The following is a 72089-nucleotide window of genomic DNA, read 5'->3' as shown; positions in this document are numbered from 1 at the left end:
ATGGCTCCAGTTCCAGTTAGAGACAGACTACTGCATGGCTCCAGTTCCAGCTAGAGTCAGACTACTGCATGGCTCCAGTTCCAGTTAGAGACAGACTACTGCATGGGCCCACTTCCAGCTAGAGACAGACTACTGCATGGCTCCAGTTCCAGCTAGAGTCAGACTACTGCATGGCCCCAGTTCCAGCTAGAGACAGACTACTGCATGGCTCCAGTTCCAGCTAGAGACAGACTACTGCATGGCTCCAGTTCCAGTTAGAGACAGACTACTGCATGGCTCCAGTTCCAGTTAGAGACAGACTACTGCATGGCTCCAGTTCCAGTTAGAGACAGACTACTGCATGGCTCCAGTTCCAGTTAGAGACAGACTACTGCATGGCTCCAGTTCCAGTTAGAGACAGACTACTGCATGGCTCCAGTTCCAGCTAGAGACAGACTACTGCATGGCTCCAGTTCCAGTTAGAGACAGACTACAGCATGGCTCCAGTTCCAGTTAGAGACAGACTACTGCATGGCTCCAGTTCCAGTTAGAGACAGACTACTGCAAGGCTCCAGTTCCAGCTAGAGACAGACTACTGCATGGCCCCAGTTCCAGCTAGAGACAGACTACTGCATGGCTCCAGTTCCAGCTAGAGTCAGACTACTGCATGGCTCCAGTTCCAGTTAGAGACAGACTACTGCATGGCTCCAGTTCCAGTTAGAGACAGACTACTGCATGGCTCCAGTTCCAGTTAGAGACAGACTACTGCATGGCTCCAGTTCCAGTTAGAGACAGACTACTGCATGGCTCCAGTTCCAGCTAGAGACAGACTACTGCATGGCTCCAGTTCCAGTTAGAGACAGACTACTGCATGGCTCCAGTTCCAGCTAGAGACAGACTACTGCATGGCTCCAGTTCCAGTTAGAGACAGACTACTGCATGGCTCCAGTTCCAGTTAGAGACAGACTACTGCATGGCTCCAGTTCCAGCTAGAGTCAGACTACTGCATGGCTCCAGTTCCAGTTAGAGACAGACTACTGCATGGCTCCAGTTCCAGTTAGAGACAGACTACTGCATGGCTCCAGTTCCAGTTAGAGACAGACTACTGCATGGCTCCAGTTCCAGTTAGAGACAGACTACTGCATGGCTCCAGTTCCAGCTAGAGACAGACTACTGCATGGCTCCAGTTCCAGTTAGAGACAGACTACTGCATGGCTCCAGTTCCAGCTAGAGACAGACTACTGCATGGCTCCAGTTCCAGTTAGAGACAGACTACTGCATGGCTCCAGTTCCAGTTAGAGACAGACTACTGCATGGCTCCAGTTCCAGCTAGAGTCAGACTACTGCATGGCTCCAGTTCCAGTTAGAGACAGACTACTGCATGGCTCCAGTTCCAGTTAGAGACAGACTACTGCATGGCTCCAGTTCCAGTTAGAGACAGACTACTGCATGGCTCCAGTTCCAGTTAGAGACAGACTACTGCATGGCTCCAGTTCCAGTTAGAGACAGACTACTGCATGGCTCCAGTGCCTGCTTAGAACTAGTTATTTTTAACCCAACCAGGGGGAAACAAAGGGGAAGAATCAGCTTTCATCTTCCATTTCTCTATTGTTGTTTCACCTCCAAATCTGGCCCATGAAGAAAGCATCCGGTTCGTCTGCAATCCTTCTTCCTCTGTGGTGATTATGTTTAGGCCTGGTCACCTATACACAACAAATGCCCTTTCTTCTTTTTTTTCTCCCTGGGCTATATTGGGCCAGTGTTCCCACTGTTTCCTCGCTATGTGATGGGAATGGGGATGGTTATTTTCGGGCCTAATAGCGGAGGTCAGGATAAAAAAAGACATTGTTTTCCAATGGGCAGGCCCAACAAAGCAGATTCATACAGCTTTTTACAGCTCTTGAGGGAGGTTGTAATCTCCTATCACAGAGTAGACATTACACTGCTATCAGAGGGAGCTAAGTAGCTCATTAGGCAGGGGCTGACTGTCCCTTGGGAGGAGAGCTTGGAGGGAGAAGATGGGCGTATCATCAGAGGCTAGTAGTGAATAATAGTTATGGATGGAAGACCGGTAATGAGCTAATCAAAATCCACGATGGCTGCAAGGGGTTTGCAGAGGAATCCCCTAAGCATATCTACTGTATCTTATGGAGAAACAAGGAGAAGCCACTGAGGATTCCTTACAATGTCTTACTATAATGTGACTCTGGATAAATAGAAAAGTGATCAATCATTGCTTTGAGTTAATAAAAAATACTACAGCGTATAATAACCCATATACACAATATAGAATATATACACAATATATGCAGAATGTACATCATTTTATATATACTGAATTTTCACAACCAACATTCGCATACCCTAATGAAACAATAGATTTGCATATGCCATTTATTTAATTTGAAATGTTATCCACAAAGTTGTATAATAAACATATTTCAGTTTATAATCAGAGGATAATAACAGTAAATCCCCTGTGTGGGAAGCTGCTTTGCATTTTTCTGATTCTGTGGCAGCAGAGACACCTGGTGGCAAAACAGGAATATTATTTCCTGTTCGACAGCTGCAGACACACTACAAAAAAAAATTGCCATCCTAGCTGGAGGGGTGCTCTCATCTTATCTACGAACATAGACAGGGCTCTAACTCCTCTAGCTCCACAATGAAATAGGGTGCAGGCCAGGCAGCAGGCTGTTAGCCAGCCTGCCAGCTTAGTGGAGTCTGCCACTAGCACAGTCAGCGTAGTCAGCTCAGCTTTCCCCATTGAGACCGTGTCTGTGCCTCGATCTAGGTTGGGCAAAATTAAAAATGGCGGTGTTCGCTTTAGCAATCTCACTAGTATAAAGACCTCCTCCATTCCTGCCATTATTGAAAGAGATTGTGATACCTCACATCTCAAAATTGGGTTACTTAATGTTAGATCCCTCACTTCCAAGGCAGTTATAGTCAATGAACTAATCACTGATCATAATCTTGATGTGATTGGCCTGACTGAAACATGGCTTAAGCCTGATGAATTTACTGTGTTAACTGAGGCCTCACCCCCTGGTTACACTAGTGACCATACCCCCCGTGCATGAGCTTCTAGTCATGAAATCTATGCAGCCTACTCACTCACTTTTTATAGCTACTGTTTACAGGCCTCCTGGGCCATATGCAGTGTTCCTCACTGAGTTCCCTGAATTCCTATCGGATCTTGTAGTCATAGCAGATAATATTCAAATTTTTGGTGACTTTAACATTCACATGGAAAAGTCTACAGACCCACTCCAAAAGGCTTTTGGAGCCATCATCGACTCAGTGGGTTTTGTCCAACATGTCTCTGGACCTACTCACTGCCACAGTCATACTCTGGACCTAGTTTTGTCCCATGGAATAAATGTTGTGGATCTTAATGTTTTTCCTCATAATCCTGGACTATCGGACCACCATTTTATTACGTTTGCAATCGCAACAAATAATCTGCTCAGACCCCAACCAAGGAGCATTAAAAGTCGTGCTATAAATTCTCAGACAACCCAAAGATTCCTTGATGCCCTTCCAGACTGCCTCTGCCTACCCAAGGACGTCAGAGGACAAAAATCAGTTAACCACCTAACCGAGGAACTCAATTTAACCTTGCGCAATACCCTAGATGCAGTTGCACCCCTAAAAACTAAAAACATCTGTCATAAGAAACTAGCTCCCTGGTATACAGAAAATACACGAGCTCTGAAGCAAGCTTCCAGAAAATTGGAACGGAAATGGCGCCACACCAAACTGGAAGTCTTCCGACTAGCTTGGAAAGACAGTACCGTGCAGTATCGAAGAGCCCTCACTGCTGCTCGATCATCCTATTTTTCCAACTTAATTGAGGAAAATAAGAACAATCCGAAATTTCTTTTTGATACTGTCGCAAAGCTAACTAAAAAGCAGCCTTCGCAAATGGAGGATGGCTTTCACTTCAGCAGTAATACATTTATGAACTTCTTTGAGGAAAAGATCATGATCATTAGAAAGCAAATTACAGACTCCTCTTTAAATCTGGGTATTCCTCCAAAGCTCCATTGTCCTGAGTCTACACAACTCTGCCAGGACCTAGGATCAAGGGAGATACTAAAGTGTTTTAGTACTATATCTCTTGACACAATGATGAAAATAATCATGGCCTCCAAACCCTCAAGCTGCATACTGGACCCTATTCCAACTAAACTACTGAAAGAGCTGCTTCCTGTGCTTGGCCCTCCTATGTTGAACATAATAAACGGCTCTCTATCCACCGGATGTGTACCAAGCTCACTAAAAGTGGCAGTAATAAAGCCTCTCTTGAAAAAGCCGAATCTTGATCCAGAAATTATAAAAAACTATCGGCCTATATCGAATCTTCCATTCCTCTCAAAATTTTTTGAAAAAGCTGTTGCACAGCAACTCACTGCCTTCCTGAAGACAAACAATGTATACGAAACGCTTCAGTCTGGTTTTAGACCCCATCATAGCACTGAGACAGCACTTGTGAAGGTGGTAAATGACCTTTTAATGACGTCAGACCGAGGCTCTGCATCTGTCCTCGTGCTCCTAGATCTTAGTGCCACTTTTGATACCATCGATCACCACATTCTTTTGGAGAGATTGGAAACCCAAATTGGTCTACATGGACAAGTTCTGGCCTGGTTTAGATCTTATCTGTCGGAAAGATATCAGTTTGTCTCTGTGAATGGTATGTCCTCTGACAAATCAATTGTAAATTTCGGTGTTCCTCAAGGTTCCGTTTTAGGACCACTATTGTTTTCACTATATATTTTACCTCTTGGGGATGTCATTCGAAAACATAATGTTAAATTTCACTGCTATGCAGACGACACACAGCTGTACATTTCAATGAAACATGGTGAAGCCCCAAAATTGCCCTCGCTAGAAGCCTGTGTTTCAGACATAAAGAAGTGGATGGCTGCAAACTTTCTACTTTTAAACTCGGACAAAACAGAGATGCTTGTTCTAGGTCCCAAGAAACAAAGAGATCTTCTGTTGAATCTGACAATTAATCTGGATGGTTGTACAGTCGTCTCAAATAAAACTGTGAAGGACCTCGGCGTTACTCTGGACCCTGATCTCTCTTTTGAAGAACATATCAAGACTGTTTCAAGGACAGCTTTTTTCCATCTACGTAACATTGCAAAAATCAGAAACTTTCTGTCCAAAAATGACGCAGAAAAATTAATCCATGCTTTTGTTACTTCTAGGCTGGACTACTGCAATGCTCTACTTTCCGGCTACCCGGATAAAGCACTAAATAAACTTCAGTTAGAAGGCTGCTAGAATCCTGACTAGAACCAAAAAATTTGATCATATTACTCCAGTGCTAGCCTCCCTACACTGGCTTCCTGTTAAGGCAAGGGCTGATTTCAAGGTTTTACTGCTAACCTACAAAGCATTACATGGGCTTGCTCCTACCTATCTTTACGATTTGGTCCTGCCGTACATACCTACACGTACGCTACGGTCACAAGACGCAGGCCTCCTAATTGTCCCTAGAATTTCTAAGCAAACGGCTGGAGGTAGGGCTTTCTCCTATAGAGCTCCATTTTTATGGAATGGTCTGCCTACCAATGTGAGAGACGCAGACTCAGTCTCAACCTTTAAGTCTTTACTGAAGACTTATCTCTTCAGTAGGTCCTATGATTAAGTATAGTCTGGCCCAGGAGTGTGAAGGTGAACGGAAAGGCTGGAGCAACCAACCGCCCTTGCTGTCTCTGCCTTGCCGGTTCCCCTCTTCCACTCGGATTCTCTGCCTCTAACCCTTTTACAGGGGCTGAGTCACTGGCTTACTGGTGTTCTTCCATGCCGTCCATGGGAGGGGTGCGTCACTTGAGTGGGTTGAGTCACTGACGTGGTCTTCCTGTCTGGGTTGGCGCCCCCCCTTGGGTTGTGCCATGGCGGAGATCGTTGTGGGCTATACTCGGCCTTGTCTTAGGACGGTAAGTTGGTGGTTGGAGACATCCCTCTAGTGGTGTGGGGGCTGTGCTTTGGGTTGGTACCGGGAATGGGTTGGTACCGGGACTTGTCTATCAGTTTTTCATGAATGGAGTGAGGCTTGGATCGTATTCAATAATTGAGTCTTTTGCAGTTTTGTGGAGAAAAAAAAAAAACTTATTGAACAATCAAATCCCAATTTACTTAAAAACGAATTGAAAAATGTATTGCCCCTGGATGTGCCCTTATCCACACGTGTCACTTAAAAAACACATGCATCTCCAGCATTTTATACAACAGTATGATACAAAATAAGGCATTTCGTTATATCCTGCCTGTTTGGCCCTGTCCGGGGGTATCATCGGATGGGGCCACAGTGTCTTCTGATCCCTCCTGTCTCAGCCTCCAGTATTTATGCTGCAGTAGTTTATGTGTCGGGGGGCTAGGGTCAGTCTGTTACATCTGGAGTACTTCTCTTGTCTTATCCGGTGTCCTGTGTGAATTTAAATATGCTCTCTCTAATTCTCTCTTTCTCTCTTTCTCTCTTTCTGTCTTTCTCTCGGAGGACCTGAGCCCTAGGACCATGCCTCAGGACTACCTGGTATGATGACTCCTTGCTGTCCCCAGTCCACCTGGCCGTGCTGCTGCTCCAGTTTCAACTGTTCTGCCTGCGGCTATGGAACCCTGACCTGTTCACCGGACGTGCTTGTTGCACCCTCGACAACTACTATGATTATTATTATTTGACCATGCTGGTCATTTATGAACATTTTAACATTTTAACATCTTGACCATGTTCTGTTATAATATCCACCCTGCACAGCCAGAAGAGGACTGGCCACCCCTCATAGCCTGGTTCCTCTCTAGGTTTCTTCCTAGGTTTTTGGCCTTTCTAGGGAGTTTTTCCTAGGGAGTTTTTCCTAGCCAAAATCTCACTTAGGACCCCCAAAAGACTAGTAGCCGGCCCGGGTTAAATTCCTTCTGATGGTCCTGAATGATCTCCTCTGGTCCTAGATTATTATATCAGTATTCCAGCAAGATTTCACAGTAAATTGTTGTCTGATGTGCAAATGCACAAGGCAACAAGAAACATTCCAAAAGATGTTGTAACTTGTGGGATGTGTTACATGTTAATTAAAATAACAAGATCATGTATTGTCAGAGCTGCCCATGTTACACTGGATGACAGGTTTTATGACACTGAATGACACAGACACAATAAATGATAAATGTGACAACATTCAGACAATAAGAAATTGTGTCAACCATTTACTTTTACATATCTAATTTGCCACTACGTAAAGATACTACCCAGTTTAGAGTTGGGAAAGACACGGAGAGGGCATGTTGAAGCTATCCATAGGGAGTCTATTTACACTGAGGGTTATGATAAAACAACACCAAAATATGATGCATGCCGTTTGTATTGTTTCATATAAACACTTTGACTGATCATATGATATTTGATATATGTACTGTATGTCATGCCAACACGATTACTCAGTACTATCCGATTCCCATTCTTCACTCTGTACACCTTTGGTTGTGAAATTCCACTACCCACTGGGCACACCATGTCATTTCAATGTGGAAATGTGGGTAGTTTTTGGTTGAGATGATGATCAATGAGATTTCCTCAGCACTACAGCCAGCCATGCCCTCCTCAGCACTACAGACAGCCATGCCCTCCTCAGCACTGCAGACAGCCATGCCCTCCTCAGCACTACAGACAGCCATGCCCTCCTCAGCACTGCAGACAGCCATGCCCTCCTCAGCACTACAGCCAGCCATGCCCTCCTCAGCACTACAGACAGCCATGCCCTCCTCAGCACTACAGACAGCCATGCCCTCCTCAGCACTACAGACAGCCATGCTCTCCTCAGCACTACAGACAGCCATGCCCTCCTCAGCACTACAGACAGCCATGCCCTCCTCAGCACTACAGACAGCCATGCCCTCCTCAGCACTGCAGACAGCCATGCCCTCCTCAGCACTGCAGACAGCCATGCCCTCCTCAGCACTACAGACAGCCATGCCCTCCTCAGCACTGCAGACAGCCATGCCCTCCTCAGCACTGCAGACAGCCATGCCCTCCTCAGCACTACAGACAGCCATGCCCTCCTCGGCACTGCAGACAGCCATGCCCTCCTCAGCACTACAGCCAGCCATGCCCTCCTCAGCACTGCAGCCAAGGGGATGACAGATTTGCAGCCTGACCAGCAACCACCAGCACTCTAGCCTGCTAAACCTCAGCCTAGAGACTGCCAGACAGCCATCTGACACTCCAGCTAGTGGTTCTCCTGGACCAGCCATCACCAGACTCAACGCTGGTCCTTACCAGCCATCACCTGACTCAACACTGGTCCCTACCAGCCATCACCGGACTCAACACTGGTCCCTACCAGCCATCACCAAACACAACGCTGGTCCCTACCATCCATCACCGGACTCAACGCTGGTCCCTACACTGCCTGCTGCACTTGCAGATTTTACATTTACATTTGAGTCATTAAGCAGACACTCTTATACAGAGCGACTTATAGGAGCAATTAAGAGCGACTTATAGGAGCAATTTTTCACCTAGTTGTCTTGGAGATTCAAACCAGCAACCTTTCATTTACTGGCCCAACGCCGTTAACCCCTAGGCTACCTGCTGGGCCTGGACCTGATACCAAAACCCACTCTCCAGCCAGAGTCCCAACTGGCGTCCCATCCAGCACCCGAGCCTCCAGTATCTCTCCTGGACCTGCCATCGTCAGACCCGACCACAGTTCTGGCTCCAATGTCCACCGCTCTCCTCAAAGACCTTTCCAGCCCTAATCTGGGCCCACATGCCGACCCAGTACCAGCTCTGGGTCCGATGTCCGGCCCTGTCCTGGACTCACAGACCGACTCAGATCCAGTCCTGGGTCCAATGTCCGGCCCTGCCCTTGGCTCATCAGCTGACCAAGCGTCACTCCAGAGTCCATTGTCTTCACCGGCCCCTGAGAACACATCACTGCTAGACCCACAACCAGCACTGGGTCTAATGTTCAGCCCTACTCTCAGGATGGTGCCAGATCTAGGGCCAGCCCTGGGCCTGCCTCCGGCTCCCAACCTGCATGACCATCCAGCCCCCACGGAGAGCCACCAGCAACTTGTCCCTCACTGCCCACTCCATCCATGTCACTGAAGGGGTGGCGACATGGGTCGGCGGGACTTCCACCTCAGCCAGTGACTTACAACTACTGGCCTTCACAGGGCGGGAACTAAGGACACACAGCCGTGCCCACACAAGAGGGTTTTACTGAGGTCCATTTTGGGGCGGCTGTGAAAAACCCTCCCTCTCTCTGGCCCATATGGTGGTGGTCTTTTTCAAAAACTGTTACATTACTTTGTAACTTTAGTCTATTTACTGTATTACAAAAGTCATATCAAATTGCATTAGGTCGACAGTGCAACCAAATATCAACATTTAAAGGAGATATATCTAATGCTTGTATAGTTCCATCTGAGCCACTGCTTTGTCCTATTCTTTAGCTTTTATTTTTGGTTTAGTTGGAGACGTGAATCCAACATATAATTTGTTAACTTGTCGACTAGTTAATAGACTATTTACTGTACTTCAAAATTTATATTGAATTGTGTTGTATATTGAGATGTATATTTTGTGCCACTGTCACATCCTGGCCAGTAAAAGGGGTTATTTGTCATTGTAGTTGGTCAGGGCGTGGCAGGGGGTGTTTGTTTTGTGTGGTTGGGTATTGTGGGTTTAGGTTCTAGTTTTCTTATTTCTATGTTTATCTAGCTTTTCTAGTTCTATGTGAGTTTTGTCAATGACCTCCAATTAGAGTCAGCCGGTTGTTGTTGTCTCTAATTGGAGGCCATATTTAGTTGTGTGTGTTTTCACTGGGTTTTGTAGGTGCTTGTTTCTAGTATAGTCTATGCACCTTACTGGACTGTTTTTGTCGTTTGTTTTGTATTGATTAAGTGTTTTCTTTAATAAATAAGAGGATGAGCACTTTACCCGCTGCGTTTTGGTCCCCCTTCAATGACGAGTGTTACAGCCACTGAATTAGTCTGACTTTAATTCCAGTTTGTCTACAAATTAATAATTGATATCTCAACCAAAAATGTGCTTTAAATAAAGTTTTATTTGATTTAGTCCTATTGTTTAACTTTGATCCAGCATATTCATAATTAACTTGAAGATTAAATTTGACATCAACCAAAGCTTGAAACCCTAGGTCTATATGTGTTGCCTATTTTAAGTTGAATCCTGGGTTGAATTGAAACAATAGTGGTTGATGACTTCGCAAATGCTATATAGGCCTAAATAGTATCATTGGTGATATATGAATTTTAGAGAGTATGGTTATATTTAATTTGCTCTGTTAAAACTACCCTTTGGAATGACTTTGACAGTAACAGTGAATTTATTTAGTTATAAAAATACCTCTCAATATTCATTCTCATGGTACCATATTGGTAATAATCAGAGACAAATATCAAAGTTAAGCAGGTTTGGGTTTGGTTAGAACCCTGGATGGGAGACCAAATAAATTGCTGTAGATAAATGCACTCCTCACTAGGAGGTGCTGCCCAGTCTGTTGTTTTTAACATTGAAGAGCTGACATTGTTTCAAAGGTACAAATTCAACATATTGCGTACAAGATTTGTCTACGTTGAAAATTGGTTACCATGATGACATAATTCTGTGGTTGAAATTTCACCCTCAAAACAACAGTTTACTACATTGATGACTTTTTCCAATCCAATGTATTTTCCACATAGATTCCATGTCACAATACGTTGACAAATTATGTTGAAACAACGTTGATTCAACCAGTTTGTGCCCAATGTGTAGTTTATTCTGCTTCATGCTGGGAGCACTGCGATTGAGCACGTGTCTTTCAATGGAGCATATGGCTTTCAGTGGAGCACGTGTCTTTCAGTGGAGCATATGGCTTTCAGTGGAGCACGTGTCTTTCAGTGGAGCATATGGCTTTCAGTGGAGCACGTGTCTTTCAGTGGAGCACGTGTCTTTCAGTGGAGCACGTGTCTTTCAGTGGAGCATGTGCCTTTTTAAAGACTAAACACTGGGACACCTGGCCACAGAGCAATAACCACTCGAAGGACATGGCTGAAAATACAACCTGAGATATTGTCTAAGAAGCAGATGTTGTCATCCCCAAGCAGTCAGAGGCAGATTATTAGCATTGGCCAGCTTTGAAATGCATTGTGGCCTGTGGTGAGTGTAAAAATGCAAGGCCTTATGGTGAGACTTACCACGCACTAAACTGTGGACTATCAAAGACAATTTCCCAGAGGGGTTGTAACCAAAGAAATAAACCCTATAACTAACATCATTATCACTCACTTTCCTTTGCTTATGATTAATATGCCATGGCAACTCAAACTCATGTGTCACGGCTGTTCGAAGGAGCGGACCAAGATGCAGCGTTTTCGTAGTTCCACATATTTATTAAAAGTGAAACCGAATGCAATACACTAATAACTTGAAACCAACAAACTGTGACGCAGAGAGGACAACACACTACTCAAAAGACAATAACCCACAAACCACAATGAGAAAAACCCCTACTTAAATATGATCTCTAATCAGAGGCAATGAGGATCAGCTACCTCCAATTAGAGATCAACCCCAAAAAATCACAACATAGAAATAGACAAACTAGAACCTAAACATTGAAATAGAAAACATAGATAAACCAAAAACACCCCCTGTCACGCCCTGCCCTACACTACTATAGAAAATTACATCTTACTAGGGTCAGGACGTGACATCATGTGTAATGTCAACCCAAATGTCATGTCAACTCAAACTCATTTGTCTTGTCCAGTCAAACTCATGTGTAATGTCAACTCAAACTCATATGTCATGTCAACTCAATCTCATATGTCATGTCAACTCAAACTCATGTGTAATGTCAACTCAATATTATGTGTAATGTCAACTCAAACTCGTGTAATGTTAACTCAAACTCATATTTAACGTCAACTCAAACTCATATGTAATGTCAACTCAATATTATGTGTAATGTCAACTCAAACTCATATGTAATGTCAACTCAATATTATGTGTAATGTCAACTCAAACTCATATTTAACGTCAACTCAAACTCATATGTAATGTCAACTCAATATTATGTGTAATGTCAACTCAAACTCATGGGTAATGTCAACTCAATATTATGTGTAATGTCAACTCAAACTCATATTTAATATCAACTCAATATTATGTGTAATGTCAACTCAAACTCATGGGTAATGTCAACTCAATATTATGTGTATTGTCAACTCAAACTCATATTTAATGTCAACTCAAACTCATATGTAATGTCAACTCAATATTATGTGTAATGTCAACTCAAACTCATGGGTAATGTCAACTCAATATTATGTGTAATGTCAACTCAAACTCATATTTAATGTCAACTCAATATTATGTGTAATGTCAATTCAAACTCATGGGTAATGTCAACTCAAACTCACATTTAATATCAACTCAATATTATGTGTAATGTCAACTCAAACTCATATTTAATGTCAACTCAATATTATGTGTAATGTCAACTCAAACTCATATTTAATGTCAACTCAAACTCATATTTAATGTCAACTCAAACTCATATTTAATGTCAACTTAAACTCATATTTCATGTCAACTCAAACTCATGTGTAATGTCAACTCAATATTATGTGTAATGTCAACTTAAACTCTTATGTAATGTCAACTCAATATTATGTGTAATGTCAACTCAATATTATGTGTAATGTCAACTCAATATTATGTGTAATGTCAACTCAATATTATGTGTAATGTCAACTCAATATTATGTGTAATGTCAACTCAAACTCATTGGTTGCTGATGTAAGTGTATTTCAAGCATACTTTGAACATCACATTTAACAAGCGAAAAGTACAAGTTGGAAAATTGACATTTATAACACTTTCTAATGGTATGACATGAATAAAAGCATCAACACATCAACAGAGACTGACACTGAGACATTCAACAAATTCAGAGGTGTGGTGATTATACTGTAATACAAAACTCAAAGTTGGGAAAGCATTTAAGAGTAGTAAATAACCTAAGTAAAGTAGCATGGAGTTTGTCACACAAGGTCAGCAGCGTTAGGAGGACATGGGAATGCAGAGAGATAATGGGAATGCAGAGAGGTACAGGAACCGTTACATTATTCAATAACATGGAGGATGTATAGGCTTATCCTTAATTACGCTCTCAAAATGGTGGTCACTGTGAAACGTATGCAACCATCTATAACCAATATGTTCTTCTCCATGTTTATGTGTAGGGGGCTCTATGATGGTGTGAGGGCAGAATTTGGGATGAGCTGTTGTAACTTCTCAAGGGGACATGTCCTGTGTTGGACTGTGATGTCAAGCCTTTCATAGACTCCTGGTATGTCTGCACCCTAACACAAGGCCATTGTGTTCCGGAACATTTTCTTATATAAAGAACTGTTGTGTAAACAATATGATTGTATCGTCACCTCCCACAATATAAGAGACATGGAACCATTTACTCTTTGAGTTCTTCCCTGTGAAACCAGAGGTACATCTCCACTGCAGCTGCTTGTACTAAAGATTTTTCTATTATATAATTAAATAGTCTCTGATTTAATCTTTGGATCTAATTTTCCACAACAATGGTTAGTTGAATACTGACTCACATTTTCTCCAGTAAGTCCTGAAATGAATATATATAGATTACGGAGACGTAAGTGAGGGTGAGGGTGCTCTCGAGCGGCAAGATGTTCTTTACCATTCGACCATCAGATTTGCCACCAATGCTCCTTATAGGACACATCACTGCACTCTATACTCCTCTGTAAACTGGTCATCTCTGTATACCCATCGCAAGACCCACTGGTTGATGCTTATTTATCAAACCCTCTTTTCTGAGATATCTACTACAGCCCTCATCCTCCACATACAATACCCGTTCTGCCAGTCACATTCTGTTAAAGGTCCCCAAAGCACACACATCCCTGGGTCGCTCCTCTTTTCAGTTTGCTGCAGCTAGCGACTGGAACGAACTGCAACAAACACTCAAACGGGACAGTTTTATCTCCATCTCTTCATTCAAAGACTTAATCATGGACACTCTTACTGACAGTTGTGGTTGGTTCGCGTGATGTAATATTCTCTTTACCTTCATGCCTTTGTGCTGTTGTCTGTGCCCAATAATGTTTGTATCATGATTTGTGCTGCTACCATGTTGTGCTGCTGCCATGTTGTGTTGCTACCATGTTGTTGTCATGTGGTGTTGCTACCATGCTGTGTTGTGATGTGTTGCTGCCATGCTATGGTGTTGTCTTAGATCTTTCTTTATGTAGTGTTGTGTTGTCTCTCTTGTCGTGATGTGTGTTTTGTCCTATATTTGTTTTTTTAATTCCAGCCCCCGTCCCCGTAGGAGGCCTTTTGTCTTTTGGTAGGCCGTCATTGTAAATAAGAATTTGTTCTTAACTGACTTGCCTAGTTAAATAAAGGTTAAAAAATATAAAAATATATATACAGTACCAGTCAAAAGTTTGGACACACCTACACATTCAAGGATTTTTTCTTGATTTTTACTATTTTCGACATTGTAGAATAATAGTGAAGACATCAAAACTATGAAATAACACATATGGAATCATGTAGTAACCAACAAGTGGTAAACAAATTCCTCAAAGTAGCCACCCTTTGCCTTGATGACAGCTTTGCACACTCTTAGCATTCTCTCAACCAGCTTCATGAGGTTGTCACCTGGAATGCATTTCAATTAACAGGTGTGCCTTGTTAAAAGTTAATTTGTGGAATGTCTTGCCTTTCTTTCCGATCATAGATACAATTTGACTACATAGGCCTACAAACATTTACAATGAATAGAAAAATCACAATAATCACAAGAATGGCTTCAGATCAAAGTCTACGTTGAGACCGAAGGGAGAAAGAGTCCTTAAATTAAAGATCCAGGCAGCCTCTCATTTTAACAATAAATTGTCGAGGCCACCCCCTCTCCTAGGAAGGGTGACATGTTCGACGCCGATATAACGAAATCGAGGGGTTTGCTTCCAAAAAGTGGGCCGCAACTGGTAAGTTGGGTTTTTGCGCCTAATGGTGCTACGATGCTAACATCTGCTAACAATGTGTATGTGACCAATAAAATTTGATTTGATTTGACTTGTCCCGAAGCTACTCCTGCATTGTCTTGGATGTCTGCTTAGGGTCATTGTCCTGTTGGAAGATGGACTTTCACCCCAGTTGGAGGTGCTGAACGCTCTGGAGTAGGTTTTCATCAAGGATCTCTCTGTAGTTTGCTCCGTTCATCTCCCTCGATACTGACTAGTCTCCCAGTCCCAGCCACTGAAAAACATCCCCACAGCATGATGCTGTCACCACCATGCTTCACAGTAGGGAGGGTGCCAAGTTTCCTCCAGACGTGACACCTGGCATTCAGGCCAAAGAGTTCAATCTTGGTTTCATCAGACCAGAGAATCCTGTTTCTCATGGTCTAAGAGTCTTTCGGTGCCTTTTGGCGGGCTGTCGTGTGCTAAAGACCATGGCCCTGGCTGCTGCCCAATTGAATATGCATGGGACTTTTAATGGCAGAAAGCTGTGTGCTATTGAGTGGAATGCTCAGTGACCATGATTCAGTGTGCCAGCCTTGGCAAGTTGTTGATGTGAGAGGACACAATGAGTTTGTGTTGACAGGGGTTGCATTCATATGGTTCATGCTCCAGGAGCTACGTCTTTCATGACAAGTTCATCGACATTAACACCTTTTATCCATGCTCATCTATCATCCTGTCTCACCTTATTAACGTTTCTTTGTGTTCCAAAATGAGATGTTTGTTTAGCTGGTGGCGCTGCACCTGAATGTCCACTATATTAAAGGAACACTTCTGTCCTATTCAAGTCATTTGTTCTTCTTCCTGGTTATGGTGGATCACTACTACATACTTATTGATGTCGTAGGATAAATACTTTGTCGTTCCTTTTGAATTGTATAAACCAAATAATATTTTGTCAACAACTTGGCTTTCACACGTAGTGAATTTGACAGCAGTCATGCAACAGAGGTAGGCTTTCTTTTGCTCCATCTCTATCTTTGAGTTTTCACACATAGTGAATTTGACGTCAAAGTTATGCAACACATTTAGGCTTTCTGTCTTTGAGTTGCACACCTATCTTGAAACAACAGTAGAGTATGTTTTATCACGTGTCTCTGCGATGGTACACATTAAAGCTATGTTTCTACCAGTAGTGTTCTCCTTCAGTGTTGTTTCCATGACACGAAAGTGGGCAAGAGTGGTCATAAGCGGGTTGACTGAAGATTTACGGAGAAGAAATACAATGAATTACCATCATTAATCTAAATTAATGTTACAGTTGACAATCTGTCATTGAGTATGATTCATGCCATTTCATTCCTTGATATATAATCTAAGAAATCGCTATTGAGCAAAATGTATAACTACTGTTGATCTGTCTATCTAGTAGTCGAAAATAACTTAAAAATAAATCTTATGTAGTAATGGCACAATATAATGGGTAGTTAACAGCATATTTAACAGGGTAGTTAACAGGGTAGTTAACAGGGTAGTTAGAGGGTAGTTAACAGGGTAGTTGACAGGGTAGTTGACAGGGTAGTTAACAGGGTAGTTAACAGCATATTTAACAGCGTAGTTAACAGGGTAGTTACCAGGGTAGTTAACAGGGTAGTTGACAGGGTAGTTAACAGCATATTTAACAGTGTAGTTAACAGGGTAGTTAACAGGGTAGTTGACAGGGTAGTTAACAGGGTAGTTAACAGGGTAGTTAACAGGGTAGTTAACAGCATATTTAACAGTGTAGTTAACAGGGTAGTTAACAGGGTAGTTAACAGCATATTTAACAGCATATTTAACAGGGTTAAATGCTGTTAACTACAGGGTAGTTGACAGCGTAGTTAACAGGGTAGTTGACAGGGTAGTTAACAGCATATTTAACAGTGTAGTTAACAGGGTAGTTAACAGCATATTTAACAGCATATTTAACAGGGTAGTTAACAGCATATTTAACAGGGTAGTTAACAGCATATTTAACAGCATATTTAACAGCATATTTAACAGGGTAGTTAACAGGGTAGTTAACAGCATATTTAACAGTGTAGTTAACAGGGTAGTTAACAGCATATTTAACAGTGTAGTTAACAGGGTAGTTAACAGCATATTTAGCAGTGTAGTTAACAGGGTAGTTGACAGGGTAGTTAACAGCGTAGTTAACAGCATATTTAACAGCATATTTAACAGCATATTTAACAGGGTAGTTAACAGGGTAGTTAACAGCATATTTAACAGTGTAGTTAACAGGGTAGTTAACAGGGTAGTTGACAGGGTAGTTAACAGCATATTTAACAGCGTAGTTAACAGGGTAGTTAACAGGGTAGTTAACAGCGTAGTTAACAGCATATTTAACAGTGTAGTTGACAGGGTAGTTAACAGGGTAGTTAACAGGGTAGTTAACAGGGAAGTTAACAGGGTAGTTAACAGGGTAGTTAACAGCATATTTAACAGTGTAGTTAACAGGGTAGTTAACAGGGTAGTTAACAGCATATTTAACAGTGTAGTTAACAGGGTAGTTAACAGTGTAGTTAACAGCATATTTAACAGCATATTAAACAGGGTAGTTGACAGGGTAGTTACAGCATATTTAACAGCGTAGTTAACAGGGTAGTTAACAGGGTAGTTAACAGCGTAGTTAACAGGGTAGGTAACAGGGTAGTTAACAGGGTCGTTAACAGGGTAGTTAGCATATTGAACAGCGTAGTTAACAGGGTAGTTGACAGGGTAGTTAACAGCATATTTAACAGTGTAGTTAACAGGGTAGTTAACAGTGTAGTTAACAGCATATTTAACAGGGTAGTTGACAGGGTAGTTACAGCATATTTAACAGCGTAGTTAACAGGGTAGTTAACAGGGTAGTTAACAGCGTAGTTAACAGGGTAGTTAACAGGGTAGTTAACAGGGTAGTTAACAGGGTTGTTAACAGTGTAGTTAGCATATTGAACAGCGTAGTTAACAGGGTAGTTGACAGGGTAGTCAACAGGGTAGTTGACAGGGTAGTTAACAGCGTAGTTAACAGGGTAGTTAACAGGGTAGTTAACAGGGTAGTTAACAGGGTCGTTAACAGGGTAGTTAGCATATTGAACAGCGTAGTTAACAGGGTAGTTGACAGGGTAGTTAACAGGGTAGTTGACAGGGTAGTTAACAGCGTAGTTAACAGGGTAGTTAACAGCGTTGTCAACAGGGTAGCGACAGGGTAGTTAACAGGGTAGTAACAGGGTAGTTGACAGCATATTTAACAGCGTAGTTGACAGGGTAGTTAACAGGGTAGTTTCCCAAATTCGATCCTCAAATTTATTTTTAACACTACACAGCTGATTCAAATGATCAAAGCTTAAAGATTAGTTGATTATTTGAATAAGCCATGTAGTGCTAGGAAAAAAATAAAGAAAAAAACGTGCACCCCTTGGGGTCGCGAGGACCGAGTTTGGGAAACCCTGCCGTAGTATATCTCATTGCCAACTGTCCAGCAAGTTGAACTGTTGGGGATTGTCTGAGCACAAACAGGTATATAGAATAGAGCAGTGATTCCCAACCAGGGGTGCTTAGCCTATCCACAGGGGTACTTGAGAAGACTCATGAAACCATAGGCCTACTGGTAAAATGCACATGAGGGGGTACTTCAGGGGTACTCCGGTAAGAGCAAAATTCAGCTGGTGGTACAGTAACCAAAAAAGGTTGGGAACCACTGGTCTAGAGTAATAACAGACTGTTATTTTGTGCAGGTCATTCCATCAGTCTTTTTGCACCGCTTCTTCTGTGAGAAGAGGAGGTCGTGGGACATCTGGAAAGAGGTTCTTTGTGACAGGTGCCAAAAGTGCGAGATGGGCAGCATCAGGAGGAGGAGCGACGAGGTACACTGTCACTCTTAAAAACACTATTTTAATCATTCATTTTAATATATTTTATGCTGACATGCAGTGGGGGTTCCTCCAAGAAGGAAACAGATAATGGTTCTCCTGATTTAAATTGAGAAAAATGTCAACTGATTCAACAAACTAAAAAAATCATTTTTGTAAAATGAATTGAAATGGACTTGACCCCAACACTGGCCTGACCACTACCTCAGGTCCATCTACCAGAAATTCCGAGATGTTGACCTGCTGGACAAGAAGAAGACGGTGACAGCTATGAAGGCTGGGGAGGACCGGGCTATTCTCCTAGGCCTGGGCATGGTCATTGCGTCGGCCATGATGTACTTTGTCCTGGGCATCACTGTACTGCGCTCCTATGCAGACAGGTACTGGACTATCAATCTGACAGTGGATTGTTTTGTGTGTATTTTGTACTTTTGGGTGGACTCTGCTTTCGCTCATTCTGAAAGACTGCAATTCAATCAATCTGCCTTTGTAGTGTTGATGCGGTATGTTTGTTTGTCAGTCTTTTCTGTGTGCAAGTCACTGCACAGCATGCCACAGTATTATGGAGGGTTATCAGCGCCAATTCTAAAATGCAATGCTTAAATGCTAAATTGAAATGTGAAAATTACGCATCTACCTCTCTACCTGGTATTTTTACACCCCGACATCTTTCTGAAATTTTATTTGAATACAGAGAAAAATGCCACTGTGTAAATCCTACAATAGCCTTGAATTATTACCTTTATCTCTCCGTATAGTGTGTGGACAGAGGGGAGTGTCTGTATCGTGCTCAACTCCACCATCACGGCAGACATGAACTGCTCTTACAGCTGTGGCTTGGACTGCTGGAGAGGCTCCAAGTACCCCTGTCTGCAGGTCTACGTCAGTGTCAACACCACGGGCAGGGTCAGCCGCTTATCCCACAATGAGGAGAGCTGGGACGCCAACTTTGAGGTGAACGGAGGGTCAGAATGGAGGTTGTAAAAGACTCGATAGCGTATGTTGACACGGGGCTTGTGATATGCTGACCACACCGCTCGCGTTGAAAGATATATGTACACATACATGTTATTCAATAATTTCATCTAATCTGCTTGCGTGCGTCAACGAGCGTCTGAGTAGCCAGGCGCTAAAATAGAACTAAGTTCTATTTTTGATGCTTGATACACTGCAAGTCCCCCCTCTCCCATCTCCTCATTGGTTTTTAGGAGCATATACCCACGTGGGTGATTGAAAGATGAACTGAGGTCCACACTCCAGTCCAATTGGTGGTGGTAATGCACTTTAAAGTTGGTTGCCAACCGCCATATAAAGTCCACAGAAGAAGAAGAAGACTGAAGGAGGAGAGTTTTACTACAAAATAACTAGGTTTCCCCTTTTATCTGTGAATTAATTGTCAGAGAATAGAACACATGATTTTGAGTGATTCAAAATGGGTAAAAATTCTACAAAGATTCTGAAAAAAAGGACCTTGTGCATTTCATGTAAAATAACCACGCAGTGTTTATATCCCATGACAAATTAGCTAGCAACAGCAAGCTAGCTAGCTAAATGGCCCTGAATGTTTCATGTGTTTGATCTGTTCCCAAATGAATATGGTTGGTTCAGAGTTCATTTTGATATTTCAACCTGCGTGTTCTGATTGCATCTGGTGGGGATGGACAAAATCACACGCGGACGCATGCGCGTGCCCTGTCTAGCCGGCATGTGAGCTAGCAGGCCTGCTTCTTCTTGTTCAGGTGGTCTGGGAAACTCCTAGCCCTATTCATGACTCATGATGTGCTATGTACCTGTTTCTCTCAACAGGAACAAATGTTTACAAATAAATATTTATGTTGAGTATAAAAGGATGCTTACTAAGCCTGTAGGTTATGTATGCATGCTGAAAGCCCCCGAACTAACATCAATGTCACCCACCCACTTTTCTATTTCCAGTGTTTCTACGTGCCAAAGTGCCAGAAGGACACCAATGCCATGCACCACATTATCGTGAACATCTCAGAGCGCCTGAAGCCACATCACCAGGTCCTGTGCTACTACGACCCCAGCGACCAGCAGGAGAGTGCCCTCCTGACCCGGCAGTACGGCCACAGTCCCGTCTTCCACTCGCTCTTCTGGCCCTCCTGTATGCTCACGGGGGGCACTGCCATCATCTTCATGGTCAAACTCACCCAGTACCTCTCCATTATGTGCGAGCAAGTAATCAAGATCGAAAGGTGAAGCTTGCTGGCGTGGCAGCTGAGAGCGTCAAACATGGCCGCCAGTCCGGACAGATGATGACATGAAAGGGATTGTTTCAACCGAAACAGGTGGCTGGACTGGCTTCTGTTGTGAAACTGACATCTTGGAAAGCAGATAAATGAATGAACAACCCCTGTTGCCTGGAATGCAACTTGCATGTTTTCTTACTGAATATGTAAGGTAGAGGTAGAATATGAAGAATCGAATGGGGAAAATGCTGAATGACACCATCAACATATTTTAGGGCTCAGCTATAGCTTATATTATTTATAGTAAATACCATTTTATTGTTCAGTCTGTCATACAGAACTGTCATACAGAAAAAGCATTGTCTTGTGTTGCTCTGATGACAACCCCAGGAAAGCTGCAAACTCCATTCTGTTTATTTTTAATACATTTTGCTCTGTATGCAATAAATTGACCTCTCAAAACATATACATGCACTTATGCCTTCCCATGGTGAGGCATATCAAAATGAAATAAATCATTTAATGGTGAATCAAGTAATTGTTTACAAATGATGCAACTGTAATAAACCCTACATTCTTGTTCAGAAATTCCTTCCTTTGAGGGCATTTGGCATAACAGCCTTTGAGCCTTTCCTTGCTTGAGAAGAACTTCACACCTGGCTTTGCATAAGACTGGCTTTGGATAGAAAATACATTTCATGGCTGCGTTAATCACATCTTTGATATTGTCGGTTTCACTGTTCTCCCTTGTTATGACACACGTGTTGTTTGCTTGGCCAACTGCCCGCTTCCATCTCCCTCTTACAGCAATGGAACGCAGAAAATATTTTACAATCAAGCAAGGGGGTTTCCTTGAATTTGCCCCCCTTTGCTGTCCACTTCATGACAATGTTATTACCCCCTGACCAGAAGCAGCGTAGGCGGCCTATTCCATTTTAGATTGGGAGAGATAGCTATAAGGAGTGCCCAGTAGACCTAATGGCTGTCAGACAGTTTCGGAAGATACATCTGCGTTTATGAAAATGGCGTCCCTTCGGAGGACAAGAACAAGATGTATGTCAGGAGAAGTGCAATATCATATGGAGACGTATACTTGGAATACTACAGAGGAGTAATGGAAGGAAAAAGAGAGGCAGAGGAGGACGAAGAGAGAGAGGGAAGACGAGGGGGAGCTTGAATCGGGTTAAAAATGGCTGTAAAAAAGGGAGATCTGTTAAAGAAGAATGGTAGAAAGTGTAAGCAGAGGGAGCTGTACGCCAGATTGAAGACAGGAGGAGAATTGAAAGTGAGTGAGGGCAAAGTATTGGAGGTGGTAGGTGTGATGAAGTTCTCGGAGCCCGAGGATTGCACCAAGGGTCAGGATAAATATGAGTCAGTGACGGTAGGAGAGTAATTTTGTGATAAATGAACCCTTGCCTTCAGGCTTATCCATTTGTGGTTTCAGGGTGGCTGAAAACAGTTGGATGCTGTGGAATCAGTGAAGGTGATAATTGTCTTGTGATAATTGTTTGTGTTTCTGCTGGTCAGAGGGAGCAGGTGCTCTGCGGTAAACGAATGGGGACAAAAGATGTGAATTGTTTTCTCTCAAGAAAAGGGCGCCATTGACAGCAGTGATTTCTGAGATAGAGGTAAATGCAGTGGTGTAAAGTACTTAAGTAAAAATACTTTAAAGTACTACTTAAGTAGTTTTTTTGGGTATCTTTACTTTACTATTTATATTTTTGACAACTTTTACTTCACTACATTCCTAAAGAAAATGATGTACTTTTTACTCCGTACATTTTCCCTGACTCCCAAAATTACTCTTTACATTTTGAGTGCTTAGCAGGACAGGAAAATGGTCTAATTCACACACTTATCAAGAGAACATCCCTGGTCATCCCTACTGCCTCTGATCTGACTGACTCACTAAACACATGCTTCATTTGTAAATTATGTCTGAGTGTTGGAGTGTGCCCCTGGCTATCTGTAAATAAAAAAACAAGACAATGGTGCCGTCTAGTTTGCTTAATATAAGGAATTTGAAATGATTTATACTTTTACTTTTGATACTTAACTATATCTTAGCAATTACATTTACTTTTGATACTTAAGTATATTTAAAACCAAATACTTTTAGACTTTTACTCAAGTAGGATTTTACTGAGTGATTTTCACTTTTACTTGAGTCATTTTCTACTAAGGTATCTTTACTTTTACTCAGGTATGACAATTTGTTACTTTTTCCACCACTGGGTAAATGTATCAAGGCATAAGGCAAGACCCAGATGCAGACACAGGAGGCAGATGGTTGGAGTCTTACAATGTTTAATAATCCAAAGTGGTAGGCAAGAGAATGGTCGTGGACAGGCAAAATGGTCAAAACCAGATCAGAGTCCAGGAGGTACAGAGTGGCAGACAGGCTCATGGTCAAGGCAGGCAGAATGGTCAGGCAGGCGGGTACAGAGTCCAGAAACAGGCATGGGTAAAAACCGGGAAGACTTGAAAAAGGAGAATACAAAAAGCAGGAGAACGGGAAAAATGGAAACATACACATAACGAAATGGCACAGAGAGACAGGAAACACAGGGATAAATACACTGGGGAAAATAAGCGACACCTGGAGAGGGTGGAGACAATCACAGGAACAGGTGAAACGGATCAGGGCGTGACAGTACCCCCCCCCCCCCCCCCCCCCCCCCCCGGCTGACTGGGGTGTTGGCGGTGGAAATTGACGATGAAGACCGGGTCCAAGATGTCTTTAGAAGGAACCCAGCACCTCTCCTCCAGGCCATAACCCTCCCAGTCAACAAGGTACTGGAAACCCCTGCCCCGTGGTCAAACCTTCAGGAGGCGTCTTACCGTATATGCTGGCTGGCCACCGATAACCTGGGGGGAGGGATGGGCCTGGAGACAGAAGACAAAGGACGGTGAGACACGGGCTTAATCCTAGACACATGGAAGGTAGGGTGAATACGGAGGGTACGGGGTAACACAAGACGGACAGCAGTGGAACTCAGGACTCTGGAGATGGGAAAAGGACCAATGAACCGGGGAGACAGCTTGCGGGACTCTACCCGAAGGGGCTGGAGTGCGTGCTACGGGTGGGAGTTGCTATGGTGACCAGTGAGCTGAGATAAGGCGGGGCTTTACCTAGCAAAGATTTATAGATGCCCTAGAGCCAGTGGGTTTGGCGACAAATATGTAGTGAGAGCATACAGCCAACAAGAGCATACAGGTCGCAGTGGTGGGTAGTATATCAGGCTTTGATGACAAAACAAATGGCACTGTGATAGACTGCATCCAGTTTGCTGAGTAGAGTGTTGGAGGCTATTTTGTAAAAGACATCATCGAAGTCGAGGATCGGTAGGATAGTCAGTTTTACAAGGGTATGTTTGGCAGCGTGAGTGAAGGAGGCTTTGTTGCAAAATAGGAAGCCGATTCTAGATTTAATTTTGGATTGGAGATGCTTAATGTGAGGCTGGAAGGAGAGTTTACAGTCTAACCAGACACCTAAGTATTTGTAGTTGTCCACATATTCTAAGTCAGAACCGTCCAGAGTAGTGATGCTAGTCAGGCGGGCGGGTGCGGGCAGCAATCGGTTGAAAGCATGCATATAGTTTTAGTAGCATTTAAGAGCAGTTGAAGGCCACGGATGGAGTGTTGTATGGCATTGAAGCTCGTTTGGAGGTTTGTTAGCACAGTGTCCAAAGAAGGGCCAGATGTATACAGAATGATGTCGTCTGTGTAGAGGTGGAACAGAGAATCACCAGCAGCAAGAGCGACATCATTGATATACAGAGAAAAGAGTCGGCCCGAGAATTGAACCCTGTGGCACCCCCATAGAGACTGCCAGAGGTCCGGACAACAGGTCCTCCGATTTGACACAATGAACTCTATCTGAAGAGTAGTTGGTGAACCAGTCGAGGCAGTCATTTGAGAAGCCAAGGCTATTGAGTCTGCTGATTAGAATGCGGTGATTGACAGAGTCGAAAGCCTTGGCCAGGTCGATGAAGACGGCTGCACAGTTCCTCTCTTTTATCGATGGCGGTTATGATATCGTTTAGGACCTTGAGTGTGGCTGAGGTGCACCCATGACCAGCTTGGAAACCAGATTGCATTGTGGAGATGGTATGGTGGGATTCTAAATGGTTGGTGATCTGTTTGTTAACTTGGCTTTCGAAGATTTTAGAAAGGCAGGGCAGGATGGATATAGGTCTATAACAGTTTGGGTCTAGAGTGTCTCTCCCTTTGAAGAGGGGGATGACCGCAGCAGCTTTCCAATCTTTGGGGATCTCAGACAATACGAAAGAGAGTTTGAACAGGCTAGTAATAGGGGTTGCAACAATTTCGGCGGATAATTTTAGAAAGAGGGTCCAGATTGTCTAGCCCAGCTGATTTGTAGGGATCCAGATTTTGTAGCTCTTTCAGAAGTCTGGATTTTGGTGAAGAAGAAGTGGGAGGGGGGGGGGGGGGGGGGGGGGCTTGGGCAAGTTGCTGCAGGGGGTGCTGAGCTGTTGGCTGGGGTAGGGGTAGCCAGGTGGAAAGTAAAGCACATCTAGCCGCTCGAGAGCACCCTTACCTGCTGATCTATAAATTACATCTCCATAATGCAAAATGGCGGCTGAAGAAATGGCAGCAGTTTTACGGGTGCCCAACCAATTGTGCTATTATGTGGTTTTTTCGTCATTATTTGTAACTTATTTTGCACATAATGTTTCTGCAACTGTATCTTATGGCAAAAAATAGCTTCTGGATATCACCTTGGATTAGACAACTATTTTTTTCTTACACCAGCAGGACGCACAGGACATTCTCTGAACACCCAACAAGGCCAACATCCCAGTTGTTTTCAAGAGGAAGAGACGCAGGTACAGAGGACACAGAGCGGGGTGCCTCGTAAGGATCCGCAGAAGGCGAGTGGGAAAGCTGTCGTTACCGTCAATATTACTCGCCAACGGAATAAATCATTGGACAATAAACTAGACGAAGTACGATCACTCCGGTACCAACTGGACATCAAAAACTGTAATATCTTATGTTTCATGGAATCATGGCTGAATGATGACATGGACATTCCACTAGCGGGATATACACTGCACCGGCAAGATAGAACAGCACACTCCGGTAAGACGAGGTGGGCGGTCTGTGCATATTTGTAAACAACAGCCGTTGAACGAAATCTAAGGAACTCTCTAGATCTTGCTTGCCTGATGTAGAGTATCTTGTGATAAATTGCAGACCACACTATCTGCCTAGAGAGTTTTCAGCTATACTTTTCATGACTGTTTATTTACCACCACAGACGGATGCTGGCACTAAGATCGCACTCAGACAGCTGTATAAGGAAATAAGCAAACAGGAAACCGCTCATGCAGAGGCGGCGCTCCTAGAGGCTGGAGACTTTAATGCAGGGACACTTAAATCAGTTCTACCTAATTTCTATCAACATGTTAAACAACAACAGTTATAAATCACCTGTACTCCACACACAGAGACGTGTACAAAGCTCTCCTTCGTCCTCCATTTGGTAAATCCGACAACAATTCTATCCTCCTGATTCCTGCTTACAAGCAAAAATTAAAGCAGGAAGCACCAGTGACTCGGTCTATAAAAAAGTGGTCAGATGAAGCAGATGCTAAACTACAGAAATGTTTTGCTATCACAGACTGGAACATGTTTCGAGACTCTTTCAATGGCATTGAGGAGTACACCACATCAGTCACTGGCTTTATCAATAAGTGCATCGAGGACGTCGTCCCCACAGTGACTGTACGGACATACCCCAACCAGAAGCCATGGATTACAGGCAACATTCGTACTGAGCTAAAGGGTAGAGCTGCCACTTTCAAGGTGCGGGACTCTAACCCGGAAGCTTATAAGAAATCATGCTATGCCCTCTGACGAACCATCAAACAGGCAAAAAGTCAATACAGGGCGAAGATTGAATCGTACTACACCGGCTACGACGCTCGTCTTATGTGGCAAGGCTTGCAAACTATTACAGACTACAAAGGGAAGCACAGCCGCGAGCTGCCCAGTGACACAAGCCTACCAGACAAGCTAAATCACTTCTATGCTCGCTTCGAGGCAAGCAACACTGAGGCATGCATGAGAGCATCAGCTGTTCTGGACGACTGTGTGATCACGCTCTCCATAGCCGACGTGAGTAAGACCTTTAAACAGGTCAACATTCACAAGGCTGCGGGGCCAGACGGATTACCAGGACATGTGGTCCGGGCATGTGCTGACCTACTGGCAGGTGTCTTCACTGACATTTTCAACATGTCCCTGATTGAGTCTGTAATACCAACATGTTTCAAGCAGACCACCATAGTCCCTGTGCCCAAGAACACAAAGGCAACCTGCCTAAATGACTACAGACCGATAGCACTCATATCCGTAGCCATGAAATGCTTTGAAAGGCTGGTAATGGCTCACATCAACACCATTATCCCAGAAACCCTTGACCCACTCCAATTTGCATACCGCACAAACAGATCATGCAATCTCTATTGCACGCCACACTGGCCTTTCTCACCTGAACAAAAGGAACACCTATGTGAGAATGCTATTCATTGACTACAGCTCAGCGTTCAACACCATAGTACCCTCAAAGCTCATCACTAAGCTAAGGATCCTGGGACTAAACACCTCCCTCTGCAACTGGATCCTGGACTTCTGACGGGCCGCCCCCCAGGTGGTGAGGTTAGGTTGCAACACATCTGCCACGCTGATCCTCAACACTGGAGCCCCCCAGGGGTGCGTGCTCAGTCCCCTCCCGTACTCCCTGTTCATCCACGACTGCATGGCCAGGCACGACTCCAACACCATCATTAAGTTTGCAGACGACACAACAGTGGTAGGCCTGATCACCGACAACGACGAGACAGCCTATAGGGAGGAGGTCAGAGACCTGGCCGTGTGGTGCCAGAATAACAACCTATCCCTCAACGTAACCAAGACTAAGGAGATAATCGTGGACTACAGGAAAAGGAGGACCGAGCACGCCCCCATTCTCCTCGACGGGGCTGTAGTGGAGCAGGTTGGGAGCTTTAAGTTCCTTGGTGTCCACATCACCAACAAACTAGAATGGTCCAAACACACCAAGACAGTCGTGAAAAGGGCACGACAAAGCCTATTCCCCCTCAGGAAACTAAAACGATTTGGCATGGGTCCTCAGATCCTCAAAAGGTTCTACAGCTGCAACATCGAGAGCATCCTGACTGGTTGCATCACTGCCTGGTACGGCAATTGCTCTGCCTTTGATCGCAAGGCACTACAGAGGGAGTGTGTACGGCCCAGTACATCACTGGGGCTAAGCTGCCTGCCATCCAGGACCTCTACACCAGGCGGTGTCAGAGGAAAGCCCTAGAAATTGTCAAACACCACAGCCACCCCAGTCATAGACTGTTCTCTCTACTACCGCATGGCAAGCAGTACCGGAGTGCCAAGTCTAGGACAAAAATGCTTCTCAGCAGTTTTTACGCCCAAGTCATAAGACTCCTGAACAGGTAGTCAAATGGTTACCCGGACTATTTGCATTGTGTGCCCCCTCCCCCCAACACCTCTTTTACACTGCTGCTACTCTCTGTTTATCATATATGCATAGTCACTTTAACTATACATTCATGTACATACTACCTCAATTGGCCCGACTAACCGGTGCCTGTATATAGCCACGCTACTGTTATAGCCTCGCAACTGTATATAGCCTCACTACTGCTATTTTTCACTGTCTTTTTACTGTTGTTTTTATTTCTTTTTTGCACTGTTGGTTAGAGCCTGTAAGTTAGCATTGTACTGTAAGGTCTACACCTGTTGTATTCGGCGCACGTGACAAATAATCTTTGATTTGATTTGATTTAATCTAGCAGGGGTAGGATAGTCATCTGAATCAGGGTTAGTTTGGCAGCTGGGGTGAAGGGGAGCGATTACGATAGAGGAAATCAAGTCTAGATTTAATTTTAGCCTGGAGCTTTGATATGTACTGAGAGAAGGACAGTGTACCGTCTTGACTACCTCAAGCTCTAAAGCCTCAGAGGTAGAAATCACACCTGTGGGGAGAGGGGCATTCTTCTTACCAAACCACATGACCTTTGTTTTTGAGATGTTCAGAACAAGGTTACCGGCAGAGAAAGTTTGTTGGACATTAAGAAATCTTTGTTGTAGAGCGTTTAACACAAAATCCCGGGAGGGGCCAGCTGAGTATAAGACTGTAAAATCTGCATATAAATGGATGAGAGAGCTTCCTACAGCCTGAGCTATGTTGTTGATGTAAATTGAGAAGAGCGTGGGGCCTAGGCTCGAGCCTTGGGGTACTCCCTTGATGAAAGGCAGTGGCTGAGACAGCAGATGTTCTGACTTTATACACTGCACTCTTTGAGAGAGGTAGTTAGCAAACCAGGCCAAAGACCCCTTAGAGACACCAATACTCCTTAGCCGGCCCACAAGAATGGAATGGTCTACCGTATCAAAAGCTTGGATATAGTAATGGATATCATCTGTACTGCAGGAATGGAACGTAAGTTGCAGAAAATTGAAGTTGTGGTGGCAGCTGCAGAGGTATTTGGGTGTATGAGATTTGACCTCAAAAGAGTTACAGGGTGTGTTGAGTGGTGGTGTCCTGTTCTTTCAGGCTGTTGGCCTGAGGTTGGGTTAGATATATTAAAATAGTGGAGTTGGGTGGTGGGTTTTTAGTGAGTGTACGGTTAGATGGTAGGGTATTTGTTGATTTATTCGTATTTTTTAAATGTAAAAATAATAACAATTCAAGCAAAGTATAAGGGACGTATACTCCAGTCTAGTAGGTGGCCGTAATGCAACATTTATTGGATGCTAACCGCCATTAAACCTCATAGAAGAAATCGTAATGGCTCTGGTGGGCTGTAGGTCAGGGTTTTGTTCAAGTCCAGCATTAAAACATTCAATTCAAACCATCAGTGGAACCCACCCCTGGTCCTCCCTAATAGCAATCCCTGGTCACCATCTCCAGTTGTCTACCCCTGGCCAACTATTAAATGCATTTTTACTTGAATTGTGTTGCCATGCTGTCAGAATTGAACAATTTTATTTCAAGAGTGTGTTTTTTCTTACACGTTTAAACAGTATGTCAAATGTATAAAATGCTATTGGTGAAATGGAATACAGTGTTTGAATAGAACGACAGAGAACATTCTATGCATCATGCCTTCGAGGTCAAAGCCCGATGCCACGGGGGCCTATGTATGGGGCGGTACTAACGAGAAGCCAGGCAGCTAGCTTTGGCTAAACGAACACTAGCGGCTTGTGAGCCATCAAAATGCAGTATTTTTCGCTATTGGGCTGGACATCACACCATGGAATGTAATGAACTTATTCCTTGGGAAAACTATATATTATAGCCAACGACGTCTTTGTTGAGAAATCGGACTGCCCTGAGACTTGGATGGAGGTGCAAGCAAGCGCTACGACTGAGGAGGTGTAGAACGGGTACGAATTGGGTTTGTTTAGCTAACGTTAGCTAGCTATTATCGGGAGAAAGTTGCCTGTTATGAGTGAAAACAGGGCGTTACTTGCGCGAGACAATAACCAAACTGTTGTTTGTCTACAGATGCCAGGTATTTAATCATAAAAGAGAAAAGGTGTCAAAATACATATCAAATAAATATATACTTTTCAACGAGACAACAGTACGGCATAGTTGCATAATAAGGCATTGGACAATTAGCTAGGCTAGCTAAGTCGGCACAAACAACTAGCTAATGGCTAGCGGTTTGTCAGCTAATATTAGCAAACTTGCTAGGTAGTAGCACCGGTGTTTTAGCTAGCTAGGTTAAGTGTTTAAGCTAACTCTGTAACTAGACGCATTCTAGCAAGGAAAAAGAAAATAACAATTGCCGGTTAGTTCTTGACCTTTTGCCATCCCAATACACCCATATTTGGCTGAATTAATATGTTGCCAAATTAGCTAAACAACTAGCTAACTAGTTACTTTATTAGCAAGCTAGCTAACCAGCTAGCTACTGTCTTCAAATTCCATTGGCATTGCTTGTTGTGACACAGCTTGTTCATTAGCTAGCTAATGATTACAGTGATTGAGCTGTCAACCTCTCCACTTAGCTACTAAACTACCTATTGTTGTGTGAAATATTTTCTTCGAGCAACATATGTCCTTTTTCATGCTTGAGCTGCCCCCATGCATTTAACGTTACATTTTCTGGGACAATGAACAATTTGAGTTCATAATTTTATAATGTACTGTAAGCAACCGCCTGATTATAATGTGATAGTTATTCGTTTTTTGCACTTCCACTGTCATTCAATATATTTAGCTAGCAGTATGGATATTTTTGTTAAACAGGTCACTGCATCTTATGGAATTGTCCCACTCTCTCTCTCTGTCCAGTTGGTCGACTTGTCTCATCCTAATTATTAGCATAGTGAGGAGCAGCCGACCTGACCACCATGCCTCCCAGACCGTCTTCTGGGGAACTATGGGGCATGCACTTGATGCCCCCGAGCATCCAGGTGGACTGCCTTCTCCCAAATGGGATGATTCTGACATTGGTGTGCACACGTGAGGCAACACTCATCTCGGTCAAACACGAACTCTTCAAAGAGGCCAGGAAGTATCCTCTCCACCACCTCCTACAGGAGGAGACCTCCTACATCTTTGTCAGCGTTACCCAAGAGGCTGAGCGAGAGGAGTTCTACGATGAGACAAGGAGACTGTGCGACCTCAGGCTTTTTCAGGCCTTCCTGAAAGTCATCGAACCAGTGGGCAACCGAGAGGAGAAAATACTCAACCGAGAAATTGGTATGTATGTCTCTCGTGTTCTTTATACTTGGTCACTGACGTCACATAGACGCTTTCTTTGAGTTTAGTGTGACATCTGGCTGTTTTCAAATACAGCACTCAAATTTCATTAATGAACACTGAGTGTGATTAAGCTTGATACAATGTATCTTGAAGCTATAGGAGTACATGAAATGTTATTTTTCTTTGTACAGGTTTTGCAATAGGAATGCCTATATGCGAGTTTGACCTGGTCAAGGACTCGGAAGTGCAGGACTTTAGAAGAAACATATTGAATGTCTGCAAGGAGTCTGTGGACCTCCGAGACACTAATGGACCCATCAGTAGAGCATTGTACGTCTACCCTCCCAATGTAGAGTCGTCAGTAGAACTGCCCAAGCACATCTTCAATAAGCTTGACAAAGGTAGGAAATGGGAGACAGTGACACATAAAGGCGGTTTTGGTCTGGGAAAGGCAAAATGTCCCAGCCACGTACAGCCTAATATTCTATAAACAGACACTGTTGTAAACATTGACAGAATCACCATCCACTTGTTTTAAATATGTTTTTGTGATTTTAATCAATTAAAATAAAATGGAATTTGTCACATGCGCCGAATACAACAGGTGTAGACCTAACCGTGAAATGCTTGCTTACAAGCCCTTTACCAACAATGCAGTTCAACAAATGGAGTTAAGAAAATATTTACTAAATAAACTAAAGTATAAATATTTTTTAAGTAATACAATCAGACACGGTGTGACATTTCTGATTGGATGGTGGAAGACTTGAACATTTACCTCGCTTACCTTTGCCATGTTACTGTAATAACACATTTATTCAGGACCCTGGGACTGACCTCCGTATTCTTTTCTCCCCCAGGTCAAATCATAGTGGTCATCTGGGTCATCGTGTCGCCGAGCAACGACAAGCAGAAGTACACCCTGAAGATCAATCACGACTGCGTGCCGGAGCATGTGATCGCAGAGGCCATCCGCAAGAAGACACGTAGCATGCTGCTGTCCCACGAGCAGCTCAAGATGTGTGTGCAGGAGTATCAGGGAAAGTACATCCTCAAGGTGTGCGGCTGTGACGAGTACCTGCTGGAGAAGTACCCCCTTAGCCAGTACAAGGTAAACACAGACCCACACACATTGCTCTCACGCGTTCTCCTCATCTTGAATAGGAATACAATTAAACATCTGTTGTAGTTCGACTCTTGCCGGTGTGTTTTTAAATATAATAAATAAATATGATACCAAATAAATAATTCCCAAATGCTGCTTTTTATGGCAACAGTCTGATCTGAAATGTTGGCATTTGAGAGGAAAAAAAGAAGAAACAAGTAACACTTTTACAAGCGTACTCTGTTAGGACATTCTTCCTTTGAGTCCTGTCTGAAGCCTTTTACAATGACTGGCCAATGACTAGCTAGCAATGTTACACAGGTAAAAGCAGATGCGAAAAACATAGGTAGCCAGTTGTTGCATGTTCAGTTACCTCTGGCTTGGTGTAGTGTCTAATGTCCTTATGTCGATGCCTTTCCTTTCCAGTACGTGAGGAGTTGCATCATGCTGGGGCGCATGCCCAACCTCATGCTAATGGCCAAGGATAGCCTTTACTCCCAGCTGCCCATCGACACCTTTACCATGCCCTCGTACGCCCGACGCATTTCCACGGCAACGCCCTATATGAACGGCGAGACGGCCACCAAGTCCCTGTGGACCATCAACGGCACGCTGAGGATCAGGATACTGTGCGCAACCTATGTCAATGTAAACATCAGGGACATTGACAAGGTACTGTACTTGAGGATTTTTGGGTTGTGTTCAGTGGAGCATATCGTAATGAAATGTTTTGCAACTGATAACGAATACCTGTGTTTAGGGCTGTGGCGGTCATGCCATATTTGTCAGCTGGTTATTGTCATGCAAAAGACTGCCGGTCTCACGGTAATTGACCGTTAATTAACAAACACGTTTAGCATCTCCAGGCTCCATGCATACAAGCCTCTGATTCCTGCCTTTGGAACATCTACATTTTTTAAAAGTCTAATAAATCCATTGATTATACACCAACACAATAAATGCATTTATTTATTTTAGGCAGGTCTAAAGAAACATGATATGAAGAACATGTATTTCAGAAGAACATAATATGAGTTGGCCTACTGTATGTTATCTGGATATGCGCCATGTCATAGGCTGTAGGCTTGTTAGCATACAAGATATGCTTAAGTCCTGTGACATTATTTTATAATAAGCAAGAAAATAATTCCCCCCCCCCAAAAAAAATTGGTGCTCTGTTCTTTGCCTCACGCTGTTCTCTCAAGTGATCATATTTTCACCCATCAATTTAATCTTTACTAATATGTGAAATTAGTTTCAATTTAGATTGCCACATAATCAAATGGGCAGGGGATTTAAAAAAAAAAATCCATATGCACTGGAAAAGGGCATTTTCCCACCGGTACATTTTTCACTCAAGTTGGGTAGGCTACTCCGGTCATTTCGCTGTGCCACAGGTGATATTGTGCCCAAACTCTGTATGCCATAGGCTCTCCAACCCTGTTCCTGCAGTTACCCAGTGCTTAGTTTGAGTCTCTGCGCATTGGAGAAAGGAATGAAGGAGGGGGGGAGGAGACAAACGCAGTGGTTAGATATTCTGTAGCTGAAGATATTGTCAGCCTATTAATTATATACAAAATAAAAAAGCCCTCTTACTAGGCTATTCAAAATCTAAAACAAATTCACTATAATTGTAGGCTAAATCTCAATTTGAGTTATTTAGGCTAGACCAATTATGTTCCGAAGAGATCTTAAATAACTATGTTGGGGTATCTTTACTGTGTGTGACTGTTTTTCTGCCATGTGTAATATGCGGTAGACTATGTATTATATAACAGCACAATCATTACTTTAATTCAGTTATTTTTGGGGGGCTTGGGCTCATATTTACTCATTTCATATGTAAATACTGTATTCTATTCTACTGTATTTTAGTCAATCGAATTGTATTTGTCACATGTGCCGAATACAACAGGTGTAGCCCTTACCGTGAAATGCTTACTTACAAGACCTTAACCAACAATGCAGTTCAAGAAAGAGTAAGAAAATATTTACTAAATAAACTAAAGTAACATTTTTCTTTTTAAGTAACACAAGAAAATTACATAACAACAACGAGGCTATATACGGGGGGGGGTCAATGTACAGTAAATAGTCTGGGTAGCCATTTGATTAATTGTTCAGCAGTCTTATGGCTTGGGGGTAGAAGCTGTTAAGGCGCCTTTTGGTCCTTCACTGGGCTCTGGTACCGCTTGCCGTGCGGTAGCAGAGAGAACAGTCTATGACTTGGGTGACTGGAGTCTTTGACAATTTTTTGGGCCTTCCTCTGACACCGCCTATTATATAGGTCCTGGATGGCAGGAAGCTTGGCCCTAGTTATGTACTGGGCTGTACGCACTGCCCTCCGTTGCGCCTTACGGTCAGATGCCGAGCAGTTGCCATACCAGGCGGTGATGCAACCAGTCAGGATGCGCTCGATGGTGCAGCTGTAGAACTTCTTCAGGATCTGGGGACCCATGCCAAATCTTTTCAGTCTCCGGAAGGGGAAAAGGTGTTGTTGTGCCCTCTTCACAACTGTCTTGGTGTGTTTGGACCATTCTAGTTTGTTGGTGAGGTGGACACCAAGGAACTTGAAATTCTCGACCCGTTCCACTTCAGCCCCATCAATGTTAACGGGGGCCTGTTCGGCCCTCCTTTTCCTGTAGTCCACGATCAGCTCCTTTGTCTTGCTCACATTGAGGGAGAGGTTCTTGTCCTGGCACCACACTGCCCGGTCTCTCACCTCCCGATAGCCTACCTCATCGTTGTCTGTTATCAGCCCGACCACTCTTGTGTCGTCAGCATACTTAATGATGGTGTTGGAGTTGTGCTTGGCCATGCAGTCGTGGGTAAACAGGGAGTACAGGAGGGGACTAAGCACGCACCCCTGAGGGGCCCAGGTGTTTAGGATCAGCGTGGCAGATGTGTTGTTGCCTACCTTTACCACTTGGGGGCGACCCGTCAGGAAGTCCAGGATCCAGTTGCAGAGGGAGGTGTTTAGTCCAGGGTCTTTAACTTAGTGATGAGCTTTGTGGGCACTATGGTGTTGAATGCTGAGCTATAGTCAATGAACAGCATTCTCATAGGTGTTCCTTTTGTCCAGGTGGGAAAGGGCAGTGGGGAGAGCGATTGAGATTGCGTCATCTATGGATCTGTTGGGGCGGTGTGCGAATTGAAGTGGGTCTAGGCTTTCCGGCATGATGGCGTTGATGTGAGCCATGGCCAGCCTTTCAAAGCACTTCATGGCTACCGACGTGAGTGCTACGGGGCGGTAATCATTTAGGCAGGTTACCTTCACTTTCTTGGGCACAGGGACTATGGTGGTCTGTTTGAAACATGTAGGTATAACAGACTCGGTTAGGGAGAGGTTGAAAATGTCAGTGAAGACACTTGCTTTGAGTGCATGTCCTGATAATCCGTCTGGCCCCGCGGCTTTGGGAATGTTGGCTACGGAGAGCGTGATCACACAGTCGTCCGGAACTGCTAGTGCTCGCATGCATGCTTCAGTGTTGCTTGCCTCGAAGCAAGCATAAAAGGCATTTAGCTCGTCTGGTAGGCTCGCTTCACTGGGCAGCTCGCGGCTGGGTTTCCCTTTTGTAGTCTATAATATTTTTCAAGCATTGCCACATCCGAAGAGCGTCACAGCCAGTGTAGTGGGATTCAATCTTAGTGCTTTATTGATGCTTTGCCTGTTTGATGGCTCGTCTGAGGGCATAGCAGGATTTCTTATAAGCATCTGGATTAGTGTCCTGCTCCAGGAATATGTTACGGGATTCATCCAATGGCATTGAGGAGTATACCACCTCAGTCACCGGCTTCATCAATAAAGTGCATCAACAACGTTGTCCCCACAGTGACCGTACATACATTTCCCAACCAGAAGCCATGGATTACAGGCAACATCCGCACCGAGCTAAAGGTCTTATTCCTGTCTGTGCTAGCACTCCGACATTGCTCGTCCTAATATTTATTTTACTTTTAGATTTGTGTGTATTGTTCTGAATTGTTAGATATTACTGCACTGTTGGAGCATTTTGATACACCCGCAATAACATCTGCTAAATATGTGTCTGTGACCATACAATTTGATTTGATATATAGCCATATGAACAAGTTCAGGCAGTACCCCTTTACAAAAGGTTTTCTCCCCACTGAACACGATCCTGTTGTCAGTTCTGTTGTACATGTCAGTGCAGGTCCTCGTGAAGAAGAGGAACAACATTTAGATGTAATATCTGAATAGATCCGGTTTGGGCCCTAATGTCCTGGATGTCAGTTTCTGTATCAAAGGCATCTATGTAAATTATTGATGTGTCCCTGCTATTGATCTAGATCTATGTCCGGACTGGGATCTACCACGGTGGGGAGCAGCTGTGTGACAATGTGAACACTCAGCGCGTGCCATGCTCAAATCCCAGGTGTGCCATCCAGCGTCATAATAAACTGTGCTTTCTTAATGAAGTACTTGCTAAATCACATACTGCAGGTCTTTACAGTGAGACCATTTTTACTCGCATATGCGCCCAAGTATTTTGCTGTGCGACCTGGATTTTTAATTTAGGAGCACCAGTGTGCCTAGAAAAAGGTAGAATCATACATTTTATTACCTCATATTTTGCATTGTGCTCCTAAATGTCTTTCGGTGTGCCTTTTTATTTTTGAACTTAGGCTCACGTGCTCCTTGTAAAATAGCGAAGCCTGTTGTTAGCTTCATAAGTATGTTTATTTGATTGATTGGTGAAATGTTCTTGTTGTCCATCCCAGGTGGAATGAGTGGCTGAACTACGACATGTACATTCCAGACATCCCACGTGCCGCCCGCCTCTGTCTGTCCATCTGCTCTGTGAAAGGGAGGAAGGGGGCTAAAGAGGTGAGCTCTCCCTCCTGCCTACCAGTGCCAGGAACTTAGTTTGACCAAACCAAAAGTAACTTTTTTCCCCTGTCAGAAACTGTCAGAGGTCTCAAACTCAAAATACCAGAGGGCCTATGTCAGGGGGGGCCAATGTCGGTCTTAGTGTTATCATGGGGGGGCTATAGCGAAGCAGCTTTTGGGCCTGATGTGGTCCTCGGGCCGCCAGTTTGAGACTCCTGTTGCAGATGGATACGGAAAGAAATACATTAGCAGTACATTTCCTGGCTTTAACCAATCCTGCTGTTGTCTTTGTGCAACCATCGCCTTCAATTTTATCCTTCCATTGCTTGGAATGCTGTATCCTTTAACAAAATAATTTAACTATTTACATTAACCACGATTCCAATCCAACTCCATACGTTTGACTACAATACAATACAATGTTGCTCTATTGTTGCTGCAGGAGCACTGTCCGCTAGCCTGGGGCAACATCAACCTGTTTGACTACACCCACACTCTAGTGGCCGGGAAGATGGCCCTCAACCTGTGGCCTGTGCCCCATGGCCTGGAAGACCTGCTCAATGCCATCGGAGTCACTGGCTCCAATCCAAACAAGGTCGGAGGTGTTAGCTAGCTCGACTACACACACACACACACGCAGAGACCGATGCAAAGACACACTTTCTCAAAGACACTCAGCTAGAGTGGCGAACGATAAGCCGCACACACACATCTACACACACCTACAGAGACAAAGTTACACACACCAACACGACCCTAAATCCATTCACATACAGCTTGAGCGGCTAGCAATAATCCTCCCCTCTAGCTGTCTAAGCCTCTTATCTCCCTTATTAATGACTAATTGACGCGCCACCTAACCCCTCAATAGGACACCATGGTTCTCTTCAGGCAATTTTGAATGACCCCTTGTGACCTTTTCATTATATTACTATGGGCCCACAGGAAACCCCTTGCTTGGAGCTGGAGTTTGATCACTTCAGTAACCCGGTCAAGTTCCCCGACATGCCGGCCATCGAGGAGCACGCCAACTGTAACATATCCCGGGAGCTGGGCTTCAACTACTGCCACACCGGTTTGGTAATTCCCAAGTGTTTGTGTTTCTAAGTCAATATTAACATTGTACGTTAATCTTTTATGTTGATTTAATGCTGTTGACAAGTTGGGTGTACTAGAGACGTCACTAGAAGTCAAACACAACCTGAGACGTCTGTGGTTTCATATTTCATTCATAGTGTCTCTCCCTGAGGCATGTTCATTAGGCGCGAAACAGGAAGAAAAAAATCATTTGGAAAGAGGGAGGGTACTACCTGAGTGTGTCCAATAAGAACACAGATTTTAGTTTTCTGTTGCAAAACGTTGCACAATGGAGTGTTTATTGAACACAACCCTGTTTCCCACCTGTATTGTCGTTTAATAAGCAGCATTAATGGTCTCTGTTGCAGAGTAACAGACTGGCGAGGGACAACCCCCTGACGGACAGTGACAACGAACAGCTGCGCTTGGTGTGTAACAGAGACCCACTGTCTGAAATCACTGAGCAGGAGAAGGACTTCCTGTGGAGGCACAGGTAACATGCAGTGTGTGTGTGTACATACAGTGGGTATGCTTCGTCAGCAAATGCATATTTGTTATGAAAAACTTGTAAACAAAACCCTTGCAAGATCTATCTAACATTTCTTACCTGAAATAGTTTGGTTACCTGCTCAAGCTACTCAACGAGCTCTTCTACTAACAGGCCCAGTGTGTGATGTTAGGAGAGGAAACTAATGCACTGTTCTCTCCTCCTGTAGACATTACTGCGGCACTATCCCAGAGATACTTCCCAAGATTCTCCTGGCAGTGAAATGGAACTCCAGAGATGAGGTTGCACAGGTAAACAGTCTCACATTTCAACTGCTGACACTTGTCTTTTTTATAGCCTAGCATAGCATGGGCTATTTGCTGCATATTCATTTTAATTGATTTGACTCATTTAGCCATTTGGTTCCATTTCTGAGACGGTCATGTCAGTAAAAAAAAGTTTTTTTAAATTTCCTCGAACTTTTCATTTTATTTTAGGCATGCATTTTTATATTTGTTCTTTGTCCCAGATGTATTGCCTTCTGAAGGACTGGCCAGCCATAAAGCCAGAACAAGCCATGGAGTTGCTGGACTGCAACTTCCCCGATCCCATGATTCGAGACTTTGCCGTGAAGTGCCTTGAGAAATACTTAACAGACGACAGACTCTCTCAATACCTCATCCAGCTGGTCCAGGTACAGTAATAAATACACTAGCGTTCCAAAGTTTGGGAACACTTAAAAATGTCTTTGTTTTTGAAAGAAAAGCACATTTTCTGTCCATTAAAATAACATCAAATTGATCAGAAATACAGTGTAGACATTGTTAATGTTGTAAATGACTATTGTAGCTGGAAACGGCAGATTTTTAATGGAATATCTACATAGGCGTACAGAGGTCCATTATCAGCAACCAACACTCCTGTGTTCCAATGGCATGTTGTGTTAGCTAATCCAAGTTTATAATTTTAAAAGGCTAATTTATCATTAGAAAACCCTTTTGCAATTATGTTAGCACAGCTGAAAACTGTTGTGCTGATTTAAAGAAGCCTTCTTTAGACTAGATGAGTGTCTGGAGCATCAGCATTTGTGGATTCGATTACAGGCTCAAAATGGCTAGAAACAAAGACCTTTCTTCTGAAACTCGTCAGTCTATCTTGTTTTTCTTTGCAGAGTTGCAAAGAAAAATCCATATCTCAGACTGGCCAATAAAAAGAAAAGATTAAGATGGGCAAAAGAACACAAACACTGGACAGAGCAACTCTGCCTAGAAGGCCAGCATCTCGGAATCGCCTCTTCACTGTTGACGTTGAGACTGGTGTTTTGTGGGTACTATTTAATGAAGCTGCCATTTGAGAACTTGTGAGGCGTCTGTTTCTCAAACTAGTCACTCTAATGTACTTGTCCTCTTGCTCAGTTGTGCACCGGGGCCTCCCACTCTTCTTTCTATTCTGGTTAGAGCCAGTTTCCTCTGTTCTGTGAAGGGAGTAGTACACAGCGTTGTACCAGATCTTCAGTTTCTTGGCAATTTTCTTGCATGGAATAGCCTTCATTTCTCAGAACAAGAATAGACTGACGAGTTTCAGAAGAAAGGTCTTTGTTTCTGGCCATTTTGAGCCTGTAATGGAACCCACAAATGCTGATGCTCCTGATACTCAACTAGTCTAAAGAAGGCCAGTTTTATTGCTTCTTTAATGACCACAACAGTTTTCAGCTGTGTTAACATAATTGCAAAAGGGTTTTCTAATGATCATTTAGCCATTTAAAATGATAAACTTGGATTAGCTAACACAACGTGCCATTGGAACACAGGAGTGATGGTTGCTGATAATGGGCCTCTGTACGACTATGTAGATATTCCATAAAAAATATGCCGTTTCCAGCTACAATAGTAATTTACAATATTAACAATGTCTACACTGTATTTCTGATCAATTTGATGTTATTTTAAATGGACACAAAATGTGCTTTTCTTTCAAAAACAAGGACATTTCTAAGTGACCCCTTAACTTTTGAACGGTAGTGTACCTACCAGACAGACTCTCTGAATACCTCGTCCAGCTGGTCTAGGTACAGTAATACGACCCACTCATAGTCTGTGTTGTGTAGAGACAGAATGACCACACAGAAACCACATACTATTTTTAAAATGTTCTTTGACTCAACATGAATGCCACTGCCATCTTGATAGTTGGGGTTTTGACACCATCTGACAATGTTTAAATAATTAACACTACGTAATGACAGAATTCAATATGACCCCTTTAGGCTAACTGCTTTATTTTACATGGTGGCTTTATTCCGTCTGATCTCTTTCTGTGGTTTGCTAAAGTAATCCTTTTTGCTTTACAGTGTATTCAGACCCCTTGACTTTTTCTACTTTTTGTTACGTTATAGACTTATTCTAAAATGGATGAAATTGATGAAGGAAAAAACAATCTACACACACTACCCCATAATGACAAAGCAAAAACAGACATTTTTTTAATTTATGCTAATTTGTAAAAAAATAAAAACCCGATATACCTTATTTACATAAGTATTCAGACTCTTTGCTATGAGACTTGAAATTGAGCTCAGGTGCATCCTGTTTCCATAATCCTTGAGATGTTTCTACAACTTGATTGGAGGCCATCTGTGGTAAATTCAATTCCTTAGACATGATTTGGAAAGGCACACACCTGTCTATATAAGGTCCCACAGATGACAGTGCATGTCGGAGTAAAAACCAAACCATGAGGTCGAAGGAATTGTCCGTAGAGCTCTGAGACAGGATTGTGTCAAGGCACAAACCTGACTTTCAATCCACATAAATCAAATCACATTTTATTTGTCACATGCGCTGAATACAACAGGTAAAAAGACCTTACCATGAAATGTTTACTTACAAGCCCTTAACTCTAATTTCTTGAACTGCATTGTTGATTAAGAAAATATTTACAAAATAAACTAAAGTAAAAAATCAAGTAACACAATAATGAGGCTATATACAGGGGGTACCAGTACCGAGTCAATGTGCGTGGGTACTGGTTAGTTTTGGTAATTTGTACATGTAGGTAGAGTTAAAGTGACTATGCATAGATAGTTAACAAAGAGTTGCAGCAGTGTAAAATTGCAGCAGTGTAAAAACAAGGGGGGGGGGGGTCAATGCAAATAGTCTGGGTGGACATTTGATCCCCTACATGGACATTCTTCTTGCTCGTATCTCATTTAGGCTACACTGGTTTCCAGTTAAGATTTTACATCTATCAGCTCCTACAGAGAGGTAATGAACTCAACAGTTTAATGAATTGGACAAGTCGCTCCTAATTTTAGGCTCCTGCTATTAAGGAGAAGAACACGAAGGGTGAAATCGACTATTCACCTCAAATATTTAATACATTTTAGAACAAGGCTGTAATGTAACAAAATGTGAAAAAAAGTCAAGGGGTCTGAATACTTTACGAATGCACTGTATGTGGGTGTGTGTTGTAAACGTGCCCTGTTTTTATTTTCTGGCCATCAGGTTCTTAAGTACGAACAGTACCTCGATAACCCGCTGGCCCGCTTCCTGCTGAAGAAGGCTTTGACCAATCAGCGGATAGGACATTTCTTCTTTTGGCATCTAAAGTGAGTTTGTTTTCCGGTTGTTTCCACAGTGTGTATTATGGATGGCTTGATGTTGCCACAGGCAGCTGGAATGCCATTCTGCTGGTATAATACATCTTTCTTCAAGGTCCTCTAAAAAGCTTAATTTGTGCAAATCAGGGTTTACATAAAGAAAAGCTGACCAAGGGCAATTCGCCAGATCAAGTTACACATTTATTTTCACTGTGTGTTCATGCATTTATTTGTGTAATCACAAGACGTGTTTTGGAAATGTTTTTGCATACATTTCTATGGGTCATGCAGTTTGAGAAGTCTTGCTTCTACATTTTGTATGAGGGTGCACAATCAGGGCGATATATGATTAAATCTCATATGATGGTATTTGACATTGATATATCTTGAAGGTCAAGACTATGCTGTATTTGAACTTTATAAATCCATACTGTGCAGTTTTATCAGTTGGGCTGTATCTATCTGTTAAATGAAGTCTAAATGAATTAACTAAGCCTTGTTTTTTTCACCATACTAAGATTATTGAATGAAAATGCGACTAAAATATATTTTTATTATTATCTACTTATTAATGGGTGCAAAACAATTTATATTGGATATTTGGAGTAGCATATCGTAGAAGAGGTCTGCTGCTGAACTGTAGTTCACAATCACATAAGTTATTGTCTCTGCCTCCAGGTCGGAGATGCACAACAAGACTGTGAGCCAGCGGTTTGGCCTGCTGCTGGAGTCCTACTGCCGGGCCTGTGGCATGTACCTCAAGCACCTGAGCAGACAGGTGGAGGCCATGGAGAAACTCATCAACCTTACCGACCTCCTCAAGCAGGAGAAGAAGGACGAGGCCCAGAAGGTCAATTTACGCTGTGGTCAAGGCCCTTCCACTCCATTTCACTCCCTAACATGGAAGCCTCAAGAGATGACCACGTTTTTCTTATCCTCAATACAACACAAAAGAACAACACACAATCGTACAACAAACTAGAGATACTAAGCAAAACGAGTGGAACTGCTCTACAAGCCAACAGGCCCAAATGGTCTTCACGACTATGGACTCCTTGCAGTAAAGTGACGATCTCTCTCTCTGCCCTCAGGTTCAGATGAAGTTCCTGGTGGAGCAGATGAAACGGCCTGACTACATGGATGCCCTACAGAGCTTCACCTCTCCACTCAACCCAGCGCACCAGCTGGGAAACCTCCGGTACATACGCTTTTTCAATCCAGAAAGCGCAGTAGACATGACCACAAACGTCCACATATTTCCCCGGAATGTTTGAACAAAGAAACCAAGAAATGTGTCCTGTGAAATTGAGGGTTAATGACAGGTCAAGTGTTTTCTTAACGTTATTCTCAGCGCCTCCGTGTTGATACAATGTTTATCTGTTTCAGCTTGGAAGAGTGCCGGATGATGTCATCGGCCAAGCGGCCCCTGTGGCTCAATTGGGAGAACCCTGACATGATGTCAGAGCTGCTCTTCCAGAGCAACGAGATCATCTTTAAAAACGGAGATGGTATGTCTCACTAATGCATATCGAATCACTCAACCCCCTTGACTCACTAGACGATAAACATGCTTACAGGATTCCATTTTACATGCATGTCCCCAAACTCACTTTGGATTGCCCTGGCACCGATTCAACTATTCAGCGTTGATCATTAAGCTTTGATAATTTGAATCAGCTGTGTAGTGTTAGGGCAAAAATCAAAACGTGCACCCCTTGGGGTCCCCAGGACCGAGTTTGGGAAACGCTGCATTTTAAAGTGTGATCAAAGCTTGGACTGTTCATCATCTTGCTATTGCACTCTTCCCCCCCCCCCCCCCCCCCCGTCCCGTCTCCTTCAGATCTGAGGCAGGACATGCTGACTTTGCAGATCATTAGAATAATGGAGAACATCTGGCAGAACCAGGGCCTTGATCTCAGGTACTGTCTCTTTGTAGCCGCTCAGCAGCAGCATGCATGAATAGTCTATTTCACCCTTCGTGTTCTTCTCCTTAATAGCAGGAGCCTAAAATTAGGAGCGACTTGTCCAATTCATTAACTTGTTGAGTTCATTACCTCTCCGTAGGAGCTGATAGATGTAAACTCTTAACTGGAAACCTATGTAGCCTAAAGGAGATACGAGCAGGAATCTCATTTATGTCCATGTAGGTGGATTGAAAGTCAGGTCGTTTTCTTATTGGTCTATTAACTAATTTATCACAGGCAGGCCAAAACTCCATCCTGCCAAAACAGGCTGACATTTCAGGCTGTCTTTTCAAACAGCTCTTACACTAAAAGGGCATTATTATAATTTTCACAATTCCACAGTATTATTCCAACCTCATAAGTTGGAATTCCATGACATAGACTGACCAGGTGAAAACTATGATCCCTTATTGATGTCACTTGTTGAATCCTCTTCAGTCAGTGTAGATGAAGGAGAGGTTAAAGAAGGAGTTTTAGGCCTGTGTCGATGGCTGGATAGACGGAGGCATAGATGTGTTGGACTGTAGTATTTTGAGGGATTTATAGACCCATCCAATCTTTTCCATGATCATATTTTGTAAGTTACTTTTCTTAAATTGTTTGTAAATATTGTATATTTTTGTTGGAATTGGGAATTTGTATGATTGTGTGCAGGGCTTCTTGGTCTCAAATGGGATTTCCTGTTTTAAATCAATTGAAATATATCCTATTGCTTCCTCTGTGTCATTCAGGATGCTGCCGTACGGTTGCCTGTCCATCGGCGACTGCGTGGGCCTGATAGAGGTGGTGAGAAACTCCCACACCATCATGCAGATCCAGTGTAAAGGAGGCCTGAAGGGGGCGCTGCAGTTCAACAGCCACACGCTGCACCAGTGGCTCAAGGACAAGAACAGGGGGGAGATGTGAGTGATGCCTGGGCTAGGTTCCAATAGCCACACTTGAACACTACATAGAATGCATGCCCAGTAGGCCTACGTAGCTTCGTTCTTCTACATTGCTTCATTCTAAGCAATCCTAATTAATTCTAAATGATACTATTGTAATGGATAGAGATTTGGTGAGACATTTCATAGTTCCAAGCAGAGAAACTATTTGGAACAGTCCGTTGCTTATGGGGGGACAACATATCAAGTTTATTCTCCACAGGGCAAGGTTTCCTGGAATTCCTTAGGAGTGGATTGTACTGTGTTTGGTATTCCTATTATTACAACTTCCTCTTCAGTTAAATGCCATTGACTCACGGAAAACCCATTAAACTGTGTCCAGGTACGACCAGGCCATTGACTTGTTCACACGGTCATGTGCGGGCTACTGCGTAGCCACCTTCATCCTGGGGATCGGTGACAGACACAACAGCAACATCATGGTCAAAGATGATGGACAGGTACTTCACAGACTAACGGCCCTGCTACACTATAGCCGTCAGCCGTTGAGGAAATGCTTCCTTCTAAATCAATGAAAGCTGCTTCACTGCCCACACTACGTCACGTCCAATGGCAGGATCCAAGCTCAAGAATCTGAGGTTCAATTCTTGACGCACGCGTTCATTCTATTTTGTGAATTTAAATAAAGTACATTTTGGTTGCATATGGCCTCGACTATACACCACTGGTTATTTTACTATAGATTTATGATGCCAATAAGCTACTATGTTCACAATGTAAACAAAACAACTTGTGTAATTACAGGGTCATTTAGAACTACCACTAGCAACAATGTAATGAGTACTTGAGAAAAACTGGTCCTAAGCTATTGTACTAACACATAATTGATGACTGTGGTGCAGTAGGGGAGAATAGAGTAAAGATGCTCCTCCGCTCTCAAAACAACACGCTCTATGTAGCAGGTAGAACTGGTTGGAAGATTCCTGGAATAAGCCGGAAACTCGGGAATCCTCCAACCAGGATTTCTGAAAAAACGGTTGAAGTTTGGGAAAGTTACCAGATTTTTGCAACCCTACACACTACTCTTTTCTCTTGACGTTCCTTGGTTATAGGTTAAATTAAAAATCTATATATTTTCTCCTTGCAGCTATTCCACATAGACTTTGGCCATTTCCTGGATCACAAGAAGAAGAAATTTGGCTACAAGCGAGAGCGGGTGCCCTTCGTCTTGACACAGGACTTCTTAATCGTCATCAGTAAAGGAACCCAGGAGTGCACCAAAACCAGGGAGTTTGAGAGGTACAGTTTCACTATTTTGTGTTATGTTAGCTTTCCTATAAGTGAATATTAGGTGTTAGGTTCACTACCCTAAAGGGCAAGGTACGTGTTTGAATATATGATGCGGTACCCTTTTGACTTCCTTTGCTTTAAATGGATGTGTACATGTCATTGTGTTACAGAATGATATCATTACTCCAACCGGTAATACAATGCAACTTTATTTATCTCACACACACATCTAACCCAGCTAGGTTCAACATTTCCCAGACTAATTGTCCCTCACCGTTGTCCTTCCATTCCCACCAGGTTCCAGGAGATGTGCTACAAGGCCTACCTGGCCATCCGGCAGCACGCCAACCTCTTCATCAACCTGTTTTCCATGATGCTGGGCTCGGGGATGCCCGAACTGCAGTCCTTCGACGACATCGCTTACATCCGCAAGACCCTGGCGTTGGACAAGACTGAGCAGGAGGCCCTGGACTACTTTATGAAGCAGATGAATGACGCCCACCACGGCGGCTGGACCACCAAGATGGACTGGATCTTCCACACAATCCGCCAGCACGCCATGAACTGAGAGGGGCCATCTGCCCGGAGAGTAGCAGCAACGCAGAGAGGACAAGGGCGGATCTCTACACCATCCGCCTGGACTGTGTGTCAACGGAGAGACTAGAGGGCATCTCTACACCGTGGACTGTGTGTCAACGGAGAGACTAGAGCGGATCTCTACACCATCCGCCTGGACTGTGTGTCAACGGAGAGACTAGAGCGGATCTCTACACCGTCCGCCAGTTTAGCACGCCATGAGCTGAGATGGCAGAGCGGACAACGCTAGCGTCCACGGATGGAGCTATGAATGGATAGAGCCATTGGATGAATAGAATGAATTGAGAGGCTAGAACGGATCGCTAGATCATCTGCTAACTTCTGAGCTCTGAGGGAAATGCACATCTGCATACCATCCACTAGGAGGCGCCAAAAGTGGATATTAGGGATGCATCGATAGGGAAATTACGGGCTGATGCGATAATCATATTTACTGGACATTATCTTTCTCATATTGGTATGGCAATATGGCCACAGTTTTCTCTTTGTAAAATTAAGGGAACAACTACGATTGTAAACAACCGTTTTGCAAAGGTTATGTCATTTTTAAGATGAAGCGATCTATTGTATTATCTACCGATATGATGGCCGTTTTTTTTTTCTTCTCCCTATATCAAAGCCTGCCCAGGGTCATGTCCTGCTAACACACCAGGATACCGTGAAGACCTGCCCAGGGTCATGTCCTGCTAACACACCAGGATACCGTGAAGACCTGCCCAGGGTCATGTCCTGCTAACACACCAGGATACCGTGAAGACCTGCCCAGGGTCATGTCCTGCTAACACACCAGGACACCGTGAAGACCTGCCCAGGGTCATGTCCTGCTAACACACCAGGACACCGTGAAGACCTGCCCAGGGTCATGTCCTGCTAACACACCAGGATACCGTGAAGACCTGCCCAGGGTCATGTCCTGCTAACACACCAGGACACCGTGAAGACCTGCCCAGGGTCATGTCCTGCTAACACACCAGGATACCGTGAAGACCTGCCCAGGGTCATGTCCTGCTAACACACCAGGATACCGTGAAGACCTGCCCAGGGTCATGTCCTGCTAACACACCAGGATACCGTGAAGACCTGCCCAGGGTCATGTCCTGCTAACACACCAGGATACCGTGAAGACCTGCCCAGGGTCATGTCCTGCTAACACACCAGGATACCGTGAAGACCTGCCCAGGGTCATGTCCTGCTAACACACCAGGATACCGTGAAGACCTGCCCAGGGTCATGTCCTGCTAACACACCAGGATACCGTGAAGACCTGCCCAGGGTCATGTCCTGCTAACACACCAGGATACCGTGAAGACCTGCCCAGGGTCATGTCCTGCTAACACACCAGGATACCGTGAAGATCTGCCCAGGGCACGCAACAGAAAATGGTTTGATACGGAAAACAAAAACATAATTCTTATTGGACAAATCTTGGCAGTCTCTTTCTCTTTCAATCATGTTTTCTTCCTCTTGGTGCCCATTGAACACGACCCAGAATACCACCAGCATTGTTAATTCCCAGTGATGGATGGTTGACAGACACTAGGATGTCCTTTTCATCGTCTGCTGTCAACTCTAAGACTAGCGAACAGAACTCTGACAAATCGTGTTTGATCTCAATTGACGATCACACATCTTGTGTGTCCCCAGATGGAAACGGTCATGTTTCGTCATCTCAAAGTTTGAGATTTTGTACAGAAGTATCCCGATGGTCTTGTATGCATACATTATTCCTTTTTAGTCTTCATTTTCTACTGAGCCAAAGTACTATATAGAGAGATAGAGATATATATATATATATATATATAGAGATATATATATATATATATATATCTCCTACTACATCTGACTTATCAGTCTTACCATGAGTCACTACTATTCCAATCCCTGTGTATCTCCTTTGTAGCACTGATCTCTACAGTATTTGTTTGTTTGTCTATCAGTATTATGATGCGTGTGCAGCGTTCTGGCGTAAAATGGCTGCCGTCCAGCACCCAGTTGGATGCAACACAGAAGTTTACGATGACCGACACAAAATAACTGTAAATTCATTGAATTCATCCTCTTCATTTTGTTGTTTTTTCAGGTTGTATTTTTAAAGGGAAATGGGGGGCAAAATGGATGTGCAATGTTATAGTTCTGTTACACTATGCAATTTGTGATCTTTATGTACTGTACTGCAAAGTAGAGTCGATGGGAGGATCTAATCATATACACAGCATTAAAGGTGTCTATTAACTGTACAGACAAGACAGTACACAGAAGACGAATGCACAATTATGCACTGACAGTATCGCCGATTTCTTCCCTGACAGGATGACTCTGGAAGAACTGTAAAAAAAAAAAAAAAGAGCCTCTTGTACCCTGCCTTTCACTTTAGTTTTTTTCTTTTTCAGATCTAACCGTCGATTCTAGAAAGCGTTTGGAACCACCGTAGATTCTAGAAAGCGTTTGGAACCACCGTAGATTCTAGAAAGCGTTTGGAACCACCGTAGATTCTAGAAAGCGTTTGGAACCACCGTAGATTCTAGAAAGCGTTTGGAACCACCGTAGATTCTAGAAAGCGTTTGGAACCACCGTAGATTTTAGAAAGCGTTTGGAACCACCGTAGATTTTTTTGGGGTGAATTGGAATTTGCTTCGTCCTATATTTTCAGAATACAACTATGTATAGATTTGACCCTATTCCAGACTTCCCCAGCATTCTATGTCATATGAACTCCCTATTCAGTAAAGTTGTTAAAGATCAATAAAATAAAAGTGTAACAGGTGAATTTGTGGTTTTGCCTTCCCTGACAACTGCCCTTTTTTAAGTGTGGATTCTGCAGTTCTCTCACTGCATAAAGATACTTTTATTAGTCAGTTGTTTGCTGGTTTTTACCAAATGACATGGTGTGTGTTTCTGTGCAGGTTAGATGGTTGGGCAGGTCCCATTCAAAACAAGACAACTACAATAACCATATTACAAACAATATGCAAGCGCTATCATAGAACATTTTTCCTTTTAATTATCGTTGTGTTTAAATGTCATCCTTTTCTTTTCATTGTTAATGCATGAGGTCCCTGAAGATCTTTGTTCAACCAAGTGTTGTTTACTTCAAGTTCATGTTTAAACGACATTTTGTTACTTGTGAGGTACAATGTCGTCACACCATGAAGATAAGCAATACTATCCTGGGGCCAGGGATAAATGTCTGTCCCCCATGAACTATATGTGTGTAAATTGCTTTCCTTGAGTAACTACAGAGGTAATATATTTTTGTATTCTAAATGTAGACTAACTCAAAATATAATCACTAAACAAAAAGAAAGGTGGAATTATGCATAGTACATCGTTTCACACCCCACTAGACAGCTTGTAGTTATTGAAATATGAGACACTAGTGATGAAGGACAACATGAGTTTGGTAAGGAGAAGAATGTATGGAGTGGAGTTTCACTGAAGGTCTGCTGTTCTGGCTATGAGTACAGTGTAAAAGCACAACGATGAAAAGCTATCCTGCATGTTTTCAAATCCACTATTCATAAGTTATCTATTCATCCCTGTAAATATCGTTTGACCTGTACTATGCACTCATTTTTCTTTCATACTAATTCATGTACCATGTCTGGATAGAACCCTGTATTCATTCACTCATTGTACTGTTTGCTAAAAAAACATTTTTTTCTCTATCCCCAGATATTTTGAGAACCAATAAATGTCATTTCTAATGATCCATTTCTTGCCTCATTTTATCATTAATCTCATAATTAAAAAGAAAAATATATTTAAAAAAAACAAAATGAATCCTAAATTGTTTCAATTTGATACATTTAGTATCAGTAAGATCTAGCCTCGTCCCCAGGCTAACTGCTACCCCATATGGACAAAGTACCTGCTATGAGTAACCAGACCAGGAAAAATGTTCCTTCAAGTCAGCAAATTCAGACATGCAGTAGGAGTTCCTATAGTCCTAGTGCATGAAACTAACATTCCAGGAGATTGTTGGTAACGTAATCATCCTCTTTTCCATTTCACACTACATCAGCCCATTGACTTCCTTCCATACAGTGGGAATCACCTACACAGTATATAATCTCCATGTCCTGTCACTGGCTATGTTCCAATACACATTGTAGTATGCCACTGTCACCTTGACTTGAGTTATCCTACATAGGAGACCTAGACCACCTTAGGAGCTGGTAGAATTTGCCCTGTGTGTTCTTTCGTCAGTGTCTGCCTACCCGCTGCTGCCTCACTACCCAGCTCCAGTCTCTGGTTGAGCTTTGCCAGGCCACCAGTAGAGCCCCCCAAAAAATGCATAACTAACCCGAGATAGACCACAGCTTGTCATTTCCAACACAGGACGCAAAGGCCTTCCTACCTGTTTAGGTGGGGTTTGACCAGAGTGATCCTAACCAGAAAGTACATGGTGAAGCCCAGGATGATGATCTGTCCTCCCCAACACGGGAGACTATCACCTGGGTCTTGGCCCTGTCCCTTCCCCTACCCACACCTGTTCCTGGAGGATCTTCCTGTGACATAGGAACACGTACACATACAAGCATATGGAATACACACACAAAAAATGCAGGTGGCCAGTAAAGGGTTTCCTACCCGACTGGGTGTGTTCTGCCAAGCCTCCTTGCCATGTTGGTCTCCCAAGTTATTGGTGGAAAGACTGAACTGTCCAATCACATTTTATATGACCGTGACATCAGGAGTTTCATAAGCATACGTTTATGAATCAATTATTCATGGTTTTACTATACCTAAACAACTTGTATTATTCATGTAAAAGAAAAGCATATGGACATGTGGAGATATTAACTCAATTACATAATTGTTTAACACCCCCAGGGCATCCGGCCCACGCCAGCTTGTGAATGGGGATAGGCAACTCAATAACGCATTAGTCTACAGTACAGTTAGGCCTATGTCCATTGGTAACCTGAGTCTGAGCATGATGGAGGAGTAAGCCCTATATTTTCTGTGATGGAGGATTTACAGTATATTACAATATGTTTGACCATCACGTGAAATCACAGGAGGCTGCTGAGGGGAGGACGGGCTCATGTTAATGGCTAGAATTAAGTGAATGGAATGCTATCAAACACAACCATTTATTCCATTCCAGGCATTAGTTTGAACCTGTCCGCCCCAATTAAGGTGCCACCAGTCGTCTGTGTGTGTAATGTATTCATCTTATGATAAAGGGCCTTTGGAAAGTATTCAGACCCCTTGACGTTTTCCACATTTTGTTACATTACAGCTTTATTCTAAAATGGATTCAATAAAAAAACTCCTCAGCAATCTACACACAATACCCCATAATGACAAAGTGAAAACAGGTTTTTAGACATTTGCAAATGTATTAATTTTTTTTTATTTACATAAGTATTCAGACCCTTTGCTATGAGACTCGAAATTTAGCTCAGGTGCATCCTGTTTCCATTGATCATCCTTGAGATGTTTCTACAAATTGATTGGAGATAAATTCAATTGGTAAATTAAATTGATTGGACATGATTTGGAAAGGCACACACCTGTCTATATAAGGTCCCACAGTTGACAGTGCATGTCAGAGTAAAAACCAAGCCATGAGGTCGAAGGAATTGTCCGTAGAGGTCCGAGACAGGATTGTGTCGAGACACAGATTTGGGGAATAGTACCAATTTTTTGGATTCAGCATTGAAGGTCCCCAAGAACACAGTGGCCTCCATCATTCTTAAATGGAAGAAGTTTGGAACCACCAAGACTCTTCCTAGAGCTGGCCGCCCGGCCAAACTGAGCAATCAGGGGAGAAAGACCTTGGTCTGGGAGGTGACCAAGAACCCAATAGTCTCTCTGATAGAACTCTCGAGTTCCTCTGTGGAGATGGGAGAACCTTCCAGAAGGACAACCATTTCTGCAGCACTCCACCAATCAGGCCTTTATGGTTGAGTGGCCAGACGGAAGCCACTCCTTAGTAAAATACACATGAGTTTGGAGTTTGCCAAAAGGCACCTAAAGACTTTCAGACCATGAGAAACAAGGTCTGATGAAACCAAGATTGAACTCTTTGGCCTGAATGCGAAGTATCACATCTGGAGGAAACCTGACACCATCCCTATGGTGAAGCATGGTGGTGGCAGAATCATGCTGTGGGGATGTTTTTCAGTGGCTGGGACTGGGAGGCTTGTCAGGATCGAGGCAAAGATGAATGGGGCAAATTACAGAGAGATCCTTGATGAAAACCTGCTCCAGGGTGCTCAGGACCTCAGACTGGGGCGAAGTGTCACCTTCCAACGGAACAACGACCCTAAGCACACAGCCAAGACAACGCAGTAGTGGCTTCAGGACAAGTCTCTGAAGTCAGAGCCCGGACTTGAACCTGATCGAACATCTCTGGAGAGACCTGAAAATAGCTGTGCAGCGATCAACATCCAAAATGACAGAGCTTGAGAGGATCTGCAGAAGAATGGGAGAAACTCTCCAAATACAGGTGTGCCAAGCTTGTAGCGTCATACCCAAGAAGACTTGAGGCTGTAATCGTTGCAAAGGTGATTCAACTAAGTACTGTGTCAAGGGATCTGAATACTTTCCGAATGCACTGTATATTTCATTCTTATGTGAACTACTGAACAAAAATATAAACGCAACATTCAAAGATTTTACTGAGTTACAGATCATATAAGGAAATCAGACAATTTAAATAAATTCATTAGGCCCTAATCTATGAATTTCACATGGCTGGTCAGGAATGTAGCCATGGGTGGGCCTGGCAGGGCATAGACCCACCAACTAGGGAGCCAGGTACAGTCAATCAGAATGAGTTTTTCCCCACAAAAGGGCTTAATTACAGGCAGAAATACCATCATTCACTAAACCCTAAACCTCAACGAAATTGTGTAATGAATAATGTGGAAATTGAGCAAGTTGAGGTGAATAAACTGCTTGGAGTAACCCTGGATTGTAAAAACATATTGATACAACAGTAGCTAAGAATGGGAGAAGTCTGTCCATAATAAAGTGTTGTTCTGCATTCTTAACAGCACTATTAACAAGGCAGGTCCTACAGGCCCTAGTTTTGTTGCACCTGGACTACTGTTCAGTTGTGTGGTTAGGTGCCACAAAGAGGGACTTTTGCAATTGGCTCAGAACATGGCAGCCCGGCTGGACCTTGGATGTACACAGAGAGCTAACATGTCCATCTCTCCTGGCTCAAAGTGGATTGACTTCATCACTACTTGTATTTGTGAGAGGTATTGACATTTTGAATGTTTTAACAACTGGCACACAGCTTGGACACCCATGCATACCCCACAAGACATGCCACCAGAGGTCTCTTCACGGTCCCCAAGTCCAGAACAGACTATGGGAGGTGCACAGTACTACATAGAGCCATGACTACATGGAACTGTATTCCACATCAAGTAACTGATGCAAGCAGTAAAATCAGATTTTAAAAACTGATAAAAATACACTTTATGGAACAGCGGGGACTGTGAAGAGACACAGGCACAGACACATGCATACACACACACATACACGTGGCATTTGTAGATGTGGAGTAGTGGCCTGAAGGCACACACTTAATGTGTTGTGAAATCTGTTGTGAATGTATTGTAATGTTTTTTAAATTGTATATCTGTGTTAATGTTGCTGGACCCCAGGAAGAGTAGCTGCTGCCAAGGCAGCAGCTACTCTTAACGAGATGCAGAGAGATGCAGAGCTCAAATGCCAATTGCTGAAAGCAAACTACATTTTCCTTGAGGTATTTGAAGAAATGAGGCTCATCTGGGCTGTTTTCTAATTGGATTATAGGGGTTCATGGAGGATAATGACCCCAATGCTAACATCTAGGCATGTCTTCTTTTACCAGCTCTGCTGAGGCTCCTATAGTACCTACCTGTGGGGACAACTACCTGTGGGAACAAAGTGGATAGAGCCACACTTAGGCCTACTCATTATCAGACTATTGTCGGCAATAGCCTGACGAGGCCATTCCGCAACTCTATTCCCCAAATTCCAATGTTTAACTGGGGCAATAGGCTTAATGGGGTCATCATCCCTCTAATTAGCTACATTTGTTCCTGGACCAGGTTGAATATTGCCGGTGCAACATGTGGAGGCAAAACTTGATACGCAATAGCCAGAAAAGCCATTTTATTTGATGGATTATTGTCAAAAGAAGAATTGTACATTTCTCACTATCAGTGGTGTAAAGTACTTAAGTAAAAATACTTTAAAGTACTACTTAAGAAGGTTTTTGGGGTATCTGTACTTTTCTTTACTATTTATAATTTTACAGCTTTTATTTTTACTTCACTACATTCCTAAAGAAAAGAATGTATTTTTTACTCCATACATTTTTCCTGACACCCAAAGTACTCGTTACATTTTGAATGCTTAGCAGGACAGGAAATGGTCCAAATCACACTATCAAGAAAACACATGGTCATCCCTACTGCCTCTGATCTGGCGGACTCACTGAACACAAATGCTTCATTTGTAAATGATGTCTGAGTGTTGGAGTGTGCCCCTGGCTTTTGGGAAATTAAAAAAATAAAAAAATGGCACCATCTGGTTTGCTTAATACAAGGAATTTGAAATTATTTATACTTTTGCTTTTACTTTTGATACTTAAGTATATTTTAGCAATTACATTCACTTTTGATACTTAAATATATTTAAAACCAAATACTTTTAGACTTTTACTCAAGTAGTGTTTTACTGGGTGACATTCACTTTTACTTGAGTCATTTTCTATTAAGGTATCTTTACTCAAGTTTGACAATTGGGTACTTTTTCCACCACTGCTCACTATTATATTGATATTTCAGTTAAGTGCATTGAGTATAGTAAGTTAATTTCAACTGCTGACACTTCATATTCCCACAATGAATAAAAACATGTCTTATTATTTGTATGTTTTTGTACGCTTTTGTCATATTCCAATCTAAAACATGCATAATATCAAACACTAGAAATGTTGCTCTTTCAAATGTGGTTATATGGTAAGAGAGACGTCTAATTCATACAGTCAATGATCTCTCTCTGTCTCTCTCTCTCTCTCTCTCTCGCTCTCTCTCTCTCTCTCTCTCTCTCTCTATCTATCTATCTCTCTGTCTCGCTCGCTCTCTCGCTCTCTCGCTCTCTCTCTCTCTCTCTCGCTCTCTCTCTCTCTCTCTCTCTCTCTCCCTCACTCTCTCTCTCCCCCTCTCTCTCTCTCTCTCCCTCTCTCTCTCTCCCCCCCTCTCTCTCTCTCTCTCTCTCTCAGCTGTCATCCTCCCTACACTCGTAGACAAAAATTGTTTCAAAAGGGTTCTGCGGCTGTCCCCATTGGAGAACCCTTTTGGTTTCAGATAGAACCCTTTCTGTTTCCAGGAATAACTATTTTGCGTTCCATGTAGAACCCACTGTGGAAAGGGTTCTACATGCAACCCAAAAGGGTTCTGCCTGGAACCAAAAGGGTTCTACCTGGAACCAAAAGGGGCTCTTCAAAGGGTTCTCCTATGGGGACAGCCAAATAAACATTTTTGGTTCTAGATAGCACGTTTTTGTTCTAAGAGTGTACAATAAAGAGGCGCCTCCATATTTCCTGGTTCCTGGCCTGTCTGCATTTACCATAATCCTCTACTTCAACGTCGTTGAGATTGTTGGTGAGCTTCACAGCTTATAATTGTTTCCAGGCACAGGAGCCTGCTGTCTCATGGCACATGAAGGTTCTGTCCCAAATGGTACCCTATTACCTACATAGTACACTACTTCTGACCAGGGCCCATAGGGTGCCATTTGGGACGCACACAAAGAACCAAGTGATTTATTGAACTGAGACATGAACAACTTGGGAGTCATAAAGAAAAACATGAAATTCCATTCAACCCTCTCAGCTAGCCTGCTGATGTGATGTTGCACAGACAGTAAAGAAATGCAGGGATTTGGGGTTGGAGTCCTTGGAAAGTTAAATATTTGGGTTAGCCTTTTGTTTTACTTTTGATAATATGTGTAGACTTGTTACCAGATTAAGATTTTGTGGTGTTTTATGAATAAATCAACCAAACCTCCAACAGCAGTAGTGATAAAGTCCATGTGACAGTGCACCCCTTTGCACTCATGACAACAGCAGTAGTGATAAAGTCCATGTGACAGTGCACCCCTTTGCACTCATGACAACAGCAGTAGGCAATTCATTCCTAAGACCATTTCAAAGAGTGCTTAGTGCCAGCGTCAGATGATACAACTAATGGTGAAATGACATATTTTCTCCCTTAGGTAACCTGTATTTTATGGGATACTCAAAATGGCTACTGTTGTCCAGTCTACTTGTAGCAGGTGAGACAAATACAAATTCTGGAGTGTTAGTGGTTTTTCTGTTGCTGCACTGTAGGCCTATACAGAGTCATTTGAACGGTAAGGAAATCATTTACAATTGTGTGTGTGTGTGTGTGTGTGTGTGTGTGTGTGTGTGTGTGTGTGTGTGTGTGTGTGTGTGTGTGTGTGTGTGTGTGTGTGTGTGTGGGGGAGAGAGAGAGAGAGAGAGAGGAGAGAGGCGAGAGAGAGCTTGATAGAAAGAGAGATGGATGGCGTGGCCCTGTTATTTTTATAGTCAATGATTCGGTCACACAATCTAGACCTATTTAACCTATGTGCTGATGCCACAGGTACTGGTGCAGGAGCAGGCTCCTCCATCTTTGGCTTCCTCACAAGTCCTCGCGAAATTCTTGCTTGAGGAATTGCTCTTTTCTAAGAAGCTATTTTTGTTTATTTTTGACCATTTTGATTGAAAATAATCACAGTAAGGTGCTTAATTGTTACCCAGAAATGATTTGATATTGAGATAAAACAGCTGCATTGGACCTTTGAGTTTAGGTACTGCCTCCCTGATTTTAAGCAGGTTGATGTTTATTGGGATGACTCTTGTCATTGAGGTCGAACTGAGAAATTTCCGCTAGGTGGGCCAGCTGCAAAGTAAAAACTGGCTGTATTAACTAATCGATATTTTTCGTATTGCTTTTTGTTCTTAATTTAAGGTTAGGCTTAGGCATTACAGTTAGCTGTGTGGTTAGGGTTAGGGTTAGGGTTAGGCATTACAGTTAGCTGTGTGGTTAAGGTTAGGTTTAAGGTTAGGGTTAAGGTTAGGCTTAGGCATTACAGTTAGCTGTGTGGTTAAGGTTAGGGTTAAGGTTAGGGTTAAGGTTAGGCTTAGGCATTACAGTTAGCTGTGTGGTTAAGGTTAGGGTTAAGGGTAAGGTTAGGCATAAAAGTTAGCAGTGTGTTTAAGGTTAGGTTTAAAGTTAGGCATAGGCATTACAGTTAGCAGTGTGGTTAAGGTTAGGTTTAAGGTTAGGGTTAAGGTTAGGCTTAGGCATTACAGTTAGCTGTGTGGTTAAGGTTAGGGTTAAGGTTAAGGTTAGGGTTAGGCATTAAGGTTAGGGTTAAGGTTAGGCTTAGTTTTAAAATAAATTTGTGGTTATGCCTCCAGAACAATATTCATGACGAAAAACGCTAATCTGCTCTTATTAAGTCTGTTTTCTTCCTTTTGATGCCTAATGAACACAACCTCGGTATCGTCTCTGTTTGCAGCGTTTACCATCACCATCACCATCACCACTATCACCACCATCAACATTACCACATCACCACCACCACCATCATCACCACCATCACCACCATCACCACCATCATCAACACCATCACCAACATTATCATCACCATCACCACCATCACCACCATCACCAACACCATCACCAACATTATCATCACCATCAACACCACCATCATCAACACCATCACCAACACTATAACCACCATCACCATCATCACCATCACCATCATCATCATCACTGCCATCACCATCACCACCATCATCATCACTACCATCACCACCATCACCATCACCACCACCACCATCACTACCACCATCACCAACACTATCACCACCATCCCATCAACACCACCATCATCACCCCACCATCACCACCATCATCACCTCCATCACCATCACCACCATCATCGCCGCCATCCCATCACCATCAACACCATCATCACCACCATCATCACCATCACCACTACCATCATCACCTCCATAACCATCACCTCACACCATCGCCACCATCACCATCGCCACCATCACCACCACCATCACCACTCACCATCACCACCATCACCACCATCACCACCATCATCACCATCACCACTACCATCATCACCTCCATAACCATCACCATCATCACCATCGCCACCATCACCACCATCACCATCGCCACCATCAGCCCACCATCACCTCATCACCATCACCACCATCACCACTTAAACCACTAACACCATCACCACCACCATCACCACCATCATCACCTCCATCACCATCACCACCATCATCGCCACCATCACCATCACCATCACACCATCATCACCACCATCATCACCATCACCACTACCTCATCACCTCCATAACCATCACCATCATCACCATCGCCACCATCACCATCGCCACCATCACCACCACCATCACCATCATCACCATCACCACCATCACCACCATCACCACCATCATCACCATCACCACTCCATCATCACCTCCATAACCATCACCATCATCACCATCGCCACCACCCCATCACCATCGCCACCATCAGCCCACCATCACCATCATCACCATCACCACCATCACCACTTAAACCACTAACACCATCACCACCACCATCACCACCATCATCACCACCATCACCACCACCATAATCACCTCCATCACCAACACCATCACCGCATCATCACCACCATCACCACCATCATCAACACTATCATCAACACCATCACCAACGTCACCATCAGCACCATCACCATCATCACCTCCATCACTACCATCACCACCATCACCACCACCACCACCACCACCATCATCACCACCATCACCAATACTATCACCACCATGACCATCATCACCACCACCATCACCACCATCATCACCTCCATCACCATCACCATCACCACCATCATCACCGCCATCACCATCACCACCACCACCTCCATCACTACCATCACCACCATCACCACCACCACCATCATCACCACCATCACCAATACTATCACCACCATCACCATCAACACCACCATGACCATCATCACAACCACCATCACCACCATCATCACCTCCATCACCATCACCATCACCACCATCATCACCGCCATCACCATCACCACCACCATCATCATAACCATCATCACCATCACCACCATCACCACCATCATCACCATCACCACTACCATCATCACCTCTATAACATCACCATCATCACCATCGCCACCATCACCACCACCATCATCATCATCTCCACCATCACCACCATCACCACTAACACCACTAACACCACCACCACCACCATCACCACCATCATCATCACCATGACCACCATCACCACCACCATAATCACCTCCATCACCAACACCATCACCGCATCATCACCACCACCACCACCATCATCAACACCATCATCAACACCATCACCAACGTCACCATCATCACCTCCATCACTACCATCACCACTATCACCATCACCACCACCACCATCATCACCACCATCACCAACACTATCACCACCATCACCATCAACACCACCATCACCATCATCACCACCACCATCACCACCATCATCACCTCCATCACCATCACCATCACCACCATCATCACCGCCATACCATCACCATCACCACCACCATCATCACCACCATCATCACCATCATCACCATCGCCACCATCACCACCATCACCATCGCCACCATCACCATCATCACCACCATCACCACTAACACCACTAACACCATCACCACCACCATCATCATCACCATCACCAACATCACCACCACCATAATCACCTCCATCACCAACACCATCACCACCATCACCATCACCACCATCATCAACACCATCATCAACACCATCACCAACGTCACCATCGGCACCATCACCATCATCACCTCCATCATCACCATCACTACTAACACCACTAACACCATCACCATCACCACCATCATCACCATCCCCATCACCACCATCACAATCATCACCACTAACACCATCACTATCATCACCCCATCATCAACACCATCACCAACGTCACCATCATCACCACCATCATCAACACCATCACCACCATCATCACCAACGTCACCATCACCACCATCATCAACACCATCACCACCATCATCAACACCATCACCCCCATCATCACCAACGTCACCATCACCACGTCACCATCAACACCATCACCAACGTCACCATCAGCACCATCACCCCCACTAACACCAACACCATCACCACCATCGTCACCACCACCTAGATAATCCATCCTCCAAGGTTTACCCACTACAGCTCTATGCTTCATGAATACTAGCCCACACAGCAAACATCCGTTCTTATGCATGTATTTTCAATCTCCTGTTCAGAGTTAGTGGGTACATTAAATTAACACTAGCCTGCAGTATATGATGTTATTAAACTTGCATATGCATACTAATTCATAACTCATGTATACATACTTTATAAAACCAATGTAACACTTGAAAACATTTGGAAACATTTGTAAAACACTGCACCCTTAACACCCTCACAAATTAAAATGCTGAAATGTTTTACTCAACCATCTCAGCACCCCTCCCTGCCCTCTTCCTCTCCTCCCCCTCCTCCAGACCTTCATGTGTCTGATGTGGATCCTACTCCTGTTTGTGGTGCTGGCCCTGTACTGGGACATACCACCTGTCAGCTCCGGGGAGGAACGTATGGCTGTGGGAGAGATCAAGGAGGAAGAGGAGGAGCTGTTGGTAGGGTCTGAAGACCCTAGAGACGTACGGGGCGATCTGGGACGACCACATCGAGACCTTTCCAAGAAGGTGTGCTGTTCGTTTCTCACCATCTTGTCTGTTGAGTAGGAAGAGATGTCACTGTCTATTAGTGCATGTTAGGTGTCTCCTGTATCGATTCTGTCTCAAGTATCTGTTATGTGCCAGCTTGTATGTGTGTGTGAGAGTGTATGTGGTTGTGTGTGTGGGTGTGTGGGTGGGGTGTGGCTGTGTGTGTGTGGGGGGGGGGGGGGGGGGGGGGGGGGGGGGGGGCTGTGTGTGTGTGGCTGTGTGTGTGTGTGTGTGTGTGTGTGTGTGTGTGTGTGTGTGTGTGTGTGTGTGGGGGGGGGATTCCTCATTCTCTCTGTTGAGTTCACACTCTTCAACCAGACAGCGCTGGAGGTGAGAGCAGCTGCAAAACTGTACCTCTCACAAAATCAGCCTAAGCAAGGACTACATCGTTTTTTTACTATCATAAGACATTTATACAATTTTGACTTTGCAGCTTGGTCATAGAGTGGGTGCTGGGAGCCCTTTCCCATCAAGGGTGCATTTGTAAATTCACTCTGGCTAGCTCAATTCACTCTGGAGATCTTCGTTGGCTGTACTTGGCCTTGTCTCAGGGAAGTAGGTTGGTGGTTGAAGATATCCCTCTAGTGGTATCGGGGGATGTGTTTTGGCAAAGTGGGTGGGGTTATATCCTGCCTGTTTGGCCCTGTCCGGGGGTATCGTCAGACAGGGCCACAGTGTCTCCCGACCCCTCCTTTCTCAGCCTCCAGTATTTATGCTGCAATAGTTTATGCGTTAGGGGGCTAGGGTCAGTCTGTTATATCTGGAGTATTTCTCCTGTCTTATCCGGTGTCCTGTATTAATTTAAGTATGCTCCCTCTAATTCTCTCTTTCTCGCTCTCTCTCTTTTTCTCTTTCTCTTTCTCCTTCTGTCTCTCTTTCTCTCTTTCTCTCGGAGGACCTGAGCCCTAGGACCATGCCTCAGAACTACCTGGCCTGATGACTCCTTGCTGTCCCCAGTCCACCTGGTCATGCTGTTGCTCCAGTTTCAACTGTTCTGCCTGCAGCAATGGAACCCTGACTTGTTCACTGGACGTGCTACCTTGTCCTAGACCTGCTGTTTTGGACTCTCTACCACACTTGCTGTCTAACTCTGAATGATCGGCTATGAAAAGCCAACTGACATTTACTCATGAGGTGCTGACCTGTTGCACCCTCTACAACCACTGTGATTATTATTATCTAACCCTGCTGGTCATCTATGAACGTTTGAACATCTTGGCCATGTTCTGTTATAATCTCCACCCGGCACAGCCAGAAGAGAACTGGCTACCCCTCAGAGCCTGGTTCCTCTCTAGGTTTCTTCCTAGGTTCTGGCCTTTCTAGGGAGTTTTTCCTAGCCACCGTGCTCCTACATCTGCATTGCTTGCTGTTTGGAGTTTTAGGCTGGGTTTCTGTACAGCACTTTGTGACATCGGCTGATGTAAAAAGGGCTTTATAAATACATTTGATTGATTGATTGATTGATTGATACTCCAGTAAACATCAGCCAAAAAGCGTAATCAAATTATTGCCTGTAACACAGTTACAGTCATTAACCCCTTAAACAACATGAAACATGTATAACCAGCTCTGCTATAATGGTCAGAGTGAGGTATTCTTTCATTTGTGCCTTAAAGTAGCTTGCAAGCTAGCCAACGTTAGCCAGTTAGCTTGGGTACTTGACTTAGGTCAGAACGCTCGGATCAACCCAACTCCTCCGCTCTGAATTTACGATTTACTAACAGACAGTCTGACAACACTCTGAATTTATGAACGGCCCAGAGTGCACTCTGACACTCCACAGTGAATTTACAAACGCAGCCCAAGAAGTAAATAAATGGTGACGTAATTTCCCTGTCTTCCCCTCCCTCTCTAGACCATGGTGACTGACCCAGAACTTCAGCGAGCTGGCCAACAGCCTGATGTACAGCCTGTGTGGCGTGGAGGTGATCCTGGGCTTCTTCTTGGTGCGTTGGTTCAGCTGCCAGGTGGAGGATCGCATGGTGCTGGCAGTCTGCAGCGCAACCTGAATCTTCCTGGCCAGCCCCCAGGGTGAGTGGGTGAGAGTAGGGTGAAGTTACCCCTCGACTCTGCCCCACTAATGGTTAATGTTAGGGTTGGGGGAGGGGAAGATCTGTACCTAGGGGAAATTCCACCTCAGAGCGAGTGGCTGAGAGAGCCTGTACCACCACCACCCACTGTGTATGGCATGTCATTCCATCCCCACGGTCGAGACTCTAAAGTCACAGCAGAGAAAACACAAGGTGGGAGTCTGACTTACATGGTCACCGTTTGACTCATGACATGGCAGTTTGACTCCGTATCACTCCTGTTACATAAGCAGATGTGATCATTGCATGTATTGGATCCTTGAGCTGGATAAAATCCTGATTTATGGTTAAGTTTAGACCTGTTATTTCCTTGAAGGAATACAAAGATTGATATTAAAGATTTATAAAAAATTAACTAATGAAATGTTTTAGCTTTGTTTGTGTTTTATTAAAGGTCCAATACAGGTGTTTCAGTTTTTTTTTCTGTGATTGTTTTCAATTAAAATGGTCAAAAATAAACAAAAATAACGTCTTAGCAAAAAACTATTTCTCAAACAATAATTTTGCTAGGACTTCCTGGTAAAGGTCTGAGGGGGGAGGGGAAAACTAAAAACTAGCTGTTATTAGCAGAGAGGTTTGGAATTCGCTTTCTTATTGGTATATTAACTCATTTACCACCTGGTGATGTCACCAGGATGGCTAAAATTCCATCCCATCAAAACAGACTGAAATTTCAGGTGGTCTTTCAAATAGCTCTTACACTAAAAGGGCATTATCATAATTTTCACATCTTCACAGTATTATTCCAACCTCATAGTGTGGAAATATATCTATAAAATCACGTTTTCGACTCCACTGGGCCTTTAACCTTCTGCAAAGGTGCCAACAATGCACTTGTGTGAAGGCTTAGTCAATCTCAGGGAATCAGGCCATTTGACTAACCCCCTTAGGCAATGAGGCAATGAGGCTCTGACTCATGGCAATGCTGAGATTGATTAGGGGAATGATCATTAACTAGAGGAGGCCACGATGCTCTCAAATCACTAAATGGTCATTTGTTTTACAGGAAATAGAGGTCATTAATCACTACAATGAATGGGATTGTGCATGTGTGTGTGTGTGTGTGTGTGTGTGTGTGTGTGTGTGTGTGTGTGTGTGTGTGTGTGTGTGTGTGGTGTGTGTGTGTGTGTGTGTGTGCGTGTGTACGTGCGTGCGTGCGTGCGTGTATATGTACGTGTGTGTGTTCCTGGTAGTGTCTAAGGTTCAGTCAAGACGTGAGGGGATCTGTTGGGGGGCTGGCGACTATCCCGGGGCCTCTCTGGGCAGGAGGGCTGACTGGTAACATATCTGATACTTGGAATGATGCTGGCTCTTCTCCTTATACATTCACAGTGAGTAGTCAGTGTGCGTGTGTGTGCATGTGTGTGTGCGTGTGCGTGTGTGTACGCACACGTGTCTATTCAAATACCCATGTCACATTTAAAGATGCTGTGATATATCAATATATACATTTCATACATAACAATTCAACACCTCACTATTTGATCAATCAAGTGGTGTGTTAGTAACATTTGATGACGATTGTAATAAACTGATTTTTGTTTCCCTTTTAAAATCTAACATTGGCTAGTTATTTCCAGGTGATTATAATACTATCCCATGGCCGCCTTGTTTAACACAAGGTAGTGCAGCACGCCCAAAACTCAGACAACGGAGAGTAGACCAGGGTCCTGTTCAGGAGGGAGAAAATGTTTTGAAGCAGGGATTTACTACCTGACCTTGTCCAATAGGAACACAGATTTTGAGTTTCTGATGCAACATGTTTTGCTACAGAGTGCACTGCTGAACTCTACCCTGCTGTCAACCTGAACGACAGCTGAAGCCCTAAAAAAGGTCAAAGGTGAGATGGTATGACACAAATATCTCCCATCTTCTATGAGAAGGTCAATGAATGCCCATCACAATGAAGGTGGTGTGTGTCTAAACTGTATGTATGTTACCTATATGTATCCAACCCACTTTAACACACTTTGGAGTCCATTTTACTATACCAACATTCAACTTTGCACATTTTAGCGAACCTGTTTGATATATAGTTGCTATTTGTGTTTCTGTAGTGTAGAGTCTTTCTATATTTCCCAAAGGACGTAAACATAAATATATAACAGTGTATTATGGCTGTACACAAGGAGGCGCCGTCGCGCTCTGTGTGAAAATTCAGAGTACAGTAATTGATGTTAAATAAATCATGTTTTCAAACCGTTATTTATAGTGCACATGTTAATGCAGAACATTTGTATTTCTTTCCTTTCCAAGAATAGATAGTGTTGTGCCTGGAGGAACTAACTTTCACCTCCTTCTCAGATCAGCGCTAGATTTTCAACAAGCCAAGGCCAGCGTTTCCCAAACTAAGTAACAGAAAAAACTCATTTGTGTTGCCTATGTAGAGAGGAAGTGCATATTTCTATCTTTATTTTGGATATTTGAACTTGAATATTTGAAAACATTTCCAATGGACAATAGTTTCACATATACTGTGAGATTTACTCCATAACGTTTAGTAATCAAAACAAGACAACAAGCATCATCAATTAGTGTAGCGATTGCAATGACATTCTTTTTAGCGTTGGTGTAAAGTACTTCAGTAAAAAATACTTTCAAGTACTATTAAAGTAGTTTTTTTTTTAGGTATCTGTACTTTACTTTACTATTTATATTTTTGACTACTTTTACTTTTACTTCACTACTTTCCTAAAGAAAAGAATGTACTTTTTACTCCGTACATTTTCCCCTGACACCCAAAAATACGTTTTCAATGCATTGCAGGACAGGAAAGTGGTCCAATTCACTCACTTATCAAGAGATCCTTGGTCATCCCTACTGCCTCTGATCTGGAGGACTCACTAAACACAAATGCTTAGTTTGTAAATTATGTCTGTGTGTTGCAGTGTGCCCCTGGCTATCTGTAAATTATGTCTGTGTTGCAGTGTGCCCCTGGCTATCTGTAAATTATGTCTGTGTGTTTCAGTGTGCCCCTGGCTATCTGTAAATTATGTCTGTGTGTTGCAGTGTGCCCCTGGCTATCTGTAAATTATGTCTGTGTGTTGCAGTGTGCCCCTGGCTATCTGTAAATTATGTCTGTGTTGCAGTGTGCCCCTGGCTATCTGTAAATTATGTCTGTGTGTTTCAGTGTGCCCCTGGCTATCTGTAAATTATGTCTGTGTGTTGCAGTGTGCCCCTGGCTATCTGTAAATTATGTCTGTGTGTTGCAGTGTGCCCCTGGCTATCTGTAAATTATGTCTGTGTGTTGCAGTGTGCCCCTGCCTATCTGTAAATTATGTCTGTGTTGCAGTGTGCCCCTGGCTATCTGTAAATTATGTCTGTGTGTTGCAGTGTGCCCCTGGCTATCTGTAAATTATGTCTGTGTTGCAGTGTGCCCCTGGCTATCTGTAAATTAGGTCTGTGTGTTGCAGTGTGCCCCTGGCTATCTGTAAATTATGTCTGTGTTGCAGTGTGCCCCTGGCTATCTGTAAATTATGTCTGTGTTGCAGTGTGCCCCTGGCTATCTGTAAATTAGGTCTGTGTGTTGCAGTGTGCCCCTGCCTATCTGTAAATTATGTCTGTGTGTTGCAGTGTGCCCCTGGCTATCTGTAAATTATGTCTGTGTGTTGCAGTGTGCCCCTGGCTATCTGTAAATTATGTCTGTGTGTTGCAGTGTGCCCCTGGCTATCTGTAAATTATGTCTGTGTGTTGCAGTGTGCCCCTGGCTATCTGTAAATTATGTCTGTGTGTTGCAGTGTGCCCCTGGCTATCTGTAAATTATGTCTGTGTGTTGCAGTGTGCCCCTGGCTATCTGTAAATTATGTCTGTGTGTTGCAGTGTGCCCCTGGCTAAAAAAGACTATTGTGCCATCTGATTTTCTTATTATAAGCAATTAGAAATTATTTATACTTTTACTGTTACTTTTGATACTTAAGTATATTTATGCAATTAGATTTACTTTTGATACTTAAGTATATTTAAAACCAAGTACTTTTAGACTTTTACTCAAGTAGTATTTTTCTGGGTGACTTTCACTTTTACTTAATTAAGTCATTTTCTATTAATATATCTTTACTTTTTCTCAAGTATGACAATTGGGTACTTTTCCCACCACTGCTTTTTAGCCCTTTTAATCCTCGACTGTCCAAAATACACCACTAGGGGGCACTGTGTGCTCTGCAGAGAAGCGAAATGCTTGGAGCGTTAAGGATCCGTAGCTAAATCTGCTTCATACAGACAGGTTGTAGGCTATAATCCTGTCATCAGATTTATGAAATCATGTTCAGGTTGTTTCCAACTAGACTCTATAACTGTCAATAAGTTACGACTAATCTCAATGACAAAAATGGGAAAGTCCATGTCCATGTATCTTACATACACTTCGATGGAAAGTTAGGTGGGTCATGAAATATTAAAGGGCCTACATGTAACAGCCATTAGAGGCTCAGACTGAAAGTTATTTGTTTTACAGCAGATGAAGCATCTATATGCTGAGGTGAATCTTCTAGACCAGGGGTGTCCAACTCGTTTTGATTATAAACTCAGCAAAAAGTTAGACGTCCTCTCACTGTCAACTGCGTTTATATTTAGCAAACTTAACATGTGTAAATATTTTTATGAACATAACAAGATTCAACAACTGAGACATAAACTTAACAAGTTCCACAGACATGTAACTAGCAGAAATTGAATAATGTGTCCCTGAGGGAGGGGGGGTGTCAAAATCAAAAGTAACAGTCAGTATCTGGTGTGGCCACCAGCTGCATTAAGTACTGCAGTGCATCTCCTCCTCATGGACTGCACCAGATTTGCCAGTTCTTGCTGTCAGATGTTACCCCACTCTTCCACCAAGGCACCTGCAAGTTCCAGGACATTTCTGGGGGGAATGACCCTAGGCCTCACCCTCCGATCCAACAGGTCCCAGATGTGCTCAATGGGATTGAGATCCGGGCTCTTCGCTGACCATGGCAGAACACTGACATTCCTGTCTTGCAGGAAATCACGCACAGAACAAGCAGTATGGCTGCTGGCATTGTCATGCTGGAGGGTCAGGTCAGGATGAGCCTGAGGGAAGGGTACCACATGAGGGAGGAGGATGTCTTCCCTCAAACGCACAGTGTTGAGTTTGCCTGCAATGACAACAAGCTCAGTCCGATGATGCTGTGACACACTGCCCCAGACCATGATGGACCCTCCGCCTCCAAATCAATCCCGCTCCAGAGTACAGGCCTCGGTGTAACGCTCATTCCTTCGACAATAAACGCGAATCTGACCATCACAACCGGTGAGACAAAAGCGTGACTCGTCAGTGAAGAGCACTTTTTGCCAGTCCTGTCTGGTCCAGCGACGGTGGGTTTGTGCCCATAGGCGACATTGTTGCCGGTGATGTCTGGTGAGGACCTGCCTTACAACAGGCCTACAAGCTCTCAGTCCAGCCTCTCTCAGCCTATTGCGGACAGTCTCAGCACAGAGCTACAGGGAGCTTTCTTAGGCGTCTCACAGTACGGACATTGCAATTTATTGCCCTGGCCACATCTGCAGTCCTCATGCCTCCTTGCAGCATGCCTAAGGCATGTTCACACAGATGAGCAGGGCCCCCGGGCATCTTTCTTTTGGTGTTTTTCAGAGTCAGTAGAAAGACCTCTTTAGTGTCCTAAGTTTTCATAACTGTGACCTTAATTTCCTACTGTCTGTAAGCTGTTAGTGTCTTAATGACCGTTCCACAGGTGGATGTTCATTAATTGTTTATGGTTCATTGGACAAGCATGGGAGACAGTGTTTAAACCCTTTACAATGAGGATCTGTGAAGTTATTTGGATTTGTACACATTTTCTTTGAAAGACAGGGTCCTGAAAAAGGGACGTTTCTTTTTTTGCTGAGCATCAAAATTTGCAAAAAAAGTCCTCTATCCATCGTTTTGGGAATTTCCGATGCTCCCTGATTGTCTAGTGATTATTAACGCGTTGGACAGTGAATAAACTGTGTAAATATAAGCCCATTATCATTTCTACACAGTTTCGGTTTGGTTTAAGTCATTTAAAAGTATATATATATTTGTATATATTTTTTACTCAAACAACCCGCGGGCCGGATCCGGTCCCTGGGCCGTATGTTTGACACCCCTGTTCTAGACACTAGACAAAGAGAAGGCTAGTTAGGACAGTATGACATAATCGCTGAGTATATTGCAGTCATGCAGGTTTCACGGCATAGACATACTCTAATATCAAAGTAAATAAAGTAGACTTAGTAACTACACTCTTAGAAAACAAGGTGTTATCTAGAACCTAAAAGGGTTCTTGTGATATCCCAATAGGATAACCCTTTGAAGAACCTTTTTTTGTTCCAGGTAGAACCCTTTTGGGTTCCATGTAAAACTCTTTCCAGAGGGTTCCACCTGGAACCAAAAAGGGTTCTCCTATGGGAACAGCCTAAGTACCCTTTTTGCTAAGAGTGTACCATGTAACTACTGTTTAACAACGGAGTAAGTACATGTATGAAGTACTTGCCATTTTAGTAATGATCGTGATATGTGGTTGTTTTGCCTACCTTAGTTGAATTAACTGATTGTAAGTTATTCCGTATAGGGCTCAATCAGGGCTAGTAAGTAAGCATTTCACGGTAAAGTCTACTACACCTGTTGTATTCGGCGCATGTGACAAATAAAATTAGATTTGCGTGTCTGCTAATTTACCAAAATGTAAATGTAGCCTACTGCCTAGTTCACTGTAATTACACAATTTATTCCCTATAGTAATTAAGGAATACTACTCAAATACAAAGTGTTTTCCCAATCTCTAAGCACTGATTTAGAGTCTTGTCATGTTGGAGTGTCTAGACCGAGCATGTCAGGAATATTCTTCCTGTAACGAATCTGCTCTGAGGTAAATTAACTTTTCGGCAACTTGACAAAGATAAAGGTAAGTGAGCTGCAAGAATAACAGCGCATCATTTGAAGGCAGGAGAATAAGAGCATAGCCTATCATTTGACGGCAGGAGAATAACAGTATAGCCTATCATTTGACGGCAGCCGATATATTACAATTATCTTTCTGAAAAAATAGACTGGTAGACTACAGGACCCTTCCCTGATTGTATTATTTGTCTTGGAAGATGATTGTTAATGGGCCGTGGATGATTGATGAGCGAGTCAGAAGAGAAATATGAAAGAGACCAAAACAGACCAGGGATATTTTCTCATTTCATAACTAATTTTAGTCTTGGATATTGTCACGTCCACCCCCGCTCCCCCTCTCCGGCGTTCGACGTCGCCGGTCTATTAACCACTGGTACTGGCAACCCATCCTGGCGCACACTTGGCAACCTTCATTACAAACACCTGCTCCTCATTATGCACACCTGGACCTCATCACTTCCCTGATTACTTCCCCTTTATATAA

At 43.4% G+C, this 72089-nt stretch overlaps 4 protein-coding genes across 4 annotated transcripts; all 4 read left to right on the top strand.

Annotated features, from left to right (window-relative positions):
* The first annotated feature begins 9032 nt into the window (after positions 1–9032).
* LOC106599181 (calcium-activated potassium channel subunit beta-2) lies at positions 9033–21680 on the top strand. Its single transcript, XM_082973055.1, has 5 exons — positions 9033–9211; positions 18774–18902; positions 19118–19288; positions 19667–19862; positions 20844–21680. The coding sequence occupies exons 1-5, from the start codon at positions 9033–9035 to the stop codon at positions 21126–21128; spliced, it is 960 nt and encodes a 319-aa protein (XP_082829181.1). The 3' UTR covers positions 21129–21680.
* Positions 21681–30306: 8626 nt separating this feature from the next.
* LOC106598808 (phosphatidylinositol 4,5-bisphosphate 3-kinase catalytic subunit alpha isoform) lies at positions 30307–51459 on the top strand. Its single transcript, XM_014189813.3, has 21 exons — positions 30307–30568; positions 31485–31895; positions 32090–32299; positions 32759–33009; positions 33430–33675; positions 37315–37400; positions 37747–37852; positions 38298–38450; positions 38801–38935; positions 39301–39425; positions 39649–39730; positions 39949–40113; positions 42923–43026; positions 43696–43867; positions 44109–44215; positions 44404–44525; positions 44858–44936; positions 45713–45883; positions 46248–46365; positions 47013–47164; positions 47453–51459. The coding sequence occupies exons 2-21, from the start codon at positions 31544–31546 to the stop codon at positions 47721–47723; spliced, it is 3207 nt and encodes a 1068-aa protein (XP_014045288.1). The 5' UTR covers positions 30307–30568; positions 31485–31543; the 3' UTR covers positions 47724–51459.
* Positions 51460–57872: 6413 nt separating this feature from the next.
* On the top strand, positions 57873–60086 carry LOC145877546 (uncharacterized). Its single transcript, XM_082973279.1, has 2 exons — positions 57873–58042; positions 59294–60086. The coding sequence occupies exons 1-2, from the start codon at positions 58011–58013 to the stop codon at positions 59925–59927; spliced, it is 666 nt and encodes a 221-aa protein (XP_082829405.1). The 5' UTR covers positions 57873–58010; the 3' UTR covers positions 59928–60086.
* A 1876-nt stretch (positions 60087–61962) lies between these two features.
* On the top strand, positions 61963–65115 carry LOC145877547 (uncharacterized). Its single transcript, XM_082973280.1, has 2 exons — positions 61963–62596; positions 64473–65115. Exons 1-2 carry the CDS (start codon positions 62402–62404, stop codon positions 64650–64652), a joined length of 375 nt encoding a protein of 124 aa, XP_082829406.1. The 5' UTR covers positions 61963–62401; the 3' UTR covers positions 64653–65115.
* The last annotated feature ends 6974 nt before the right edge of the window (positions 65116–72089 follow it).

The sequence above is a fragment of the Salmo salar genome, chromosome 03 (assembly GCF_965601325.2).
Source record: "Salmo salar chromosome 03, fSalSal1, whole genome shotgun sequence".
Taxonomy (NCBI): domain Eukaryota; kingdom Metazoa; phylum Chordata; class Actinopteri; order Salmoniformes; family Salmonidae; genus Salmo; species Salmo salar.
This window is presented reverse-complemented; position numbering and strand designations above follow the sequence as displayed.

Bases quoted from the DNA above. Each gene is read 5' to 3' on its own strand.
- LOC106599181 (XM_082973055.1), top strand. From the start codon at position 9,033: ATGACCATCCAGCCCCCACGGAGAGCCACCAGCAACTTGTCCCTCACT. The intron at 9,212-18,773 runs GTTTTACTGAGG...TATTTTGTGCAG, and splicing joins AGCCGTGCCCACACAAGAGG to GTCATTCCATCAGTCTTTTT. The intron at 18,903-19,117 runs GTACACTGTCAC...CCACTACCTCAG, and splicing joins TCAGGAGGAGGAGCGACGAG to GTCCATCTACCAGAAATTCC.
- LOC106598808 (XM_014189813.3), top strand. From the start codon at position 31,544: ATGCCTCCCAGACCGTCTTCTGGGGAACTATGGGGCATGCACTTGATG. The intron at 40,114-42,922 runs GTACAGTAATAA...TCTGGCCATCAG, and splicing joins ACCTCATCCAGCTGGTCCAG to GTTCTTAAGTACGAACAGTA. The intron at 43,027-43,695 runs GTGAGTTTGTTT...CTCTGCCTCCAG, and splicing joins TTCTTCTTTTGGCATCTAAA to GTCGGAGATGCACAACAAGA.
- LOC145877546 (XM_082973279.1), top strand. From the start codon at position 58,011: ATGGCTACTGTTGTCCAGTCTACTTGTAGCAG. The intron at 58,043-59,293 runs GTGAGACAAATA...CTCTGTTTGCAG, and splicing joins GTCCAGTCTACTTGTAGCAG to CGTTTACCATCACCATCACC.
- LOC145877547 (XM_082973280.1), top strand. From the start codon at position 62,402: ATGTGTCTGATGTGGATCCTACTCCTGTTTGTGGTGCTGGCCCTGTAC. The intron at 62,597-64,472 runs GTGTGCTGTTCG...CTCCCTCTCTAG, and splicing joins ATCGAGACCTTTCCAAGAAG to ACCATGGTGACTGACCCAGA.